General features: G+C 37.7%; 1 protein-coding gene across 1 annotated transcript; it reads right to left on the bottom strand.

Moving 5' to 3' along the window:
• Positions 1-33,128: 33,128 nt before the first annotated feature.
• LOC136835388 (uncharacterized) lies at positions 33,129-50,548 on the bottom strand. Its single transcript, XM_067098875.1, is given in 4 exon segments — positions 33,129-34,227; positions 34,230-36,375; positions 43,502-43,643; positions 50,342-50,548. Coding segments are annotated over 3 exon segments (3,237 nt in total). The 5' UTR covers positions 43,640-43,643; positions 50,342-50,548; the 3' UTR covers positions 33,129-33,274.
• Between the last annotated feature and the right edge of the window lie 21,541 nt (positions 50,549-72,089).

The raw sequence follows: 72,089 nt of genomic DNA, 5'->3' as shown, positions 1-72,089 counted from the left end.
AAGAAAAAAAAGAGGCCCTTAGCTTTAAACATTGAAGAGTCGACAGAATGGGTTCAAAAGGCAACCGAATCACAAAGCTACCTGGGAGGAAGTCTGTCTTTAGCTAGCAGTTCTCAGTAAAAAAAAACTCATTCAATAGTTTAGTCACTGAAGAGAACAAATGTGCTTGTTATTGCTTGACCCCTAAAATGGATATGGATGATTTTTAACACAGTTCCGTCCCAGTACCTCGGAATCCCGCTAGACTTGATAAAGTTGATGGCATTTTTCAACAGAACCAAGCTGGACAGGACCCAGTAGGGGCAACTATGGCTAGGGAAAGTATGGAGAAGTTTGATAAAAGCTGGCCCTTGTATGCATTGTGCTTTTTGTGTGAAAGATAAAGTCAGACGTGAGAAGATGGTGTGGAAGGGTTCCAGTAAAGCTGAATGCAAGATATGTTGTCGCACTGGAATTTAACATCTTCTTTCCAGCTTAGTAAAACTATGCAAAGGAGAGAGAGCCCATCTCGATATTCGAATCACCCAAGATCTGTATCTGTTTACATTTCTAGAATTTTTTTATTTTTATCATCCTTGGTGTGAGGAGCACAAGCAAGTTGTGGACCAAGTTCTAAGTCGTATTGTAGACCTGGTATCTGAAGAAACAGACTTCAGCAACTTTTTAGTCAATCGCTGATGTTAATGTATCCAGGCTGCATAGGAAACTGTCCTTTTGCATGCATGAGATAGAAACAAACAATGCCTAGAAGGGAAAATAGTCCAAAAGAAAATAACACAAGCATGGGAAAATTTCCATCAGGGATGTAAAATTTCCTCAGCTAATATCATGTTAAGGCAGAGTTATTCAATTTCACTAATGATAAACTTATTGACAGTAATTATAGACAAAATAGCTAAAAGGAAAATTCCACCAGCAGTCCAGATGTAAGCTTGTAGGGTCTTCGCGTACCCATGAAGAGCAGACGCACTGTTTCTCTAGCACTAATGCCAAGGTTAAAGATAATGTAGTCATAGCCACATCTGCTATGCCATTTTTACGGCAACTTGTCCTTGACAAAATGGAGATGACCTGTAAAAGAGGAAAAACGTAGAATTCGTGAGGTAATTTTAGCCCTAAAGAAAAAATATGGAGTACCGTTCTTTCATTCTCGTCCCAGGAGTGATGTTGTGTCAGCAGTGCAAGGCAAAGCAAATAGTTCTGCTTTGCACACATGGAGCCTGTGGTAAGACATTTAAATGGGGCCATTCAATATCAAGCATACTGGTTAAACATGGTGTTTGGGCATACAGTTTGTGAGTGTATGAGCATGAAATAGGTAGGGCCAACATGCCTAAAGATGATTTAGCAAGTTTGGGTCATCATTGTCAAGCATGTATGTTGTTTGTCATGCATGTTTGATCATGTTTGGTGATGCATAATCAAACATGTTCAGTCTCATAGCAAGTGTCATGATGAGCACAACCGACTCCTTGTGTTTTTAAGATAATTTTTGTTGAGCTTTTCAAGCTGCTTACTGCTATAAGTTAATGTACGACAATACCTTCTCCAGCAGTTCTTCTAAAATTTTATTTTCCATTGCCAAAAAAATGTCTGAGGTTCAAGACGCTTGTGCTAGAAAACATTCTCCTTTTTCTTAACTCTTCTTTTTCACTTCATAGCAGCTTGATTATCCAACACAAATTTAATAGTAATTCAGACTGCCTCATACTCTTGCCGCTGTAGAACCAGCGAAGAAGTTTTCCTTTTCGGAAAGAATAATTGTAGGGAAAGGAATTTTGCTGCAACAGCCGAATTCATCAGGCCCATCTGACTAGGGCAGGATCAAGCATGATGAAACTTGGACAGTTTTTTGGACTGCTTTGCACCTTTCTCGGAAGTAGTCGGGAACTGACTAAATGCAGCTGCATTAAGGGATGTATGGGAAAATGTGATTGTCAAGTTATGGTCAGCTAAACTAGCATTTGTCATTGGACTTTCCAGGTCTAGATGCATTTAGGGATACTGGCATCCTTAAGATGATACTGTGAGACACTGCAATTCCGTCAGTGGATGAACTGGCGGTTGAAGCTGCAATACAGAGACTGGTTTAGATTGTGGTGCATTTTCTGACAAAACAAGCGAATGCTAGCATGATCTAAGCATCAAAAAATGCACCAAAACCTATTTTATGGGACAATTCTGTACATTTGTAATCCAAAACTGTGATGTCAAAGATCTAAATGGGGGTTTTGAAGTGGAATTTTACACGAGATTAATTTTTCATTTTTAGTTTTAGTTCTTATGAGTTTTATATTCAGTTTTGATTTTTTCTGCTTGTATAACCATTTGCACGATTATGTCGTAGATCTTCTCTATTATGTGCCTGCAGTCCAGGCAAGAATATTTTCAAGTATTCCTGATTTGTTCTCTGTCTGTGTCCAGTACATAAAGGACACATACATACATATATATATATATATGTGTGTGTGTGTATAAATATATGTATTCACTATCTATTTTGTGTCCAGTACATGAAGGACCTATACAAACAGACACACACACATATGTATATATATATATATATATATACATGTATATATATATATATATATATATATATATATACATACATATATATATATATATATATATATATATACATATATACATATATATAACATATATATATATATATATATATATACATATAGTATTCTTGGTGCCTAGTTTCATTAGTATTTAATATTTTTCCCGGAAGTCAGTTTTTCTTGGGAGCGCGTTTACTTGTTAGCATAAGATATATCTGATGAAAGAAAATAACTGCATGAGATAAGATTTTAAGCAGTGAAAGGAAGTGCACTTAACCAGTTCTGTTTGTCTATAAAGATAGCACATTTCTCCTGTGCGCAAGTAAAATTAACCGTGCGCGAAAAAGAACAGTACTGAGAAATTGAGGATTGCAGCATGGAGAGACTATTGTAGACAACGAGAGCCGTTGAAGACAGTTGCTATCTGTCATAAGATTAAGAGACCGTAAAGTGCAGCCTTCAAAGAAAATTTAAAGGATGAATGGTATCTCTGGTTATATGAAGCAGTAGCACTCCGTGTACAGAAAAGGAACAGGTGATGAACTTTGGATAAAAATCCATATGCTCGTAAAAGTGGAACGGTTTTATACCACGGACAAGAAATGTTCTTGTTTAAGTAAGTCCCTCTGCGACGTGCAAACATCTGCCGATAACGTGTGTCCTGCTGCACGTCGACCTCTGCTGCCTACTGCCAGTACTCCAGTAGGCCCAGAATAAAAGATGGCAAGTGTTGTACCCCATAACCTATAGCCTTCAAGACAACAAAGCCCCGAGGATTCAAATCACCCACACAGTAACGCCATTGTACTATGAGACGGTAATGAAGATGGTGGCAATAACAAGGAGCGGTCACTCGACACTACACAGCCCATGGTAGCGTCAGCATCGTTGCCAAAACAGTGCATTCTTTTTCCATTCCGGAGTACGTTGAAAGTCTAGTATTTCGAAAGATATATTACTGATTTTCAAATTAGGTGCCCCCACCCCCACCCCCATTCCTCCTCTATTTCATTTCACTGTCATTTTTCATTCTCAAATTCCTTATCGGCATCCTCTGTCTCTGATGCCTTTTCCGTTTTGCTTTCCTACAATTGTGAAACGTTTATGTGAAAAAAACGGCTTTGTATCGACTCATTCAGTGTCGATTTGATATCTCTTCTGAATGGTTTCAAGTAGTCAGCATCACTCTACGCAGTACAGATCCCTTACAAATGAACTCAGTGGCAGTTCAGCTTTTGTTCTCTAGCCTTCACTGTGCATCCAATCCCTGTTTTGATGTTTGTGTTTGAGAAAGAGCTTACTCAGATATTTTGATGATCCCATAGTGTAGTGTCAATTCTCCTTTGAACTATAAAGTATTAATGAAAAACTTTTTTTTTTTTGTGCGCGTAGGTTGTTTCCAAATTTAGTTGCGAAATTTCCCCTACGAAGAGTTATCGATGGATGAAAGCTTTCTTTTTTCTCTTCTTTTCAAAGGCACCGCCGCTGGTTTATTTAACAACGTGTGTGGACGATCACGTGATGGTGTTATCAAATGGCATGGCCTTGTAATCTTGCTTGTCATTTTGTTAAGCTGCTGCTGAGAATTTATTTATGTGTGATTGAACGATCTAAACTAGAGGGTAAAGGGTGCAAGTAATCATGCTGAGAGGTTATTAACCTGAAAAACAAACATGACATGGATTTTATTACAAAATAAAGATTATCTTAGCATGATTACCTTATTGAGAACATTTGCTATTACTCACATTCATGCCTGTAATCTCCTCTCTAAGGGAAGTTTTAAGAGCCTATTGTGGGCCAGTGTTTAGTTTTCTAAAACTGGTTATATAAAGCACAATTTTCAGATACGTCTCCGAATCGTTGAAGCAGCAATAAAGAAAGAGCACTTATAGATATTTTGATTATATCTCATAATTAATGCTAACACGTAAATGTGCATTGCGATATATATGTATATATATTATATATATATACATATATATATATATATATATATATATATATATATATATATATATATATATATATATATATATATATATATATATATATATATATATATATATTATATATATATAATATATATATATATATATATATATATATATATATATATATATATATATATATATATAGCTGGTGTAAGTTTTTGGTGGTGGCTTGGCATTTATGTAGCAATGTTGCTCGATAACAACATATCAAGATACTGAATCATACTGTCTTGGACATACACTTTCCATGTTTATAAACTCATTTCAGGCGTAAATTTAGTATCGAGGGCAGTGTGTATTACAGTTAGAGCACAGACCTCTCCAGAAAATGTATATGTATTACTGTTAGATTATCACTTTTGTTTAAAAAAATCTGTTCAGCTGAAAAAACATAAGGCTAGATGTGTTTAGAAGAATTTGTAGATACCCACGTCGGTCTCACATGCCATTATGTAATTGTTACTTGTCACTACAGTTAAACATAAAAGGCAGCAGCTAATAAGTGTTAAAATTCGTTGCACGTATTGAATGTACATTGCTACTCAACTTTACAAAATAATTTAGATGGTACCTACTATAGTGTATGCCTTATTTTAATATCTGCATGATACGTCTTCGCAGTCGAAAAAACATTACACTTAAACGTGACGAGTGTTATCCGTAGACTATGGGTCAATTTTGAGGTACCAAATTCAGTCTCTCTCTCTCTCTCTCTCTCTCTCTCTCTCTCTCTCTCTCTCTCTCTCTCTCTCTCAAACATCTTATATTAAATATCTTTTGATGAATTGAATCATAATGAAAATAACAACACGAAATGCTTTAAAATTTTGAAAATCTACGACAAACTTTAAGAAACGTTTACCATAAAGTAAAATTTAGTTGACCGTATTAATTCGGTATCAAAAGAAGTACGAATACTCGTGCATGCCTTAATACGGAAGTATGCAAGTAATCTACAGTATCAAGTATTCATTACAAATCAGTATTAGGAAAATTAAATTAATGGGTAATCAGCAAACTAGTTCTAGGATATGTAATTATATACGAAGCCTTTTTCCGCCTTCGCTTAGGGATTCAGTACTCAAGTGTAAGTGAAATTAGAGGTTCTTTTTTTATAAAGTGAAACTGAGGTTCATTCAACAAAGAGGATTAACTCTTTATAACAGATTCATTTAAAGATAAAATTCGAATTTCATGTTTTATTCACTTTTGACGTCAAGGATAGTTCGACCTCATTCAAGACCATGGGGAACTGCCGACATCGGCAGTTGCAAAAATGCCTCTTAACTCACGCTTTCAGTCAAAAAGTTGACATCTTCTCATTGCGTGGGTCATGTGTGGAGTGTCTGAAGGGACTAAATAGAATTGACATGTACGTCCTGTAAATCTTGAACCAGGATCTCTCTCACAAATTCCAGAAGAGTTTCGCTACCTTGCGTCCTCTCTGCTCTGCCGACCGCCCCTCTTCATCTGAAGTCGCGTGAAGCGGAGATCACGTGCCGTAATCGCTCACGTGACCTCTTGGAGGGCATGGCTAAGTTTGTGTGCTGCCTTGTTATTGAGAGGAAGAGAAAGAGAGAGAGAGCTTTATTTGCATATATACATATTTTTACATTTCATAAGATGAAGTCCTTGGTTTTTCTCTATTAATGGCGGAGGATATAGTTAGGAGACTCGAGGAAGAATAAGCCCTTGTCGTTATTGACACCTTCGTCGTTACATATCCATGTCACTTTTTATGTAATGATGTTACTTCTAGATTTATTTAATCTGCTTCGGTTATCGTAAACGTCCTTGTCTTTATCTGGATCTACAGTCCCAGAATAAAAGGTTTAACAACTGCTTCACGGAAAGATGCCTCAGAGGTTAACCTTTGTGAAATCATCTGGTTAATGAATATTGGAACAAACTTTCAAGATATATGTTTCTTATTTCTGTTTGGAATGCGATTGTGACAGCGAGATGGAGATGTAAACTAGATTCCATATTTAAGATTTTGAAAGTGGTACATTAACACTCTCTCTCTCTCTCTCTCTCTCTCTCTCTCTCTCTCTCTCTCTCTCTCTCTCTCTCTCGTGAGGGTCTCCCTGTCTCGTGTGTATGCATTTTAAAAAGGGTAAAGTGGGCGGTCTAAAAAACATATGTACAATGTGCTGGGCAATGTTGGTTGTACTGAAGGTGCCCTTTTGGTGGACATTTTCCCCCCTCTCCCCATCCTTTTGCAGTTCCCATCCCCTCCTCATCCGTGTGCCCTTAAAGTGTCCTCCGTCCTCTTTCTGTTGATGTCCTGCAGAAAGGATCTTCACTGACCACACTGTCAGGACGTCAGCAGCTGTAATATTAATCCAGTCTTTACGATGAATGCACGATCCTCTCTCTCTCTCTCTCTCTCTCTCTCTCTCTCTCTCTATATATATATATATATATATATATATATATATATATATATATATATATATATATATATATATATATATATATATATATATACATATATACATACATACATATATAATTTTTTTATTTTATTATATCTCGTACCTTTCATGTTCTTTGGCCTTACCTTCGTTTTCATCATTCCTTAAAAAAGTCTTTCCTCGTCCACTATGTAGAAGCTCAGAAATTATCGTGCCATGGTTAGTCATCTTCATTAATGCTAGTTTTTACTTGTGATGCAAAGTATATTTACGTACTCGTGTTTTCGAGTGTATTCAAATCTGGAATATAATGTAATTTAGGTTCATATCAGGTTTGTTTATAGCCGCCATCTTTAAATGTTGCCGATTTTTTTTCGCCCTGGTTTCTTTTGTCTTCATTATTGTGTAACGTTATATGTGCGTCCCTTCTCTCTCTTTTAGCCCATCACCTTGTCGTAACATTGCTCAGTAATTAATTAAACCTAAAAGTTGATCTGTCGTGTCGACGTCTCTCATTCATGCAATAGTGACAATTTTGATTATGCATTCCCTTTAGTTGGGGCGAGTATATTATTATTATTATGTGATAATTGCAGTAGTAGTATCACGAAATCGTAAAGACCATATAGTGATTATCACTGTAGTTGGAATGTTACTATTACCATAGTTGGATTAAATTCATTTTGCAGAGTTGATTCGCATGGAAATTTTTGTCCTGAATAGTTTTAAATGCCTAAAGACCTTGGCAGACATCCAATCCATTTAGACCCGATAACCTTTCAAGTTCCTTTACTGTACTGACTTGTAGTTCCATATATTCTACTATAATAAAGGAAGGTTTTGGTTCGTTTGAAACGCAGGTCTTTGCCGTCCATTATCTCAGTATCGTTGTGAAAAGGTGGCACCAGTTCTCATGAGTCCACTCTACATTGTAAGTTCCACTGAAGTGACACCTTCCACCTCCATACTGTCGGTCTCCTGTGATATTTAAACAAAAGATTGTGTTTGGGTATAAGATGGAAAAATCCCCTACACGGTCAAATAAGGGCGAAAATGGAGGCTGTGAAAATACCGCGCATTTATTTCCAGAAGGAAGGAGTAAAATACTAGGTCTTTGGAATTTTATTGTGCGTAGATGTAGTTCAGAAGAGAAGACATATACGACAGTTGACTTTCGAAGAAGAGAAGTCTTGATATAAGGCACTTAGACAAAGGTGAACGGGTAGTGTGTCTGTAGGAATAGGAAGGACAAAATAATTTTGTTTTGGATAGCTCAAAGATGGACAGCTAGAGTTGGGGATGCCATTTCTAGTGTCAGGAAGGCTCTAGGGAGGGATGAAGGAGTGAATGGTTGGGTTGTATGGGTAATATTAAATATGGCATGAGAAAAAGTTAGTGTGTATGGAAAAGAATGAGACAAACACAATATCTTTGGGAGAGCCTGAATTTTGTTCCAGGCTGGGTTTGGATATGTGAAATAATTGTTGTGATAGATGATTTAAATGCAAAAGTAGGTGACAGTGCAAGAGGTGCAATGTTAATAGGTATGGAATTTCTGGAGTAAATGAGAACGGTGAGTGTATCGTAGAATTGTTTGGAACGGGTTTGATTTGTGGAAGTACATGGTTTACAAAGTTGAATAATCATAAATGCTTTGGAAAGAGAGAATAATGAAGAGTTAGGTAGATTGTGTTAGTACAGAATACATTGAAGAGCAAGTTGGTTGATGTAAATATTAAAAAAAGAGGTAGCTGGTAGTATATCTGATGATTATTTGGTAGAAGCGAAATGTAAGATGACTGTTGAAAGGTGAAGTTAAAATGTGGCAGTAAATATAATTACTGTAAGTGACTTTGATAAGAACAAAGTGTGAAGAACAGTTGATGAGAAAATGAAAGAAACAGGCTGAGGTCGAGCATTTGGTAAAATCCCATGACAGGGTCACAAGAACAGCAAGGATATTTGTTCATGCTGGAAGGGAGGAAGAAAGAGAAAAGACATTGATTGTTGGGATAGTGATATTAAATATCTCCGTTTTTCTACACTAAGTAAGAAAAATGGAGATATTGGAAGTTCAGTTGCATGACAGAAGGAATTATGTTGAAGTGTACAGAGGAAGGGTAGGATGGTCAGGAAAGATACAGAATGCAAGTAATGAAATCAGAGAGGTAGGAGTGAGCGAGGAATACGTTGTAGAAGTAATCAAATTCAGAAATGTTAATAAGCAGAAAAACTTCAGTTAAAAGAAGCAATAGGAGAGATGCTGTTTGAAGTGAACTGGTCAGGTTAGTGAATACTCTGAAGATTTGTGGAATATAGAAAATAAACAAGAGCAGAATAATGCAAGAGTGGAAAAGGTTGGTAAATGTTTTAGAATGCTTGTGAAAGTTACTGTTGAGGGCTAAGGAGGGTAATTAAAAGGTTGAAGAATGAAAAGACATAAGAAGATCATGAGATTACGCATGAGATGCTGGGAACAGTTGTGTTGATATGTTTGAAGGGCTGACCAGGGCTTGTGAGGTGTATGGTTGAGGGAAAGGTTCCAAAAAAATAAGCGAAAGGAAAATTTTGCCTTTTCATAAAGGTAAATCTTATAGAGACAACTCAAAGAAATATAGGGGCAGAACATCACATACTGTAGTGTACCTGGAAAGGTGTGTGGCGGGGTTTTTGATTGAGGAAGTAAGACAGATGACTAAGGAGCCGATAAGGTAAGAGCAGTCTTGGTTTAGACAAAGAAGAGGGTGTTTTGGTCACGTGTTAGAAAATAAAGGGAAAAGATGTACATGTGTAGGTGTTATGGAGGAATGGTGTTATTGAGGACGATTGTAAATTATCTGTGATGGGAGTGAAATATGTGTTAGAATATGTAGACAGAAGAGTAACTGGTTTGGTGTAAAAGTTGGTCTAAGACAAGACTGTGTTATGTCTTCCTAGTGCTTCAGTACCTTATGGATGGAGTGATGCAAAAAGTCCGAGATGGACAGTAGATGCGGGGGCAAAGTTGTGGAATACGAAGATTAAATGTGAATGAAGAGTGGAATGGTTCATGTTTGCTGATGAAACAGTGCTGACAGGGGATGAGGATGATATAGTGGTGATTGGAGATTGTGTAGAAAATACACTGAAACTAGTGAAAGAGTGAAAGCATGAGGAGAAAGCTGAGACCATATGTGAGTAAGAGGAAAGTTGTGTTGGTAAAAGGTAACAAGGAAATTGAAGCAACGAATGTTAAGATGATATTGGAAGGGTGAAACCATTCGATTTGCATAGGTGTTTGGTAATAGATATAATGAATAAGGGTGGATAAGAGGAGGGCTGTGTAACAGGAAAGGTGAAGCAAGGAAAGTATCAGGGTATGTGCAAATGATTGGGAACAGACTTGGGTTGTCTATAGAAGCCACCGTGAGAATTTATGAAGAGATTGTTTGAATTAACTCTTCCTTATGGAATTGAATGTGGGTGCTGAATGCGAATAAAAAAAAAAAAGATTGAAGCGCTCTGCGTCAGCGTAGTATTGTGTCAAACTGGTTTTCTTAATCTGGATTTTTCCTGTAAGTAAACCCCCTTTATGTTGTTTCACCTCATCGAGTTCCTTAGGCAATATAGGGATGGCTGTAGAGAGTAACTTTATCGTCCTTAGCAATCCCCTTGGCATTGTTCGAAATGAATGGAACAAAGTATCGTGCAATTGAAGAAACATGACAGTGTATCGTCATAATTCTGTGACCAAGCACTGGCCAATCTATTGTAAGCCTTTTTTCACTTTTCCTTCTTGCACATATTAGTGGAGAATTCAGCTTGCTAATCTTGGTTTGTGCGTGACTTTTTTTGCAGTCTTTATCAAGCCGTCGTCTGTAAGCGATTGCGTTAATTTTCTCTATCATCGTTCCATCGAAAGCAGTTTGACGAGATGTTTCCTTTGTAAAATAAATACTGAGGTACTGTTTCTATTTAACCTATTTGGTTAGGAATCTTTTGCTTTAGAAACAGCTTTTTCCTTTTATATGAAGCAGTGGCATTTGCATCTCTCTCTCCTGTCTTGTTTTGTTCCCTTGGTTGTCCAAAGGATGCCATTTAATGTTGATTGATGTTTCTTATTTGCTTCATAGCACTAGACCTCATGTGAACTTTGTTGTTCCTGCAGGATTCTAAATGTCTTTATTTTACTGAGATCTTGATGATTTCATCCATTACAATGCATCCTAATGAGTTATTGAACAGGTTATATGAACAGGGAGCTAGGTATCAGGCATCATATGCCTTTACCTTTGGATTTGCGTATATTTCAACAATACGTGGGAGGTGACTGCCTTAATTAAACCTATATTTACAATTCAAAGGGGTTTTAACCAAATTGCAGGTAGGTGCTGTGATCAATTGGCTTTTTGACCGAAAAATAGGAAACTAAATGAAACATCTTCAACCATGTCTGTGGAGGACATGAAAAAGCTTACATTGCTCCATTATCATATCTTCAGAATTCCACTAATTCGTTGAGGACCTATCGAGTCGTATTATTGATAATCTAGCAAGGTAAAGTGTACATTGTACATAGAAGATTTCAACGTATCCTTCATATAATCAAGGTAAGTTAAACTCGTCTTGTTAGAGAGATTTTTCTGTGGCTGTATAGATTCTTCATTCTCGTCTTTGTGTGTATGAGCATTTGTGAACCGTCAGTGAAGTGAAACGGGTCAGTACATTTTAAGTGTAGAAGGAAAACCATCCACTATGTCTCCGCTTACTGCATATCTTACCATGAATAACTATTTGACAGTTTAATCATAAGTCCTTTGTCAGAGATTATGCGTTCTTAAAAAAATCTTGATTATCGTTTCATATTGTGTAAATTTAGATCTCTTCTGAGGGTGAAGAGCTAGAGATCAGAAATCACCGGGAACCTTCAGACCTTTATTTGCATGAAACGTCCGTTCTGGAAGAATTCTATTTCCCAACACCGTCCAACATGATGTCGCTCTTGAATACCTGAACTGTGAATTCAGTGTGCACAACCCATTGTTCAAAAAGAACGTTCATTCTGGAAAGATCTTCAACGAGAAAAGAAAGCATGGATCTTGAGCAATCGCTACCTTTTTAATGAGATTTTTTCTCCTTCTTTTTTCCACCACAAGACAATAGGGATGCATGTTGTGCTACGAACAGATTTTATGAAACGAGCAAACACAATGACACTAAGACGGACGCGCAAGCCGTCAGATATGATGATCGATATTTCAAGACAGAATAAGGCTAAACTTATCATACGTCGAAAACTAAAATTTCACACTAGACACACGTAACGATTTGGAGTTACCTGATTTCACCATATATGCATGTTTATAATTACCTTCGTGATTCCAGTTAGAAAGTTTCCATAAAGAGTTCTACAGACTTCAAGATGAGGAAATAAAGATGTTTTGTTGTTGATTCCGGTAACCTGAGTTTTTAGCATTTGGAAGTGATGTATAACCGACAGCAGACACTCCGAAAGGCATCGGGAGATACGTGTTTTGTGGGAAGAGAGAGAGAGAAAGCGGGGGTGTGGGGAGTGTGGTGGGTTGCTTGGTGGGAAGTAGTGTTTTGTAACCTAGCCGCTTTGGTTACTCCTGAAGCAGCAGTTGGGGGTTAGTGTTAAGTCACCTATTGTCCCATTGTTCGTGGGCAGCTGGGTCACCGCCAGACACAGGTCACCCTGCATTCTGTGTAACCAGTCAGGGTGCTTTGTGTCTCTTTTGTTGTTCTTGTGAGTGACCTTGTCGGAGCGACTGTGAAACGCACGTTTTAAACCTAGAAAAAGAAAACAAAAATTTTAAGTCGTGTTATTGTTGTGCATCTTAGTCTAGATGTTTGCAAATACCTATTCGTTCTCCCTGCCTGCTTTCCCCATATATCTGATAAGGATGCAACCCTTTCGACCTTTTTCTTGAATGCACGGATACGTTGTAATTTCTTGCAACGTTTCGAAGACATAGTTTCACGCTCATAATGCATGAAACCAATATAATACAGGATGGATATTTTTGTTATTTGCTATATGCTTTTTGTTATTAGAACGCCATTAGGATGAAAGAAAAATTATGTATGTATGTAAATATCTCTTCTATCACTGAATGTAATAGAGAACAGAAACACATGTTGTAATTCGAGTATAGAGTTCTGTGGAACAGGAACTCATGCCTTTATCTATGATTTAAACTTGAAAAAAGATAAGGCTAAAGGTTGAGGCTGTACCAGAAGAGATTCATAGGCCACCAACCTCTATTCTAGAAGGATGAGCAATGAAAAGGGAAAGAAAGTCCGCGAGTCATGCAGTCCGAGGGTTACTAATTTCACCAGGACACATATCAGAAGTGGAGGCTTTGTACCAAATAAGAAAGAATCCATGAAAAGAGGAAATTGTTGTCACCATTCCTTCTTCTCTTCTTATCTTAATCCCTAGTCGTGGTCGCTGTTTTTGATGCCATTCCTCCAGTTTCTGTCCTGAACGACTCATTTCATAATCGGCTTCGACAGGTGTTTTTATAGACTGATGCCCTTCTTGACTCCAGCCTTCACTATTTATCCGGTTTAGGACTGGCACCGAGTTGGGTTGGGTTGCCCCTCCAGTGGCTAGGTTGTCATTGTTGCGTCACTGATCAAACGAATTTCTTTTTTGAGCTTATCTTATTGAGAAGGGAATGGGATATCAAAATTGTGGATATAATGGCAAACGTTAAGTTAAGCAGCAAGTATGTAGATCTTGCGACATCCAAATAAAATTAAATAGTGATCTGAACAATGTGATCTCTCAAAGAAGAGGTAAGAAGCGTGAAGCAATCATTACCACTGCTTTGTTTCCATCGAGCATCCCGTCTCACTTCCCGAACACCACAGCTCTTTCTGACCCTCTGTCTGGGTCCTCGGCTCTTTCTTCCTCGTTTATTTTTCCTTGGTACAGGTCACACTTCACAGAATTAGGGTATTTTTGTATACAATATTTTCTTTGAACTTCCATTATCAACCATTCCGTTGAGATGTCCTATTCAACAGTGTTTTGTTATTTATGTTGGAATAAATAGTCATGATTTTCTTTCTTCACTTCTTCTCTGGTAATAGCATAACTCAAAGAAGTAATCAGAACACCTGAATTAAAGATTCTTTAAAAGAGGTGGGGTTACATTTTCACCAAATAGAATTGGGCTTTTGAAAATAGAGAACCATTCTTGGAGCCACTGAATTTGATTATCTTCGAGGATCCCTCTTCATAATACCCTCAAGATCCGATTTGGTAGAGGGACAAAGAATAATCGAAGATTGTGAGTAAATTTTTAAGTGAGGCTTTGATACACAGTAATAGAAAATATAGAATGCGGTTATTAGCACGAGAGAAAGAGAGAAGATATATGTATAGATGTATACTGGAGGAAGTAGTCGACAGAAATGAAGAAATATGCAGGTGAAAGAGGAGAACATTTATGACACCAGTAGAAATTGGAAATGTATATGTTACATTATCGGCAACTGCACTCAACAAGCATCTACTACGAAAAAATAAGTGTCTAGTAACATTCTTGTAGTATGGTTTCCTGAAAGAATGTGGTGACACTTATTACTTGCGCCAACATCAAACTAATAAGGCCTTGAGTGGCCTAGTGAAATTACCGCCTCATTGGAACATGTTACAATAGTCGGAAGACTGTGACACTAGCAGATATGTAAAGAAGTTGTCTGGAGTAATTTTAGATTTTTATCGTATGTTTTAAATTAAGTTAATTTTAATATACTGAAATGTGTAGATGTGAAAGGAGAACAGTTTCATATTTTAGTGTCTCAGGTCAATGAAAGTGATGATCTAAGCAATGGTGAAATCTGTAGTAGTTATGCAATTTATATCCTTGATATCTGGAATGAGCAAGAGAATGCTTATCGAAAACGAGTGCCAGTTTCGGCACAAGTAGTTGAGAGCGCTCAGCATTTTCCAATTACCTGTTGAACTGGGTGCTAGGTGCCACATTTAGTTGCCTTGTGTCGGTGGAAGTGGGTGGGGGTAATTACTTTTAAAGGAAGTTGAGTTGATGTGCTTATGCCTATAGGAAGTGTCATGTGACAACTTTCGGGCCAAATCAACCCTAGGAAACCCGAGATTACACATTAGATCCACCATGTTTAATTAATAAAGTATACTAATGCATATTTACTAATTTTTTAAAATTATCCTTCTTCACTTGCATTATAGGAAATTATCCGCTCTTGTTTTTCCAGTTTTATGCACATTTTAATTGATTTGATTATTAAATTTGCATCCTTTTGTGGAGAGAGAGAGAGAGAGAGAGAAATGTAATTTTCTGTAAAGACAAGTTCTCGTCCTCAAGGAACTTTACCTAGATCTAGTAAATTTCCAAAGTATAACTTCGATTTAAAAGGCTTTTAATGATGGCATAAAACAAGAATAATTAAGGGAGGAGACAAATTATGTTGATCAAATAATTATCGCATCGATAAAGAATGAATTCTTCCTTCTATTAATAGGCGACACTTGTTTGCTTAACCACTAACGGACCGTAGTTTCCTTTCCGTTGATGATGAGTAACAATTAAGGAAATTTTGAATTAATTTCCTCTGTACAGACAAAATGATGTGTTCTGTACAGAGAACTTATCTCTGTTTCCATTGGATTTAGGTCCCTCGAAATTACTGTTTGCCTCAGGGAATTATACCGAAAGCCAATATGAAGGGATAAAACAGAGACTTAGAGAGAAATGGATGCAACAGAACTATTGAAAGAACTACCTTAAGATATAAAGTTATTATCGTTTTGATGGGACTTAATTTTAAGTGTAAAGCCTTCAAGATAAATATCTCGGTTAAGTTTCACACGGAAATCTCATGGAAATCACACTTAAATTGAACCTTTGTGAATTGATTAGTGAATGATATAAAGGTTTGTGGCAAGACTCCTATACTATATATATATATATATATATATATATATATATATATATATATATATATATATATATATATATATAACATATATGTGTATTATTATATATATATATATATATATATATATATATATATATATATATATATATATATATATATATATATATATATATATTATATATAGAGATGAGTGTTTCCCACCGACCCTCCCCGTCCATGGCTGTTAGTGGACGGCTGTTAGTGTCACCTCTGTTGATTGATTAACAGTGGCCTAATTCTGCGCTTAAGTCAATAGAAGGAACCTGGATTTCGACGGGGCGTTCCGTATCGCTTCGTTTTCGCTCGGGATTCGAACCTTACCCAATTGATAAGGAGGCTAGCACATCGCTGATTACACCATACCGGTTACACCGAGTTACAGATGCTGTTCACCGCAACATAGGTTTTCAGCAAAGCATGTTTTAGGGTTGGAAGTTGCTATCTTTATAGGATCAACATTTACTTTCAAATTCATGAAATCAAAATAAAAGGATTGGCGTGCGCAAAACTAATCCAGACATTTTGCTATCATTGTGTAAGTTCAAACAAAGCAGATTATGAAACCTTTTGCGGAAAAACTTTTAAACGACAGAAGAAGTGACATTTTTTAATAGTTCAAGCATAAAAAAAAGTCTGTTCCTCTTTTGTCTTGACTTTTTATATCGTGAGTACAGTGTTCCTTGTGTCTTCGCCGAATTACGCTAATCCTGAATATAATAAGACAAATTTTGAAAACAATATCCACATATTTACTTCAGTTACTAGAATATTCTATAACCCTCAGTAAATTGTGTAAAGGCTTATCTTGAAAGATTATGAAAAACATATTGTTACCACTAACATTTAACGACATTATTGATATAGCGAGCACAAAATTCGGTATGAATCAGTAGAATTTTTGAAATAAACGACTGATAAACTGAAAGAATTGGTTACTCGGGAGAATCGTAAAAAAAATAAAAGTTAAAACTGTCAGGCGGCTTCTATTATATATGAATACCAAAAGTTGGCAGAAAAGTACCAAGAGCACAAACCCAACTCGAATTTATTACAGAAGTCTGAACAAGTGATTATAATCATTGCTCGAGGAAAAAAGAATTCTTCTGTGCCAAAGGTATATCCTTTGAACGTTGTGGCATTATGGTTGTTTCTCACAGAGTGTGGGAAGTATTACAGTGGGCCATTATGCACCTAGGACTTTGAATAAGACAGAAAAATTCGGACGCCAGCGATGTCCTTTGATTCTTATGGCCGAGTTGGACCACCAATTAAAGATTCTCTCTCCAGGAGTTACGTCTACACGAGAAAGAACAAAGCCACTAAGCAAAGGGTTAATATTTTGAAGGTTTGAAAAGGCATCTTTTGATATACTCCTAGATATCGACCTTAATTGTTTAGGAATAGGTTCAAATTTCCATTCGGTGCCCAAAAGAGTGAGCATATACAATCCAGGAAGATAATGTATCGTTTGGGGTCACTTAATCGTAAGCCAGATCTTATCCCTACTCTGCTGGCTGTAACTTGTATCCCTACTCTGCTGGCTGTAACTTGTATCCCTACTCTGCTGGCTGTACCTTGTATCCCTACTCTGCTGGCTGTAACTTGTATCCCTACTCTGCTGGCTGTACCTTGTATCCCTACTCTGCTGGCTGTAACTTGCAGGATGGTCTCTGTCTTTGGGCAGACTGTGTTACCAGGGCTCATGGATGGGCCTTGTCCAGGCAGTGTGACCAACCCATTATTGGTTCATCTGAGACTAAACTGCCATAGTAGATGGATGGCCCTTTCCTAGAGTTTTACTAACCCATTATTGCTCCATCTTTAAGGACCCCACTTTTGGCACAACTCGAACCCTCATTATTATTATTATTATTATTATTATTATTATTATTATTATTATTATTATTATTATTATTATTATTATTATTATTCAGAAGATGAACTCTACTGTATTTATATGGAACGAGCCCACATGGGCCATTGACTTGAAATTCAGGCTTCCAAAGAATATGATGCTCATTAGGAAGTAAGAGAAGGTAAAGCGAAATGCTGAAAGAAGAGATCTCACTTATTAAAAAGAAAAAATACATTAATAAATCAATAAATAGATAAGATTGCATTAAAATGCAAGGAGAGTAGCATTAGGGTAGTAATGCATTGCATCTTCGCTTGAACTTTTGAAGTTTCAATTGCACGACATACTCAGTGAGACTGTTCCACAGTCCAACGGTGAGAAATAGGGGCCTCAGGCCTGAATTCGCATACATTGCGCGGTGCTGCTGTTCCAACAATCTGGCGGCTCTCGGAAGGAAAAGGGGATCGGGGATCAGTTTTGAATGTGAAAGATCTCTGTTGAAACAAAACTTATGAAAAAGTGACAAACAAGAGACCATCCATCGATGGTCCAAGTCATAGCCGCTAATATTAGGAAACAGAAACCTACCACCACAAACCACTCTATCTAAAAAGAGATAAATCTCTGGCAGAAGCAGACATCCTCGCCGAAGAACAGTATTCTAGTAAAGGAAGGACAAATGACCTAAAACAAGTTGCATTGATTTTATCACTGTTATAAATATATGAGGCCTTGCGAAGTCATTTTTCAAGCACAGATGCATATGCTTACTTACATGCAGCAAGAGGTCATTGGTTTTGTTGAATGCCTTGTATTTTGCAGTTTCAAGTAGGTCCAATAAAGTTTTTCGGCGTTTACGATCACTGACCAACATTCAAAATTTTTAGCTTGTTGTAAAGGTTTATTTTTATTGAAGGATAGAAGTTAATTAGCCACGCCCAAGGCTGTATACGAATCTAAGGGCATAAAAGAGATTGTAAGCTGCAAAAGGTCGTTTGTCTCTTTGCCTCCATCCGCTTAGCTTATTCACATCATTGTATATATTTTCACAAATAAAGGAATAGTTTGTGGCATTGAACAAGGTAAGAGTTGAGAATTGTCTGGTGTTTTCACTGTTGCATACATTTTGTTTGATTCACGTGACATTTTACTGTGTTTGTCGCTGAAAGACACGTTAGGTATTGTTTGAAACGCTTAGCATATTGTTTAAATCTGGAAAAGCACCGAAGTTGCTGAATCAGTTTAAATGTAGCAAGTCTCATGGCTTTGGCTAGGCTAGAGTTTTGAGACTCTGTCTGAAAGGTAATGGTGTGCGATTTTCGCCACAATGTTAACAAGGTGTTGCGGGTCATAGCCAGAATGGAGAAAAGCGCGGACGCAGTAACCTCGTCACAAAAAGACTTGGAGAGAACTGGAGCCAACCCATGTAAGAGAAAAAGGCATATCATCAAGAAAAATAAAAGTATATATAATGTATTATATAGTGTTTGTGCTATGTTCAATACCATTCAAGTCACAAATAAATTGTACTAATTCATGGTCAGTGTCATACTGCACGAAAGCTGTGGTTGACATAGAATATACGTAAATCAACCTAAAATTCATATTAAATTTGAGTTTTTTGTGAAAGACTTTGAAAAGTACATTGCGGTCATCTCATAACGTTGCAGGCGAAGCCTTTCTTCCCTTCTTGATGGCATCTTTTCATTGTAAGTAAAAGTGACTCTTTCCTCTGGTAAATTTTCTTTTTTTATTTTTTCTGACTTTGCGTAATACCCAAGATAGAAAAAGACGCGACGTTATATCAGATTTAGTGGTAAAAGGTTATATTATCCATCTAGGGAGAACCACCTGAGTTCTTATGTTATACCCAAATAACTTTGGAAGTCGGCGATAACTGGAATCTACAGATTCGATTCCTGTCCCTTTAAGCGCCTTGAAGGTATTCTCGTCTCTTAACGAGCGCCCATACTAAAATGTAGGATTTTAAATTGTCGTCTATGCCTCTTGTCGTAAGAGAGGAAATCTAATAGGGGATCATTTTCCATAAAATTATGGAGCATAATTGTTTTATTGCATATCCTGCATTTGGATTTATAAATAAAACTTACAACAACGAAGACGTGATATGCCCCAAAGAAGGAACGACACCAGTAAGAAAAATGATTGACTGGAAGAGTCTTTGCCTCTGACATCAAGTGATTGGGCAAGAAACGTGACTTAACTTTGGCATGAATGACGCAGATCAAGAAAACGGAGGAGGCTAGAGGGAAGGGAGCCCCTGACGACTGTGAATGAACCACTTAACAGTAAATATGGTCCCTGGGTTACTTAACCGATTCGAATGTGAAAGAGGAGGACTAAAATAAGCATTGAGGGAATATGTTGAAACATGGAGGAATAATCGCTTGGATAGGCAAGTGGAAGTAACGGATGATGGTGTGACGGTGATGGGATGTTGAGGAGGGAAGGGATTGGGAGGGGGTGAGCTTCAGTGCCTGGGTCACCTTGGAAGACGCCATTGTTTTATTGTGTCGGGCCTCTTCAAGGTATCATACCACATCCTTTGGCGACCCGAGGGGGGAAGGGGAGAATATATGTGTGCAAGCTTTGTGATGGTGGGTTCTAAGATCGGATGACTGCCATCATAGCTCGAGAGCAGACAGGATCACTCTCACAAAAACGGCAAAGTCAAAAGTAACTGAATAAATCTCATGCAAGGTCAAAACTCGAAAGGGAAAAAATCTCCAGGAAGGGAGACTATTGTGAACTTTCGTAAGAATCCTTGGCGTTCGTAGAAGTGTATAAGAAAGGAATCTTATATTTTATTTTGCTCTGTGTTTTCATTTGTCACACAATCCCTTGTTAATTGTCCACAGATTGAGAATATACCAGGTGCTTACAATTGAGAATTACATCAGGTGCTGGTAACATGAATAATGTAATGGTGTTTTTTGAAATAAGAGAGAATATTCATCTTTAGGTTTCATTAGTTTTGACATTAACAAAAGTAATTATTTTAGAAGCAAGTCACCATTCAAAAAATATAAGATTTTTGACTAGGGCCAAGTCAAATTAGGAGCAAATAACAGTGAGGCTGCTAGCTGGCCACTGGAATGAGAATGAGGTGAGTGTCCCTCAACTGGACGGCACAGTTACTGAAATTGGACCTGCAGAGAGATTTCGAGGCCATTTTATGACAGTAAAAGAACCAAAGTATCCGTGAAGAAGGGGTCTGTGTAGAGGAATTCATTTGTTTCAGTCCAGTCGAGAATTGAAATTCAACAGACCTTTAGTATGAAAACAATACGAACCTGAAAGTGAAGTTCAAACTCATTTCTTTGGAATGAGTATAGTAGTGTGAACCTGGCGATTTCTCCAAGACAGAATTGAAGTAATTTATGCTTGTAGTTGTATTTAAGATGGGATACTGGTATGAACAATAAAGTCTTGAATAGAGAAACAAATTAGGAACTTTATTACAACAATGCTTCCTTCTTGAATATTCTCCGAAATCAGAGTTGATAAAGGATGTTTTTCAAGTTTAATCAAAACAAAATGTAACTTGAAGGGAAAAACAAGAGCTTTAGAGGGCTAAAACATCAGTAAATGCATGGCTAGCAGGACAATGCAGAGCAGAGCAGTTTATGTAGTGAAAGTCATTAATGGATTGGAGAAAGACATTAGAGAAAATAACATCCATGCGGAACGTCGTTCGCCACGTGAAGTGGAGCAGTTGTTATGCCATCAATAAAAAAAAAGCTACGAAGCAGTTACATGAAGAGCTAGAAATGAATTTAATTAGCAGAAGTGTTACACCATAATCGTGTCAGAGTGATAAATGTCTTGCGGAACTGCGGCAGATGATTCTCTGAAGACTTTCCAAGGGAGTATGCAAGTAGTCTAAGGCTTTTTTTGTAATTTTGCTTTTAAGAACACAGGTTTTCGACCATCAACAAATGGTTAAATTAAAAAATTTATTTATTTCTGTTGACGTCTTAAATTTTATATTATACCTTCGAAAGAACAAGATTAAAAGATTCTATTTAAGCTTAATTTGTGAACGTGACACTTAAATGGCAACTTTATGTATGCGAAGAATGTGTTAAAATGTAGGTCATTATAGAGAGAGAAACATGTACACAACAATGAATAGTATGTATATATATATATATATATATATATATATATATATATATATATATATATATATATATATATATATATATATATATATATATAAATGAATTATATAATTTCTCACGTGTCTCTTGTGGGGAATGTTATTTTCCTATAACACTTAAAACCTGTTTTACAATGTTTCTATAGAAGTAGCGGTTGAACTACTAGTTATATCCCAGGTTTGGCTTATTTGTATTTTTTGTTTCAAAAGTGTATTCTAAAAGAGCTTATCAAGATTTTTATCACATTTTGCTTTTCCCCTAAAATTTTACTGGATGTAGAAATGCAGTAAAATTTTATGAGGAAAAGGGTTTAACAGTATGATAAAAATCTTGATAAGCTCTAGTAGAATACACTTTTGAACAAAAGATGCAAATAAACGAAACCGGGGGAAAAGAAATCTAGCAATTCAACCGCTACTTACGTAGAAACATTGTAAAACAGGTTTACAAGTGTTGGTGAGAAAATAACAATTTCCACAAGAGAGAGGATATATCGTCCCGAAAATAAGTTGCTCTGTTTTAGTTCTAAACGAGAACTCATATTCTGGTAAAATAACATAGCCGTGTTTTTGCTATGTAACAAATCCCGTATTGCTAGGTATAATTTTCGTCAGAGTTGGCCGAATATAAATTCGTAAGTCTTACAGTCCAAGTCAACTTTGACTAAAGTATGACTTTCATAATCATGGGTTTCAAACGCAAAAAAAAATTTTTTTTTTCTACCAAGCCTCGCGTAAGGACAAGTTCTTAAGTTATTTATAGCAGCCATCAGCAAGATGCCTTAGACCGGTGGATCCTGATCGGGAAAACCGCACTCCAATCCTGTATGAATGTGTACTTGTCCTATTGAAACAAAGTTTCTTCCTAACATTTCCGTAAAACTGATTTTTTTTTTTTTAGACGAAATTAATGATCAAGAATTTTTCGTTGACTGATTACTATCCAGTCAATTACATATTTGTCTGAACTAGTTCTATGTGACTGTATTAAAAAAGTTCAAGCTATTTGTATTATTCATATGTCACATGGTTATAAAATATTTTATATTGTTAAATCAATTAGTAGCTACCTGTAACTTTTTCATTAATCTTAGTTGACAAATGCTACATAAAAAAAAACACACGCAGATACGCCAGTTGTAATACATGTGCAGTACTGCTTGGTGTACGATCAGTGACGTAAGTACCCTGGGTTTGGTGATTACATGAAGGATGTCTTAATTCAAAAATTCCATAAGCCTATTTCAAATGAGAGGGTTGTAGGGATCGCACATTCATAACTATACGTACTGAAATCCAGCAGATTACAAAGACTTCCCAACTCCCTAGCTTGTAAAACTGCCTCAGACGAATTTTTTTCTTCTTTTATGAGACCCAGCCAAGTATTCCCAGTTTTTCGGATTTAAAGTAATATTGATTTTAAATCATTTTAATTTGACGAGAAATGCAGTAGCCGCTTTTAAATAGAAATATTAAATTTCTAAAACTGTTCACTGGAAACTGCCAAAAAGCACTTTATAAGAGTTAAAAAGAATATGATAAATAAGGAAATTAAGTAAATTTTTGGGAACATATTTCAGTGCATGAAAATTCAGTGTCCTAGGAATGACGGGGCAAGTAACTTACCAAGCAAGCAGCAAATGTCGAGACCTTTTACCAAGTATCAGAAAATATATAAATGAATCTAAATGTAAACAGTACTTGGCGACAACCATGGAACCTGTTGGCTTCGAATAAGATGAAAGCGGTTAACGATGCCTCCATGGAATTATGTTAATATGCTAAGGCAATGGGAAGAAATAGGTCTTTGTCGTTTGAGGATTGGACATATGTGATACATTCATGGTTTCTTGATGTCTGGAACATACCAGACTTTTAATGAAGATTGACTGTAAGGTATTTTTTGATCACGTGCCCCATTCTTTGGAGTCTGAGAGAGCGATTTCTTTCCGAAGCTCGGTGTACAGATGGTAGATGCAACTTTGCCAGTGTTTTTGGAGAATTGAAGATTGTAGCGTGAGTAATGTTAAATTTGTTGCAAAAGTTGGACTTCTGCAACAAATTTAATCTTTAATGATTACGGTGCTCCTCCGAGAATTGGAAGTACCAGCCGCCCTGGGTCCTCCTCAGATTAAGAGCCACCCCCAGAGCCAACGGCGACCCCTCCTTAGCAGAAAAAGTCTACGGCGAGACCCCTGGTAGTCCGGGGGGAACTCGTTGCAGAAGACAGGGACGACATAGCGACGCAGAGGCTCCGTGACAGGGTTGGGAAGTTCGCCCCCTCCCAGAGGACATTCACTGACAGGACGTCCCCCTTCATGCCTCCTGGGCTGTCCTCTGCCACCCAAGTCTTTGTCAGGGACGACGCCGTGCGCCCACCCTTAACCAGGCCCTACAGAGGACCTTTCCTTGTACTGGAAAGGAACAAAAAGGCATTCCGGATAGCCGTCCATGGATGGGAAGACTGGATATCTGTAGACCGCCTCAAGCCCACATTCCTGGAGGAGGACGTCGGAGGCGGTTCCCAAAGCTTCCTGCAGGGTGTAGCAACCCCTCGAACAGCCCCATGCACAGGAAAACGGCGTGGGCATCCCCGGAAAACCCAGAAAACAAGCAGGAAGGCACCCCAACACACCACTCCAGAGGGCGCTGGGGAAGGCGACCACCCCCTCCAGTTGACATCGAGAAAGTGGTGCCCCCTCTGTCGCCCCAGCAGATACCTGCTTTGATCAGACGTTACCTACGTCTTGCGGGGGGAGTATTGTAAAGTCCCTGCTCAACGTGTTCTCTGTAGTGACCATCCCGTTTTCTGCGGTGGCTTCACATTCGACCTGGAGTCGACCGAACACATATTATTACCATAATTGTAAATTGTATATTGTATTGTCTTTTCAAATGATCATGCTTTATGTACATGTAACGGGAGTATTTTTGTAACACATCAGACATTATTAATCATGTTTTCTGTATGAACCTGTCCTGTTTTTCGTAGAGAAATAGTTTGACCTCAGGTCACCTGTAACTCTTTGTACCTGCAGTCTCTGTGAAGTACGCAGACGTCCGCACGCCGCTTTATAAGCAGATCGCTTCATCAGTAAAGCAGCAGTACTTGTCTTCCTGCTCATTATTCCGCGCCTCTCTCACAGGCTAAACCCCGCCGAGTCCCGCTACAACACCTTCGACCAAGAACTCCTCGCAGCATACCAAGCGGTACGGCACTTCAGTTTCCTCCTTGAGGGGCCGCCCTTCACAATATGGACCGACCACCAGCTGCTGGTCCACACCTTCATGAAGCTGGGCGATGCATGGTCCTCTAGGCAGCAGCAGCACCTCGCAGCCATCGTGGAGTTCACCTGCACCATCAGATACCTCCCCGGCAGGAAGAACCCGGTAGCCAACGCCTCCAAGGATCAAGATCGATTCCGCACAGCTCGGATTGATTATGAGGACCTTTGCCACGCAAACAAGCTGCTGACCCTGAGACGCCAGCCTACCGCGACAGCCGTCTACATTGCTGAAGTGGAAGGATGTGCCCTTCAGCTCAGGAGGATCAATATTACTGAGCGATGTCAGTACTGGACGCCCCCGCCTCCTGGTACCCGCCCCAGACGTCGGCTGGTTTTTCAACATCATCCACGGCCTATCCCCACCCCTCTGGAAGGACAACAGCCAGACTGCTGACGGAGAAGTTCATCTGGCATGGCATACAGAAAGACGCGAACGGCCTGGGCAAGACAATGCATGCAATGTCAGGCAAAGTAAAGTGGGCCAGCACACGAATCAGAGGGGTGAATTCCCCCAGCCAAAGAGACGCTTTGGGCACATCCACATCGACATAGTAGCACCTCTTCCCCATCAGGGGAGAGCCAGATACCCACTGACAGTTGTCGACCACTCCCAGGTTGCCTGAAGCTGCGCCCATTGGAAGAAGCCACCTCCAGTGCATGCGCGAAGCCCTCCCTCTCCAGCTGGATCAGCCAGCTGGTGTCCCCCAGATGACATAACAACAGACAGGGGACCCGCCTGTCCGAGCTGTGGACCACCCTGACACGTCTAATGGGGACCACTCACCACAGCACCACCATCTACAACCCTGCAGCCGATGGAATGGTGGAAAGGTTTCCACAGGTCTCTGAAGGCATCCCTCATGGCTCATTGCTCCTCTGAAAACTGTAAGTACCAGCTGCCCTGGGTCCTCATTGGCTTGAGGACTGCCCCCAGAGCCAACGGCAAGCCCTCCTCAGCGGAAAAAGTCTACGGGGAGACTCTAGTAGTCCCAGGGGAACTCATCGCCCAGAGAACAGGGACAACATAGGAATGCAGAGGCTCTGAGACAGAGCTGGAAAGTTCGCTCCCTGCCAAAAGACATTCACTGACAGGACATCCCCCTTCATGCCCCCCCAGGCTGTCCTCCTCCACCCACGTCTTCGTCAGGGACGATGCCGTACACCCACCCTTGACTAGGCCCTACAGGGGACCTTTCCTTGTACTGGAAAGGAACACAAAGGCATTCTGAATATCCATCCATGGGCGGGAAGACTGGATGTCAATAGATCGTCTCAAACCAGCATTCCTGGAGGGGGGGGGCAATGGACCCCAAGATATCCTGCAGGATACAGGAGCCCTCAAACAACCCGGGTCGCAGGAAGAAGGCGGGGCGTCCCTGGAAAACCCAGAAACCTGATGGAAAGGCACCCCAACAAACCACTGCAGAGGACATCGGGAAAGGCGACCACCCTCCAGTTGACACTCAAGATACCTGGTTTAATCAGGCGTTACACTCCATCGGGGTGGGGGAGTATTGTAAAGTTCCCACTCAACGCGTTCTATGTGGAGAACATCCCGTTTTCTGCGGTGCCTTTCCGCGACCTAAGGTCGAGCAGAATATATATTTATCATCATAATTGTAAATATGTATATGTTGTCTTTCTAAGCAATCATGTATTTTGTACAAGTAACAAGTTGTTTACTGTGTATGTCAGACATTGTTTATCACTGTGTTCTCTGTATGAACCTGTCCTGTTTTTAAGGAACTAGTTTGACCTCAGGTCACCTGTAAATCTTTGTACCAGCGGTCTTTGCGAACTACTCAGACGTCTGCATCCCGCTTTATAAGCAGCTAGTTTTAATCAATAAATCAGCAGTACTTGTCTCCCTGCTCATTATTTCGCACCTCTCTCACAAGGGAAGAGAAAATAAAACTTATGCACCCGAATTCAGGAGACATAAGCAGAGAGCAGGAATTAATTTGTTCCTCGCCTGAACATTTGGAGAGAAAATTCCACAAATGCACTAGGCAAACTTTTCCACATTTTAGTTGTAGCCAAGATAAAAACTCCAAGCAAACTAAGTAGAATGAAACCTGTTACTAGACAAGGACATATTATTTGCAGCAGAAATCTTCTTAGTATTACGAGCAAACACAAACAGGTTGTTTAAAGAAGAGTAAATTTAATGCAACAAACATAATGAACTCACTTTATATCTATGCCACAAGTCAGTATCAAGAATCGGCAAAAAACTTAACAGATGACATAACTCTGTCCAAGAGTTTGAGATGAGTCAGCACCCAAACTCCGCGCATAATACTCCAGACAATGTAGAAGGAAGCTTTAAAACACTTGGATATAATAGCTTCATCCCAGAACATTGTAAAACATGTCCACAATATACAAACTTTTTGAGAAGCAGAGGAAGCAGCATTATGTATATACCTCTCAAAAGTCAGTCTCTTATCAAAAGTCACACATAAAATCTTAAAAAGGTCACTGACATTTAAAACCATACCATTTGATTGTAAAACAGGATGCAAAGGCAAAAGTATCTTGGATCAACTGTCATACTGTACTTTGAATTTCTGAAAGTTTAAGCTTCATGCCCCAAAGCCTGCTCCATTCATGAATAAGTGCCAGATCTCTATTCAGGGATTGTGCAACCAGCATTCTGCACAGACCTAAGGCACAGAGAAGGCACAATAGCTAGAAGAGTAGCATCATCGGTTTGTGAAATAATTTTTTCTCCAAACCTTGCCACATGTCACTAGAATAGATAATAAATAGCAAAGGTCCAAGAACCCTACCCTGAGAAACTCCTGAAATGAAATTACTGTACTAAAGCTACTATACTGGTTACCAACACAAACCCTTGGGTTCTGCCCACTGAAAATTCGTTTAAAATGTTAATAAAAGATTCACCAATTCCCAATAATCTTAGCTTGTAGGTAAGTGCTTTATGATTGACAGTCAAAGGCTGCACTAAAATCTAAACTGACCAATTGCGCCTCTGCACCTTCATCAAGAGCACTCTGCAAGACTACATATTGATGAGAGTGCATATGCTTACAGAGCAGCTTCTCAAAAACCTTGGATAAAACAAGGGTAATTGAAATAAGCATATATTCTGAGGGGCATGAGGATTTAGTTAGGCTCTTAGGTAATGCAGCAATTTTTATCTTCCTCCAAGCAGAAGGAAAACAAGCAAGTCCATCTAATCTTTTGAAAATAATAGTAATCTTATGATCAATGAAACCAGCAGTCTTTTTAAAAAAGATGGGAAAAATCCTGTCAGGGTCTATGCTGCCATAACTGTTGAGCCCCAGAAGCAAAGTTTTGACTTCTCTAGACCTGAAGGCCATTGAACTCAACTTAGGCTCTGGAAAGCATGACTGGGACAACAATGGATACCTTGCAGCATGATAGAGGACATGATAGTGAAAAAAGCTGGATGAATTCCAAACTCAAGCCCAGAAAAATATAGAAGTCAAAGGAGAAGCTTTTAATAGTTTATCACAAAATCGACTATGAGACAGCTTACAGACAGGAAGCAGATGCTCTTTGGAGGATCATCACTAATGGATTAAAACCAAAGACACTTTGTTAGAGTATATCTATGAGAGTTCAGTGGCCCACTGAAGTAGACGAAGCTTTGGCTGCCTTGTCATTATCCTCTAATCCTTTGACACATTCATGAGCATGGATCTGACATGTTTCAGCAATTGTGCTAGCTTTTCATATTTTGTAAATCAACATTCGTAATTGGTTGTGTAGGTTATTTTTGTGACAATACAGTAGTATCTTGGCTTATCAGATACACTGGGGGTCTGGCGAGTGGCAAAATATGGTAAATAGAGGTCACAGTAGTACAACTAGCACTTCAACATCCAAGATATCCCAAAATCCAACAGTAAATAGAGGTCACAATAGTACAACCAGCACTTTAACATCCAAGATATCCAAATCCAACAGTAATTCCACATAATTTCGAGAATATGCTAACCTGTTCTGTACACTTGTCCTTCAGATTAAGAGATTTATTCACAAAATCCATCTCTTCTAAAGTGTTGAGATCTGATAAGCTGAGCAGGCTACTTTCTTCAGGTCTTCAGTGTACCTTCTTGTCGCCAAAAATTACAATTTTCCTTAGCAGCAAATGCTCACAGTATTACACACGTTTCCTTTGTAATGACAGGGTCACAGCTAGGTAAAGCAGGTTACTTGATCTACTGCAAGATACAGCAGCACATGCTACATCACAAAATATCCATCAGTGTAAATTGCATAGTTTGAAGTTTTATGGCTTTTATTTGGCTATTGCACATTAATTTTCACTGGTGAATGCAAAGTTTTTGGATATATAGAAGTAAAAGATGCATACTTAAAATATATGTACATTATTTCCTATGGTGGAGCAAATTCTGTTATTAGAAGTAGTTATTGTTAGGGATAGGCATTTAGTAGAATTACTTGTAACTGGGAATTGAAGAGAATATGTATTTATATATAGTATACCTCTTTGCCTAGTTAGTATAAGATCCCATGCATTACACTCAGCCATCTCAGTATTTTTTTCAACCCATTACTGTCTACAGTAGGAGACATGATACGTCTGGTTACCTATAAGCTGTATTATGCACTGAAAGCTCCACTACTTTTTATCAGTGCCTTTCAAGTTTCATGAGTATGACTTGAGAAATTTCATAAAGTAAATCCCAGAATTTCAGGGCCAATCTTAAGCTAATTTCATATTCTCTTCACCAGAGAAGGTGAGAAATAGTACACAAATCTGGTTATGTTAAGGTAATCTGACAGGTAAACATGAAGCCAGATATAAAGCATAGGCTTGAAATTGTAACATTTTATTTAACGTTTACAGTTCTAAAAATTTCAATGTTTTACACAAACCAAACGTGAATTATAAAAAATACAGTATATTACATATGTAATGTACAGTACAGTTATGTTATGTTATCAAGGCCTATCATATCAGAGACTCTCTGGTTGTATAAAAACAAAATTCAGCATTGCTCAGGTACAAGGTACTGTAGTTTCCAGTTTAAGCTGAAAATACTATTACAGGGCATTTTACTTTCAAAAAGGATTGACATAAAAAAATAACCTAAAAGTAAAGATGTTGCGGTTCAGGTATTTCAACAGTGACTTTCATTATATAGGATTAACAATAAATAAATTACCTTTGGTCTAGATGAGAAAAAATGTTAGACTTTAAGGTTGCATACAATTCCAAAAAGTTTTTTGATGAAGGACATAATCCAAGTGCAATATTAGTATCATTTGCTAACAGAATCCAAAACCTTAATTGATGATTGAGGATGACCATTAAACCTTCAAAAGACAACTTTTTACTGAAAGATGACTGCAAAGAACCTTTGCTACTGCCTTCCACATGCAGTCATGGGGTGTATGTGCGGCCTAGATTTACAGTAATTTGTGAATTAAGCTCTTGTTAATGTATCTCAGAAATCATTTTGTATAAAGGAAAGTGGATTACTAAACATTTCCCCTCTGTAACGCAAGTTAGTAAATTGGATAGGCTAAGACTGAATATAGATTTCTCTTCCACAGATCTGGGTTTACAACAGTGAGTTTTCAATAAATAATTTTTCAAAATAAAAAATTAAATAAGTTTTAAATACAGTACATTAGTGTATTTAAAAAAAATTTTTTACTTCATATTACTATATATATATATATATATATATATATATATATATATATATATGCTATATATATATATATATATATATATATATATATATATATATATATATATATATATATATATATATATATATATATATATATATATATATATACTCTAATATATATATATCATAATCCATGTCAGAAAGTGAGTGAAAACAGGGACTTTGAACTAGTACTTTTGTAATTTATTCTGCATTTTCAAGTTCACACTTGAAAATGTAGAATAAACTATGAAAGTACTGGTTCAAAGTCCCGGTTTTCACTCACCTTCTGACGTGGATTTAGTGATATTCTCAAGCCCGCTTCCCTTCGTGCTGCATAGGATATATATATATGTGTGTGTGAGGTAAATAATGTAAGATGTAGGAAAACAGTGAAATAAAATTGAATGATAAGGACAGGAGAAGACTGGCAAAATGGGAGAACAAAGCAATAGAATAGTGTTAACAGTTCACTGAAACAATTTGCAATACATCAGGTATTACTGTACAAGGAATTTTTGATAGTTGGGTATTTTACCATAGAAACTGGGAAATTCACCAAATCTTCCTCAAATACATGAGAATCACTATCACCCAGGTACTGGTGAGCTCATATTCACCACTTCAGACAAGCACAACAGTTTGTCTGCTTTTACATTCATGTAGATATACACATTTGCACAATGTACTACATCTTGCATACTCCATTCTTGCTTCATGTTCTGTTAATGATCATGTCTCTGCATATGTTGGTAGTCTTTTGTACTCAGATATTCAACAGGGAGAAATACACACATAATATGACTTTAAACCTTAATCTCTGTTTCATACACTAACTCACCAGCACTTTTTATCTCAGGATCAAAAACCCTTATTTGGCAGTCACTTGTTTATGGCATTATAATTTCATGGATTAAGGACATGTTCTCTATTTCAGTCTCAAATGCGTACCTACACAATCAGGTAAGGGAATTACTGAAGAACTTGTTCATTCTTCATATAATATTGAAATTCTCTTGACACCTGTACATACTTCTCTTTTTGGAAAGCATCCTCTGGTTCACTATGATGTAGAATAGATTGATCCTAATCTTTAAAATAGTGTACTGTTCCAACATATATTACATACAATCTGACTCATTTATGTTGGAATTCTAGTCATTCTTGCAGAAATAATCTAGTGTACTTGGAAGTGTTTTCTCTCTTCCGAATACAGGGAGTCCTCTACATACAAACAAATTTTATTCCAAAAGCTCATTTGTAAGTTCAGTTTATTTGGAAGTCCAACAAAGTTAACCTACGCATCCAGCACTGTAGTTAGCCTATGACACAGTACTGGGCGGTAATAAAGCTTTCTGCCCGTCAAGACAACTTGGTCTTTTACATAAAGTTTACAATTAAAAATCTTTAATATTTGCTTGAAAAAGTTGCAATGAAATACATGAAATAAAATTTATATATCCAACACATTGTGCAAACCCTGAAGTTTGTATCTTAGAAAGCTTGTGAGCTGAAACCCTGAAGTTTGTATCTTGGAAAGCTTGTGAGCTGAAAGTTTGTAAGTAGAGGACTACCAATATTGTCCTTATCACTAAAGGCCTAAGATGGTCTGTCATTGCACTTGCTATCTCAAATCCATTCTACAAAGTCTGAAACATTTCTCTTTACAACAAAGAAATCTTAATAATTAATGGCTTGGGAAACAATAAATATTTGCTTATACAGTAATTTAAATAATTTATGATGGTAAGGTCTAGTGCTCTTAAGTTTCCATAACAACATGATACTGTTTAAGATGGCTTAACCATGTCAGTAATTACCTATTTTATGCACCTAAATAATATAAATTTCATTGTTAATAGTTCCAGCAGTATATCGTCACCCAAGAAATAAATTTGGAACTATCAATTTCCCTATCTAAACAGTTCATGCATGTATATATGTGAAGTTAGGAAAGGAGATGATATAAAATTCCCAGGTCTAGTTTGGCATAATACTTCAAAAAACTATACATAGTAACTAGCATTTCAAGTATTTACTTCTTTCAATGATCAATGATAACTTGAGTTACTGACACTATCAACAAACCTATGGGGGCTGGCATAAGTGTAAGTGGCTATGGGTTGCAGTAAGGGAAAAATTATCAGAGTAAGGGCAAGTATCTATTTGCTGTTTATCCATGTTTTCTAAATTACCTTCCTTGAATTTAATTTTAAATTTCTGCTGTTATGAGTAGGATGAATAAGGTGTGTAAAGGGATCCTATTGAAGACACCAAAAATAATTTGATCTAAATACATTAGTTCTTAGTCTCCTTGATTACTATCTTCAGTTGAAGCTGAGATATACATTACATATTGATACTGAACATTTTTTTGATCTAAGGTAACAGAAAAGGGCTCTAATTCTACACTGTCCATTTTTTCCAACTGCTTATCTAAACTCTGGTCTACCATGTCTCTGTCTTCTTGAACTATATTCGGATCAATGGTGGGACTAATGCGTGTTTCTACATGGTCCACAATTTGGCTACTTACTTCATCACCTATTGCTGAAATACCAGGATCAATTTGTGTAACCATATCATCAGCAACTTCATCCACATTAGCAGATATCTGATCAATTTGAGCTTGCATGTGTGTTTCCATGTCTTCACTAACTGGGTCAACCATCTGTGAACTGACCTCTGAAGCAATGTCATGAATGTCTGTCCTCATATGTGAAGTGATTTCATTATCAACATCACTTTCAATATCATGTATGTGAGGGCTCATGTGAGAGGCTATTTCTTCAGTCACCTGATTGTCTATCTGACTTATCATTGATGGTAATGAACACTGGTCTGCTGCTTCAAGGCGGGTGGGGTCAAGTGTTCCATCACCAATATGGGATGAAATATCAAGATGACCCTTTGGTTCAAGGTGTTCAGATGTCTTCAGGGTGTTGGAAGTTTCAAGACAGCTTGAATCTGACTCTCTGTCTCCTGAGTCAAGAGTATTTACACCGTCAAGGGTATCTGTTGCATTCATATGGCTGTTGGGTTCAAGGTGTCTGGGAACTTCCAAATGCCCTCCGCTTTCAACCTGAAGTTGATGAGAAGTATCTAACTGATGTGTAACTTCAAGGTGAGCAGCAGCATCCAAGGTACCAGTAACTTCTAAATGGCATGGTGTCTCCAAATGATCCGAGTGATCCAGTGTGTGATCTGATGAACCTAGCTCATTACCTACGGAAAGCTCACTTGCTGTAAGGTGATGGTCTCTACACTTAAACGGCTGGTAATGTTATCTTCATTATCTAACTGACTGTCATGAGACATGTGTTCAGCAGCATCTGCAAGCATACTGGTTTTCAGATCAAGAGTATCACTCTGGGAAATTTCCATATCCCCAAGAATTTGCACATTGATTAGTGACACCCCAGGGGCCATTTCAATTTGGTCTGGGGATGCTTTTATTTGTAAAGACTCTACTGTATCAAACTGCACAGCATCAACTGACTGAAGATCTGAGGTTGTATCTATAATACCCATAGGCTCAACTTTAAGTTCCTCACCAGTGGAATAATCTTGTTTTTCTGGTAATTTTTCACATTCTGATAATCTGAAAGACTGAAGACCACCATTATTGTACGAATCGGCTGCAATCAAAAGATCATTTATAACAATAGAAGTCACATGTTCGTTCTGTTGGACTGTTTCTTCCTGTTCTGGTTTTTGATTCATTATTGTCTCCTCACGTCTCTTTTGTGTAGTTTGGTTGTTGTGTTTTCTTTTTCCTTTTAATATAATTTCTTTACCATGAACTTCAGACATATGTTTTTTCAAGTCATCTGTCCGAGAAAATCTTTCTCTACATAACTGGCAGATGAAAATGGAATGCTTTAAAAGATGTGTTACTAAGGAAGATTTTTTACGATAATTTGAACCACAGTAATCGCAGGTATGCTGAATCTTTAGGTGTTTTACATTCATGTGATGTCGATATGCAGTATCAGTAGTAAATTTAGACTTACATTCTCTACAAGCCCATGACTTTGCACTTCTATGTACAGCATTAATATGAATGTTCAACTTAGCAACAGTATAAAATTTTTCCCCACAAGTTTCACAAATAACCTTCTTTTCACCATGTGAATAAAGCATATGACTTTTGTATGGCACATGATAATAAAATACTTTATCACATTGTTCACAAACATACTTTGTGCCTACATGATGAATTACATTACGATGATATCGTAATCCTGCTTTTGTTGTAAAAGATTTCTTACAATCAGTACACTCAATTTCTTTATTTTTCTCTTCCCCAATATCATGCATTTTAAATAAATGTGCTTTTAGTCTAGCCTTTGTGCTCAGGTAACGGCCACAAATATTACACTCCGTACCTTGTTGATGAGCTGGGGCATGTTCACGCAGAGACAGTCTGTTGCTAAAAGTTTTGTCACATTCATCACATTTATGAACACCAATTTTCCTTCTTTTCATTCTGTGGGAGCCTTTTATATTGTCAGCAATCTTAGTTTCATCATTATCTGTATGTTTTGAACAGTGCTGAACCCACAATGCAAGACTTTGGTATGACTCTTTACAAGAAAAACAATAATATTCTTTGGAGGCAATTTGTCTTCTAGAGCTTGATCTTGACTGGTTTGGAGGTTTGTAACAAAGAGACACATTCTCACTGCTATGTGGAGATGCATGGTAATTGACATCATGAGACCGTATAACTGAAGGACTCGATCTGTCTGTTGCAGACTTTATTTTTTCTTTATAGGCAAGTAGGGTTGTTTCAAACATATCTTTGATAGTTTGTTTCTTCATTTTTAAATTTTCTTCTATGCTGGAAACTTCATGAATGAGATTAATACAAACAGAACAGATTTTAAAACTAACAATAAAAATTTCCCGTTTTGGTTTGCCTACAATCCTTGTCAAAAGACTTATGCTAGTAGCAAAACTAGTATCATGATTTTCCAAATTATAGAACAAATTAAGATTTTTTCCCTCTTTACCACAAACAAAACAAACTTCACTCAACTTGTCATCATCATTTAAATAATGTTCTGAAACTCTTTCTTTACTTTCCATACAAGAAGAATCAGTTAAATAAGCACCTAAATGTGCTACTACACAATCTGTATCATCAGAATTTTTAATTCTCCTCTCATCACCTATGCTACTTTTTGTCTCCTTACTTAACATTAAATCCTCTCCAGCATTGATATCTGTCCTGACTTCCTTACTCAGCATCAAGCTCTCGCCAATTGAGAATCTTTCAGTCTTGCTTAGGTGGACAGGCACAGCTGTTTTTCTCAAACTTGAAGTTTTCCCCTTCCTAATGTCTTCTGGAGCAAAATGTTTCTCACAAATTCCATTCCGTGGGCCAGTCACCAGATCAAAATTCTGAAAACATTCAACAAAATCTCAGATATTGTTTATTCACTGTACACCTGTTCATTTCCTTGAAATAATACTGTATTTTACAACATACAGGTTAATTTGAAAATTTAAAAAATCAACAATTTCAAATAAAAGAAGGGTATCCCCAACAGATTATTAAGTTTTGTTGGGTGTGAACAGAGATATGACCAATTTTCTCCCTAGAAATCATCTACATCTACTGAAATTATCATCTGGAGAGAACTCTCTTAGTAAATGTTTCCACTAAATTGAAAACCTGTACATCCATTCTCAAGATGTCTTGTTAAAACATAAAAACAAAATGGTGAAAGTAAATAATATTTATGTGCTTGTAGGAGTTATCAGCATTATTATTATCATAATTGTACATGCCACCAATGTACTACTTACAATGGAACAGTGAATAATAAAGAAATTTCACTTAATATGCACAACACAGTCATGTTAAAAATGATTACATATAAGAATGTAAGAAGCACCATGTTAAAAATGATTACATATAGAAATGTAAGAAGCACTAAACTTAATGTTGGATGGTGGAGATACTAAAGCAATGATGTCATAATTTTCTCTCTTTGCTGATGATGCTCAAGATAGTAGAATGCAGTGCACTGTTGACATTTGTCTGAAGTACCAGGGCACCAATACTTATTAATGGCTTAATAATAGAGACTTCAACTTGATTAGAATGTGTATTATTCATACCCATTTTACTCACATATTTAAAGTAAAGTACTGTACTGAAGGAAGGAGGATATCACAGTGAGGCATATTTTAACAGAGTGTACCTATTTTAACAGATAAAAAATGGCAAATTCAATTGCCATAAATAAATTACTAGGGGAAACAAAGTCCTGTAAATATGAAATACTGTTACTGTACTGTATTGTATTTTTAAAAGAAATACAATCCTATTAAATGTTTTACTCAAGCCTTGAGCTTGCATCTTCCCGTCATTTTGCCTGATTCACCAGGAGATCAACAACACCTCCAAACTGAGTTCCGATAACTTGTGTTTGGTTCCTGCTCAGTCAAGAAGCGGTGTCTAGGAGCTCCATTTCTTTTGACTTGATGTAGTTACACTCCTCTTGTGAGGAGTGAGGGTTGTAAGTATTAGCTGCTGCTGATGTAATTACCAGTTGATCCTCAACCCAAGGGGACTATTATGTGGATCTTAAGACAGTTTCAGGAGTATCGGTGTCCAAATAGGCACTCCTTTGATAGCAACAACACCAAGGTAGTGCCATAGTTACACTATCCTCCTCCAGAGACTTATTGTTCTTAGAAATGTTGACCAGGACGGCAGTCTCCTACACTTCCTTTCTTGGGACTTAAGCACAGTTCTTTTAAGATTTTCAGGAATCTCAAGATACAAGATAAACACCCCTCGGTGTGATAGCAAGACACCATGGTAGTGCCATGGTCAACAAAAGGTCCTAGTGTCCTTTCATCTGCTCTGTTGCAGTGCAAGTACACAAGCAGACAGAACATTCAGTGCAGTTGCCAAGCTACATCCCAAGCAAGATGGATGTCATTACAACGTTTATTTGCTAAAGTCAGGAGATAAGGACAGTTGATCTTGACACCTTGACGTCCAGATTCGTTGAACCTCTAAAGAAGCTTGATCAGGGTCCTTCTTTCTCGAATGAAGTTGGCACTGTTCTGTTCTGTCTTCTTGCACCTTTGGTACCCATTTACATCTGGAAGCTTACCCTTTCGTCATTCTACATGTTTCAAAAGTGTTCAGTGAGATGGATCATTACACTTGCTTGGTCCTGTGGTGCCAATGACAGTATGATGACTATGTTGCCTCTGTAAAGACTTTCAACCCTATGCTAATGACTCGCTCGTTAGCTTTGAGTTGGCCGAGAAAACGTGTCCAAATTGTCATTTCTCTGACTAGTGAGATGATCAAATGAGCGCACCTTCTTGGTGGACATCAACCAAATCTTCAAGGCCAGGGGCATCTGTCTCTTGCATTCAGGAAGAACTTCTGTCAAGTACTAGATGGATTGTAATCGTGCAGATCCATTCATCTCCTTTAACGGGACGTTGCCCATTCCTGGACTCCTTTCCTTGATCCTATGGTAGATGCTAAAAGTCATTTAGTTCACCCAGCTTTTGAGGGATAGGTTGCATCTTGCCTAAGGTGTGCATCTTCTAGTAGAAGGCATGTGTGAGACTGGCCTCCCTTTCTCATGTCTTCCTTCCTCTTCCAGTGGGCAGAGGAACAATGAATGAGCTGTCACGTGCTGGACTGGCGTTCATGCCGGTGATCTAGATGACTGAGTATCCTATCTATAATATAACTATTTGGATTAGTAGATGTAAATCCTTCCTTCTCTCTAGCAAGGGGAGAGAGGGACTGACTATGAGCAAATCAGTTGGTTCTTCTTAGCTTTATAATCTCTGACACTGTGGGTTCATCCAAACCTTTTAGAATCAAAGATATTATATCCCTTTAATTTGAAATGCCCAGAAGTCTGACGATTGAACATCTCTCTTGTTCAGTGGATCAGAGGTATGGTCTCCTTCCTTTGCTTTTCATGACCAGGAAGAGAGTACCCAGTGAGCCGAACTACCAGTCCACAGAGATTTACTCGAATCCTCCCCTCAAAAGTAAGTGTTTGTATTCAGTGGGAACAAAAACACAAATTTTTTAAGAATTTGTATTTTTACAACATACAATCCTGATAGGTCTTTACATTTAGGGCTCACCTCTTACCACCCCTCATTCTCTTACCTGGGCCAAAAGGTAAACTGTGTATAACTGAACCTATACTGACTGGGTGGGCAGTGCTTCCACCCCTACCATGGTAACTGTTACCATAACCAACCTTGCAAAAGTTTAACGCCAGACTTCCAGCTCGCTGAAAGTTAATCACATATGTAAAGACTCGGGTTTGATGTTAAAAATACCAATTACTTTTAAAATTTGTCATTTTAGTAGACATTAAAAGATATGTAAAACAAGATAAAAAAATTAATTCAACGTAATATCATTTGTTTACACTGTAATTGTTTTTAAAGTTGATAACACAGAGAGAATGGGTCTGAGTTGATGTAGCATCTTGCTGCCATCGCTTAACATCAGGAGAGTATCATACCACATGACAGTCTGATAACAGATTTAATTTCAAATTCCTACTGACTATATATATCACTATCATAAACTACAAAAACGATGTCAAACTACTGTTAGTAGAGCACATATACAGCAATCTAATAAAAATACTTAAAAAGGATCTGTGGCACTTGATATGTCAAGCAGGGAAGTCGTTCAGATATTTCCAGGTTCTCTGGTTCTTAAATATTTTCAAAAGAAAGTTTGGAGCTGAAGTTATTACCAAGTACAGAATCTTCAATTGTATTACAATGCAATACAATGAAAAATCTAGGAGTAATGAACTATGCAAGGTTAGTCAATCAATTAAATATTACTTTCATTGAAGTTAAGTTTCATACTTCAACTACACCAAATAATTATCCATTCAGATAAGAGTATCATTGTCTATATGTTGTGCTTTTTAGTTGCAGTATTTATTATAAATCAGTTTCCTGTCAATGGCAAAGTCTCAAAGCAACAGAGGACTCAAAAACACAACCCTTCAGAACACAATACATGATAGGTCTGGGCTTAGTAGAAAAACCATATACAACAACTCTTAGTTGTAGGATGCTTAAACTGTGAGCAAGGTGAAATATGTAACCTCCAATACCTATGGTTTAAAGTTTATAAGATCCTTGAGTAACCAGCAGAGTGCTAGCTGAGAACGGAACCCACCCACCCAACGAGGAACTATGCAGCATTGGTAATGACTGTTGTGATGAATTCACTTGTTTTTGTGTTTTCCCATATACTGGTGAGGGGGAATTCCTCTTGAGTACAGTTCATTTAACTTCCCAGTCTGCTGTATCTTTTAACTTTCCAATCTGCTGTATGAAGACTACAGTATAAAGTGTGGATAGTTGTGCTAATTTGCAGACATTATTGTCAGTACTGGAAAGTGATCACTACTGTGAGATCATAACATGCACTCCAGTCAAACCTAGGTCAGCTTAGAGTTGAAAATAGCATAAAATTAAATATTCAAGTATCATAGGTGACTCCGGGGTTGGATTTTGTTTGACCTGTTGAGTTATAAGTGATCCACAGGTACTGCTGAAATCTGGGAATTGGTGTTGATTATAGTGATTCCATCAAATGTCATTTTGTTATGCATGTATATTTCAGTTTCTAAATTCCCATCTTCATCTGATAATAATGCTAGCAAAAATTTACCCTTTGAATGAATGAGATTGGTTATATGTTGTAAGTACTGTTCATTCATAGTGTTCATAATCGTTCAGGTAATGCTGAATTTTTCAAAGGTTCAACATAGTCTTCGGCCAATTTACATTCCACTGAATTATGTATTTATTTTAAGTCTTCAGCCCATTTACATTCCACTGAATTATGTATTTATTTAATGCTGTATGTAATGGCAGTCATATTTTCATGTTTTATAAAGGTTGATGTTTTGTTATTTATTATGTTATTTATTATAACTTAAGTTGTATCGTCTATTGTTCTTTAGGTATTTCATTGTTTTTATTTGGCCTAGTTTTACTGAATGATTTGTTTCATCATCATTTTCTATTTTGGGATCTTTTAACATTTTTATAAAATATGTTTTTCATATTAAAATACTGTTTTAGAAGATTGATAAATATGTAGACTTTAATGATACTTTTTTAAAGCTCTGTGTCACAAAAATTTTCTTTTAACATTTTTATAAAATATGTTTTTCATAATAAAATACTGTTTTAGAAGATTGATAAATATGTAGACTTTAGTGAAACTTTTTTAAAGCTCTGTGTCACAAAATTTTTCAATTGTGCCATAATATTATTACCCATTATATATAATGGAGAACAGTCTTCATGGTATTGCTATGGAGAGTGATGCACATAAATTTAAGAAAGACTATTACAGTATGCCTGCTTTAAAGGGCCATGCGCCACTGTCATAATTTCATGTGCTTTTCTCAATTTTTTTTTTTTACTGTACACAGATATACTTTTGTTGATGTTGATGCTTAAACGTTTATCTGTGGTGTATATATTAATTTTTTGCCCATGTTTAATAATAATAATAATAATAATTATAATAATAGTAATAATAAAGGAAGCTGGAGACCAGTAATTCCTGTGGCACAGGATTCTGAGCACTTTCATGGTAGAATATATCACCATGGTATGAAAAGGTACATATTATGGGACCAAATAGTTGCTAATATGTCATATGCCAAATATATAGAACTGAACAGTGAGGTCACCAATACAATGGATACTGCACAAACAGAAAAAGTTCATGATAATTATAGTTGCATTACAGTAGGATCTTTGTTGCTCCCAAAACATCAAGTTTCAGAACTGAATAATCCTGAACCAATAACGAACAGGAACCTCATAGCATTTATATATGTAAAAACTGTCCTCTCCATATGGAACTGTATACAGCCTAGATTTCAGCTGAATCTAGGAAATGCTAAAGTTCCATGTGGTGAGGGGAGTTTTTAAGTTTGATTCTGATACTTCAGTCTCCATGGCACTTCGTATTCATGACTAAGAAGGTGCCTTTAGTAGTGTAAGTATATTCTCAAGACATTCATATCCACTGTAGTAATACAACAATTTGGCAGTAAGAATCCAATATATGACACTAAGAAACTAGATCTCCAACCATCTCAGATAAGTAAATATGGATAAAGACAGGCACCCTGGGACAGAGATCTGATCAGTTAGACCTTGAATAGACAGATTCCAACAGCTTTGTAAATGATATCTGGAGATGCTTGCACCACCAGCAGAATTATGGAAGTCCCTCATCAGCTATATAGTGGTGCTGGAGAATCTGGTACCAGGAAAGAGATGCAACATGAATTTCCTTTAAATACAATTTTCCAGGATGTAATCAACAGTTCATAGTTAAAAGAACAAAGAGATTACATTTTCCAGAAAGTACTCAACACTTCAGTTAACAGAACAGAGATTACCATCATTGAGTCATGCAGGATGATAGAAAATTGTAGGAAAGGTTGCACAAATTTACAACTAGTACACCTTTAATTCCTTAAGAGAAATGGCTTTTGCCATTTAGACACACATTGACAGAAGATGGGGAGCTAATTACTGGTGTGAGTCTTGGAGATTTGACACTGGAAAGAAAACTCCTCCCAAACAAACTGATTGTAACTTTTGATGATAGAGAGGTTTCCAATTTAGCGTCTCAAGCCAAATAGTACGTAGTGTAAATATATTCTGCAATCAAAATGCCCATATCAGTCCTTGCTATACTGAAAATTCTCCATTTTCCAACTCTCATAACTGTCCTTTTATTGCCATTCTCAAGCACATTATTATTTCTCTTCTGAGGTATCCAAGTCGACTGTTAAACATGGTCCACCTTGAGTAGAAGACTGTTGCTCTTGTGCTTTTAGCAGAAAACTTTAATACACATGCTTGCATAATACCCCTGTACAACACTGCCATACATACATATATCTTCACCAACAAAGATTCATCATGTTCAGCTTTTGGTGGCACTCACAGAAAAGGACCTGACAGAGAATTTCACTTACCTAAACAGGGTAGCTATTCACCTTCAATCCATTAATCACTGCATATAATGGCAAATTATTTGTGTTAATCTTTTATGATCTCAAGTACATGAGAGAGAAAAACAATTTATATTTATGTACAAACACACCTCAAAACAAGTGAGCCCTTCACTATAGAGACTAAAAGTACGTAGCAAGTCTATTGTTAGGCTTAGCATCATTAAGACATATGGTACCACTTGGCAGTATGTAGCCTTAACACAAAAGAATAATTTCTTAAACACAATCTCTCAATCATCAGTTGAAGAATAAGACACACTTCATATGAAAATGTTTGTTTTTATGCACAAAAAAAAAAACTACTATATACCACTTTTCGTTACTCTTAACTGAAATTTACTAGTTACACTCTAACAAGAGAAATTTAGATCATAAATACTATTAAATTACTTAGAAGTCTGAGCATAACAGTGTCTTAATATACAGTCCATGTATAGTAAATATACCTGAGGATCTGTGAAGTGTGGTATCACTTGCTGGACGGCAGCAATCCATGCTGCTCTCTCATGGTGGGATTTTGGAAATGGAAACACAGGTAGGTGGAAACTCTGAGGTGCCCCACACATGATGCATTTCCGAGGCATGATCCTGAAATTTTTTAAACTTGCATAAATACTTAAGCAGATAAGAAAGGTAATGCCACTTTTACATAAACAGGCTAAAAAGAAAAAAATTTTATCTCTAGCATCAGGATTGATTATTACAAGATACCAAGAACATTTAGAGCACTTTATTGGTACTGTATTACAGTATTAAGTAGTTTAGCCAGACCATTAAGCTAATTCTAAGGTAAACATCTTCCCACAAGAATTTCATGCAATGTAATATTCTTTTAGCTTGATTTCTTTCTCTTACGAAATATTAATAAAAAAATTTTTATTTTTTAGTAATAATAGGTGGATTTTGTCAGAACTATGTAGTACTGTATATTCTTTATGCATTCTGATTAGCTTATTCAGTACTACAGTATCATCATTTAATCATATTAAGGTATTTCTCAAAGTTTTTGTTAAAGGATGCCAGTATCGAATTAACAATAGCTACTAAAAAGAAAAAATATTCTAAAAGGGCATTGCACCTTGTGATGGGTTTATACAACCTCCTTTTCCTTAGCGATATTTTGTCAAAGTATTTTGTAGTCACTTCTGATATTCTTGTTTCTTTACACTACCTGCTATACAGTAGATCCTTTGTTTATGCTAGGTACTGAAGTGAGGTAGGGCTTGTAGAAGGAACTTCATGCTGGGTGAGAATGACCAGTCTTGCTAGCATGCTTGGTGGCTTCATTAAAGCAGATTGGTTGTAATAGGCAACTATGACTCAAGGATATTTAAAGCATAGGGGAGTGGGACCAGGTTGTAATAGGCAACTATGACTTAAGTATATTTAAGGCATAGAGGGAGTGGGACCAGATTGTAATAGGCAACTATGACTCAAGGATATTTAAGGCTTGGGGGAGTGAGACCAGGTTGTAATAGGCAACTATGACTCAAGGATATTTAAGGCATAGGGGGAGTGGGACCAGGTTGTAATAAGCAACTATGACTCAAGGATATTTAAGGCAGAGGGGGAGTGGGACCAGGTTGTAATAGGCAACTATGACTCAAGGATATTTAAGGCATAGGGGGAGTGAGACCAGGTTGTAATAGGCAACTATGACTCAAGGATATTTAAGGCATAGGGGGAGTGGGACCAGGTTGTAATAGGCAACTATGACTCAAGGATATTTAAGGCATAGGGGGAGTGGGACCAGATTGCAATAGGCAACTAAGACTCAAGGATATTTAAGGCGTAGGGGGAGTGGGACCAGATTGCAATAGGCAACTAAGACTAAAGGATATTTAAGGCATAGGGGGGAGTGGGAACAGGTTGTAGTAGGCAACTAAGACTCAAGGATATTTAAGGCATTGGGGGAGTGGGACCAGGTTGTAATAGGCAGTTATGACTTAAGGATATTTAAGGCATAGGGAGATTGGGACCAAAAAAAAGGATATTGCTCTGAAATTCCAACAAATGTAGAACTTGCATTAACTTATGTTTCATAAATACCATCTTTTTTGTTTTGATACCCAGTTGGCACAAAAGCCAAGAGCTAATTTCTTATGTACAAATGAATGAAGCTGTGACTAAGTCATGGAAAGCCTAAGAATAATTCCTTTCCTGTATACTGTATATTGGTATACAGACCCCACTCTATTTATGAACATGATAGGTCTGAAGAGTCTCATCATAAGTTGTATTGTTTGTTAGCACAAACTGGCATGGCCTAGCTGTCCAACACCGTATAGCCTACTATCCATTTCAGGGACAGCAGTCGTCATTTTTCTCAAATCTCTTTCAAACTAATTATTTGATCGAAATGGCACTTTGAAACAGTGTACAAGACACCTCCTGATAATTTTTGGTAGTATAGTGCATTGTCAAATGGTGTTAGTTAAGGTATTTGCTATTGACTTTTATATGCAAAGTCTCATGAGTCCTGCTTTAAAGGCAGTCGCATGAGTCAGCAAGACTACTCACTCGAACATCCGCTGTCCCCAGTAGACAGGAAAGGGGGCTGGAGATGGGGAGGCCAGGAAAGTGGGTTGAGGGAGGGATGAAGAGGGGAAGGGAGAAGGAGGGACGGGATGGGGATAAAGGACGTTCAAATGCATTGCTTGGCGATGCTTGGCAACACCATATAAGTCAAGAGTAAACCCTTAACTAAAACCATTTGACAATGGACTATATTATAAAAAATCTGCAGGAGGTGTCTTTTACACTTTGTCGAAGCACCATTTCGACCAAATAATTGGTTTGAAAGATATTTGAGAAAAACTATGACTCACAGTCCCTGAAACAGATAGTAGTACTATACAAGCAGTCCCCGGTTATCAGCGGGGGTTCCGTTCGGACGGCATGACGATAAGCGAAAATTGCCGATAACCGAAAATCAGCGCTTTTCGGCACTTATCGGCACCGATAAGCAGGAATCAGTGCTGAAAATTGCCAATTTTCATCGCTAGACAAGCACTGAAAAACTGGATCGCCGATAACCGGGGACTGCCTGTATAGTTTAAAATAACAAATACAGTAACCAAATTTTTCTACTGCTGTAGTAACTTTTAGTATGTTTAACAGATTTCAAATGTTCAAAGTAGAATAATACCTGTAATTTAGTTCTTACCTTGCCTAGATGATAGACTTGAACAATAAGGGCTACCTTAGATAGATGGTAGACTTGAACAATAAGGGCTACCTTAGATAGATGATAGACTTGAACAATAAGGGCTACCTTAGAAAGATGAGATGGGAGAAATTATTAAAATTAACTTTGACTGGAAATAATAGAGGCAGCTGAAGATGAGGCTTTATTAAGATCTTACTGCATTGTAACTACAGTACAATGGAGTAGGCAGTGTAGGAAATAGATTTGAATGTCATAGCAATAGAAATCAAGAGTCCAGCTCAACCTTTTTTTGTCACTGTTGAGGAAGAGGTAAACAAAAGTTTGGGTTATGGCCTTCCCATTGTAAATGGTATGAAAATAAGCAGTTGCATGTTGAACAGCAGTTGATGCCATTAAAGTCTAAAGAGTAGACTAAGAGTCTCAAAGGCAGTTTACTGTTATATTGAAACTTGGCTTTTACACCACTTTCAGATCTCAGCTTTTCTGACTCTTCTCTATCACTTACAGTAACTCGTTCTCCCATAACTTATCGCTAATTCTGTCATTTACCCATTTGCCAGTTCTTGGGCCTGCCCAGTTGAAGGGTTGTGTATCTTGTATATTTGGTATATAGCCTGTTTGGTAAATTAGTTACATTTTGTCCTTTGGATACACTTGTTCACAGCAGTCCATGGCAGGAACCACTGTTTAAAAAAAAATGGAGAATGAGTGCTCAACATACTGCATGTTCAGAAATATCTATTTATTGTTTATAACCTTCCATAGCTGCAGAAATACTATCAATTCATAGGAATCAATAGATCTTGACTTGGTTTATAATATGTTAGCAATTATGTGGATCCTTTCTCTGGAGCAAGCCCATGTCACCTGCTTCATTTTTTACATCACCCTTGCAGATGACGTCGTTGGGTGTTTCCATAACATACAATGCTCTTGGATATTTTTAGTATTTCCAGTTCACATTTCAATTGAAAAGGTCATTTCAAAAGACATTTTTTCACAAACTTATGTTTCCTCTTGGATAAATTTCTGTAAAATATATTTCCATTTACACTTTCAGGAAAGGGACATGCTGACCAAAAAAATTAATTAAACCATCTATGGTGGGTTGTGAATGTTTCTTTGGAATCAGGATGCTTGGCTATTAGTTTTCTCACTCAAAATCTGATGGAATTTCAAGTGAAGGAGTTTCCAAGACCTCTTTCTTCTTCTTCCACAGAAGTAACAAAAGAAGATGAGAAACAACAGGAGGAAGCTCAACAAGGAGGAGGAGGAGAAAGATTCAGGTAAAATGTTTTGCAGCATTTCACCTCACTTGATCCAAGAGTCTTAACTCTCAATACCTACAGTAAAAGTAGTTGAGGCAGGTAGCAGTGTCAGAGGAGTACAGTCCTTGCTCAACACTGCAGGGATATCTCCAAAGGCAAGAAAACCACTAAAGGAGGCTTAACAGCAATATTCCTTAGTGAAAACAGTAGTAGCAGGACTACTACAAAAGACAGGTGGCTCAGAATACCACGTGACAGAGACACCTGCAAGTACTTGAGCAAAGCCACCAAAAAGGTCCTGCGAAATCATAGGCGGAGTAATCCTGCACAAAGATACCAGTGAACATCTTTTGGTCTTCTCCAGTAATTGCAGAACCTCTCCACTCTGAAGGAAACCAGCCAGCACATTCTTCACAGGGTTTCATGGCTACAGAACCTACCCCTGCAGAACAACAAAACTGGTTTCACTATCACTGAGGACATAAAGCAGCCACATCCACTCTCCTTCTTCACACTTTTGTTGTTCACTCTTTATGTTTTTCCCCTTTGTGAAAACAATCTAAACACCATTCATACAAAAATATAACTGCTTCAGCTCTAAGTCGGGCAAAATTCACTTTATACAGGGGCGTGCACAGACTTTCAGAAGGGCAGGGGCTCAAGTGGAAAAAAGGGCACTCCCTTAGTTTTTGAAAATGAAATCTGCCATGTTTTATATGCTACAATTATATATATAATAATATATGATACATATAAAAAGAAGAAATGTTGAAAGGATAGTGTGACAGTCTTAAAATCCATTAAATTCAATACATTTTATTACCAAAAATAGATTATCAACATAATTCTTTTAACCTGACCTGTTTCCATTGCAAATATAATAATAAAATTCACCTCTTACATCATTATTATACATGGATTTATTCCGCCTGAAAATACACAAACGTAACTTTCAAGACATGAGTGATGAGTCACACACCTACCCTAGAAGGGCCTTTGTTTAACTACTAATCATAAAGCTTTTGAATCGGACTTGGACTGTCGCGTTGGATGGTAGACCGACCGTTAGGTGGAAATATGCTATTGACAAATATTGGTCCAATATCAATCAACCTGTGTATAATATGATCTGATTAAATTATTATTTCTGACAAAAAGGGCACCTAGCTATGAAGAAGAAAAAGGGCAGGGGCTCAAGCACCCCAAGCCCCCCCCTGTGCATGCCCCTGCATACATACATCCATACTCAATGACAGCCAAAGTAGAAGTGCTGGCTCAAAGCAGGTTAATGGGGACTCCGCTCTCTCACCAATTACATATGCAAAAAATGGTTATTGTACCATACAAAATGTGATAATTTCTCAACAACATTGAATTCAGTATCACTAATAGTTAATTCATGGTAATTTTTGTGATTTTTGGGTGTCATGTGAAGAAATCTTAGTATACCACAACAGTTCTAAGCAAAGTTATTAAGTGGAAAATTTTAATCAGTTGTGATTGAAGCTTTATGTACAAACAAAGAAAACTTACAATGTTGTGAAGAGTTTCAAGTGGAAACAAGGACACCTTATAAGGTTTTATTCAGAATTGTCTGTGGAAACAAGGCAGTGTTGAATAATTCTAGCCTAATCTAAGATTTATCTCAGTAATGTGCTAATAATTATGGTCAATGCAATAACTTGTTCACTGATCCCTTTGAACTAGCTACCAACACCCTTCAGATATTGTTTGAATGATTATATTTGCAGACATTTTTTCTAAAGATGGATGTTATTTTAAGTCATAATCTAAGCAGTCCAGAATCTGGCAATTTCATCTGAAGTCATCAGAATCTCAAAAGGTTAAACTGGTAATAAGTGTAGTCATTGTAATACACTTGACATACCACCTTCGATTGGAAGCAAAAATAAACTTGGTGGTAGCATAATGAGTCAGCCTTCTTATTTCTTAATAACATAATGGAAACAGAAGACCACCCTTAAAAAAATGAAGGTAAGCAGTAACTTGTGCTATACAGACCCTTTGAGATTTAGGGCTAGGGGGAGTGTACCAAGATCTGTCTATAGCAGAGTATGCACCAAATGATTACAGACAGTAAAGATTTTCTTAAATTCCTTAATTTGAATTTATTTTTCATGGTATAAAGTTGGTTTTGGTGTCATTTAAAAGATGAACACCTTTACATTATTGTAAATATTTTTTTTCAAATGGAAAAACTACAAAATTAACATGTAAAACAATAGTACAGTATGCTGAAAATTTTTAGTGGATGACACTTTACATAGCCTAACTAAAATTAAAAGGTCTGGAATAAAATGTCATTTGATATCATCAGAATCTCAGTGTCTAGGGAAAGTCAGAGGGATTAAATCCCCACACTCAGGCATTTTCTAGGTCAGGTTAGGTTGACGTTGAACCCCTTTGCTGGACCTGCCACTACCAGTCAGGCCTAAGACTTTGCACCTAGGTAAGGTTAGGCTAGGACCCCTTTATTATGGACTGGTCTTACCACATCTTCATTCAGAACCCTACAGTACGCCTACACATTTATAATTTTATTTTTACATATGAAACATAAAATGTTCCAACTTCTCATCGTAGGATTACTAATGGGTGTTTGGTTATCCCTGTTCACTGGATTCAGATTTGCCTTCTCAACGAGCTCCCCCCCAACACTTTTAAGTAGTCTACAGCTTATGGGTATGGGAAACCAAAAATCGGGGTTTGCATCAATAATAATAGTAAAAAATGCAATATAGCCACAGTAGTCAGGAAAATACAGTATATGTTCATTTTCGTAAAAAAAGTAAGGCCACCAAAATAGGGCCCTATGCTAGTATACTTACAGTGAGACAAAAGTATTGTAGTCGTAAATGATTAGGACTTGTTATAAATTCTCATTGTAGATCTACAATCTTAGACATGAACTGACATTGAAATAAGCATCAAACACTTGAAAATAATCCCCCCATAAACATTCCATAACAAACATTTCTAGAAATTAGATATGTGACTCTTATGTTTGTCAATTAGCATCGTTGCTCAGGTTAGTCAAGAATGATTGTGTAGTTGTCTGAACAAACAGTACATTTTGTAGTTTTGTGTGAGTTATTTTTATTACTTATACATAATATGCTTAAAATTATTAAAATTAAGCCAAGTTGTTTAACAATGCAGTTGTTTAGGAAAAGGGTTAGGTATCTATGAAGTTGTTTTTATTGTATGTGTTTAAGGTTAGAGCTTTACAACGGCTCTCTCTCTCTCTAGTGTAGACTCTCTCTTTTGTTGCTCTCTCTCTCTCTCTCTCACCTCTCATGTTATTTTTGTTAAGCTAACATGGATTTGTCTAATATTTGAACGAAAATGTTTTCTATTGTTATCTACAAGTTTTTGACCATTCAAAATGCTGTCACTCGTTATTCGGTGTTGTGAAGTTTTTCAGTTTCCAGTTTATATGTAATTTTACTAATAGAATCCCCTCTTACTTGCATTTGATATGCTAAACGGTTGATTTGATTTCATATATTTAATTCTAACTTTTCTACAAGAGTCCTATAGTTTTTTTTCAAATCAACACTTTTCTTTTTCAGCCATTTCTTTGATTCTGAAAATACTTTCATTGCAAGATATTCAGACTTATTTGCTTTCAAATTTACTTTTTAGGAACCGTAACCTGTGCATTTTTTTTATTGACATTTGTTAATGGTACTTTGCTTAAATCGTTTTTTAATGGTTTCACTGGCCGTGGGTAGTGTGTTTGAGCTAATATGTGTGTGTGTATTTATGTGTATACACACACACACACATATATATATATGCTATATATATATATATATATATAATAAGTGTGAATCTCTACGGAAAATGACAGGCAGAAGTTCAGTACGAAGCGCTTTCACGTTTATTAACGTCTTGGCACAAATGAGACACAGATGAAAGGAAGGTTACAAAGTAAACAAAAAGAACAAAAATACCAGATGGTCAGTTGTCATAGGGTAATAAACAGAAAGATAATCCAGGATAATCTGGGATCAAGTAGTCACAAACTAAAACATAGGGCTAAATACAAGAGATACGAAAGTTTAGCCATACTAAATGGAAAAACATGAATAAAATTAAATTCCAGATAGCTAATTGCCAAGGGGTAATAAACAAAAGGGTAAACCCAGGAAAATCTGGAATCACGCGGTCACAAGCTAGAAATCACCTTAACATAAGAGATGCGGAATCTTGCCTTATTCAAATTAGAAACATACGTAAAACTAAGTCCGAATTTACTTCTATATTTATCAACAACTTTTTAATTATGAAGGCACAAGTTTAAACAAAACCAAGACTTAAATTTGTGAACACTTTCATCACTTGACTTATAAACAAGATTCGATGATATTCCTTTAACTGTGTCGTTGCACGGGACCAAAGATCACCCCATTCACTCAGTTAATGGATGATCTGAAATCTATATGTACGAATAATGCATTCGATATTTGGCCAGTTCTCACAGAGTATTGGTGTTGTTTGATTCGTTGTGAAAGTGATTTTCCAGTTTGACCATAATATATGTGTACATAATATATATTTACATAGAATTTTCTAAGACAAAATTCTTACCAAGAATTTGGCCCGAAAAATTCACTTATGGTATAGGCATGTGGATGATATTTTCTGTATCTGGCCAGAAAAAAATCCCAGAATTTCTAAGTTAGCTGAAAGTAAATTTAGAATCCCTTCTGTAAATTTCATCAAGAGGAAGAAAGAAATTGTAATTTGAATTTTCTTGATGTAAATAAATGTCCATAGACATGATAGAAATTTCACTTTTTCCAGTCTTAAAATCAACTAACATTGCCTCTTTGTTCAATTATTATTCCAACATCATCAAAATGTTAAATTCTCTGTCTTTACTGTAATGTTGCGAATTTACGCGTTTGTAGATGTAGTATAGAAAAGATAAGGAAAAAAAGAGGTAACTAATAACAAACTTGAATTCAGGAAGTATAATATTTTCAAATTATCGTATGATGAAAGGTTTTTACAAATTCCTAGAAAATTAAACAATTTTTCAACATAAATTTTTTTCAAGTCATTTTAATTATTAGGAGTTTGGGAATAAAAAATTCTCTAGAAATGTTTCTGGCTGCATCTATGAAAATATCATAAAAATGTGATGAAATATATTATGGACAAACTGGAAAATCACTTTCACAACGAATCAAACAAAACCAATATTCTGCTAAGAACTGGTCAAATAATATGGATGCATTATTCGTTTATGAGACTACTTGATCTATGTCGGATTATCCTGAAAATCTTTCTGTTTATTACCCTTTGACAATTTATGTCTGGTACATTCTTGTTGTCTTTGTTTTTACTTTGTAACCTTCCCTATCTGTGTCTCATTTGTTCCCAGATGATGCGTTAAAAAACGTGAAAGCGCTTTGGTTCTGAACTTCAGATAAGTCATTTTCCTGTGGGATTCGCTTATACACTGAAGCCACGTGCATCTACTGTGATTTTTTAAGCATATATATAATCTTCTCTATCCCTACTGCTGCCCAAAAGTTGAGTCTTCCCCAGCTATTTTTATCCAGATGATCATCCCGTGCTAAACCCTTCTCTATATCGTTCCTCACTTGACCGCGCCATCTAGTCCTGTGCTTCGACCCCCAGTAGGTTCCTCTCAAGCCTCTGCACACTCCTTCCTCCTCACTCATCCATACAACGTGCCGAAAATATCTCATTCTCGAACTGGAATCTCTTATCATATCACCAGTCTTTATCACTCTTGCCTTTCTAAAACATTTAATTCATTATCCAGCCTGTCGACTTTGAGATCCCACAGAATCCCACCTCTGAATCTTGAAATTTCATTCCCTCTCCCTTCCTTATGGCCATGTTTCAGAACCATACATATCACTGGTTTAACTACGGTACAAGGGGTCTTCATTTCCAGTTTATCTGGCATTCTTTTGTTGCACAACACCCATGCCACCTCCCTCCATTTCCCCCAAGCATCTTTTATCCTGCTTTCAGCCTCAGCTTCACATCTTCTATCCTGACTTAAAGTAGATCCTAAGTACTTGCAGATCTCTACCCGTTTTAAATTTAGGCCTCTTCTATCTTGTATAAATAACCTATCTTGCATGCTGGACGCTGTGTAACCTTAGTTTTACCCACATGTACCTTCATACCACCCCATTCCAGAGATTTCTAACACTCCCTTATCCTTCTTTGCAATTCTTTCAGTCTCTGTTATAATCACTAGGTTATCTGCATAGCAGCACTATTTACTTAGATTTTTATTCTTAATTTGTCCACAAACAAATGAAATTGCACCTTTAGATGAAAAACCAGCTCTAACTTTAAACATTTTCAGCACCCAACCCAGCTATTCAAGCACTATCCTCATTCTTAATCACAGAAACTCTACTTCCCTTGGTGTTTTATCACATACCTTCTCCCGGGGTCAATAAATGCCTAATAAAACTTCCGATTATCTTCCAGCCTCTTTTCCTGCAACTGTCTTACCATAAAGACAGCATCCACTAATAAATGTTGTCTGTTTGATTCCTCTACAATTACCACACTCCACAATATCTTCCTTTTAAACACGTTTACCATGAGACTTTCTTCCCAGTTATTTGGCATTAATTTCACCTTCCAGATTGCCCTCAACAGTTCCAGTATCCATTCTTCCATCACTATCCAAATACCTTTCATATTTAAATTCACGTACCTGATGAACCTGGTGCTTTGTCATTCTTCATTTTACTGGTAGCCTTTTTTTTTTTTTTTACCTCGATAGATTGTATCTTCACCACGGCACCTCCTCCTCCCCACATCCCCCAGATCCCCTCTTTCATTTCCCGTCTTTAAAATTAAAAGATACTTAGAATAATCTGACCATCTTCATGTTTTGTCATCCTTTTTCAATGTATTTTCTTCTCTCTTTGATGACACCAGACTGACGCAGATCTTGTCTTTACTTTTTCCTTGAGTTTTATATTTTGTAAATTTCCTTTTCACCTTCCTATGTTCCTAAACTTCTATTCACCTTCTCTGTAGCTCTTCCTATGCCCAATATCTTCGTAATTTTTCTCTCCTCTGTATTATTCCTGGGCACCTCGCACACGTCACGCTCTCCAATCCTTGAAAATCCTAGACTTCCGCCTGGCTGAATCTGTAACCTATCTATTACATCGCCTCTTTTCTTGTCCTTGGTTACCCATTATCCACTTGTGCTTTCTGCTTATTGCACCTTTGACAATTTTTCATTCATTTAATTCTTGCACTTTATTTACACATGTTGTCCTTTGTCATTCAGATATTTTCTCACTTACTACTCACACATTTTTTAGTAAGTGTGAAATAAAGCACTGAGTATTGGAATGGAACTTGCTCATATTGTTTTTCTTAAAAATCTCTTATTTGAAATCTTGATCTCTTCACCCTCTTCTTGGGATTTGTATGTATGTATGTATGTATGTATATATATATATATATATATATATATATGTATATATATATATATATATATATATATATATATATATATATATATATATATATATCTTCTTTTATTTTATTTTATTTTTATTTTTCAACTATTACTGCTGTTCACCCTGTAACTTTTGATTGTAAAAATATCAGCCTGACTGAGACCGGAAAAGACATTGTTCAGATTAGGCGCGTCTTCAGTTCAAAACTTTAACGTCCGTTGGAAAGGATAGGTAGCATATCAGCCTTAAAAATAGGTGGTCCTAAGGTCCCTTTTTCCTTCCTACCTGTCTCTTGGCGAATGTTTTTAAACAAGAACGGGACGCCTGGGGTGACTGTTTAACCCAGGTCCGAGGAACTTCAGAGAGGAGAACTAAGCTGAGAGATAACACGTCCAGGGCCTCTTCTCCCTTTCTTGTCTATTATTCTATTAGTAGATGAAGAAGAATTGCAAGACTCGGCGGTGGTTGCGCGCAACGTTCGTCCTAAGGTAAAGTCAAATTAAGCTTTTGTTCAAAACTTGCCCATTCTTTTTATCTTTTTCTGTATTTCGCATTTCTTTTGTTTCCTCCTTCATCCCCACTTACTGTATATGTGTTTACGAAGTCTAGATTAAGCCAAATTATTATGCTAAAAAGGCTTCAACCCTGTTATTCCAGTAAACTACCTAGGTTAGGTAAGCTAACACAGTTTTAACTCGATGTTTTGTATGCCTCACAATCCGAATGTTTGGAAGAACTGTTGCGCTTAAATCAAATTCATCTCAAATATTCTGTTAAGGCTAATAACCCTAACTGGCGACCTTTGGCTAATTAACGTCTGTCTTGAGGTTAACTTTTTCACAGGTTACGTAATCTTTTTGGGCAAAATTACGTAAATTGAATCTGATCAAAAGACACACGTAACATTGGCGACCTTGAGAATCTAAAGAATCTGGAGAAAAGGAACAAAATTGCACACCTAAATTAAAAAAAAAGATAAAAGTCAGATATTGAATTCATTTCAATCTTCCAAACAAAGAACGAGGCACAATAATAAGCAGTAAAGAGAATAGTTATAATAAGAAGTGTAGAAATTAGCGCAGGTAGGCAAGGGTGCGCTGAGCAGAGCAGTCATAATTTATAACGCTTTAAGAAAGGGCATTTTACCGCTTCGACTGCTCGAGAAGTCGTTCAAGAAATGAATCCTAAGGCCGAAAAACCCGAGCCCATTTCATATACAAAGTAATGTAGTAATCGCGCCGCAATTCCGATCGTTATTGTTTTCGTATATAGCGGAATCATTCAAAAAACCGTCAGCGAAGTGGCGAACGAACGGAAATAGTAATTTTATCATAAAATACATTTTCAGCAAAGTAAATTTGCTGCTCCAAATCACGCAAATCTTTTCCATTGTTTGCCGAATGTCCGGTGGAGAGTACGATAAAAAAGACACAAAGTTGTTTGCGTAATTTAGTTTTCCATCCAGAAGTAAAAACGCTATGCATGATTGGTATTTAAAGTAAATCTGATACCTGCATTTGTTTCGTTGTTTGAATTTGTGCTAAAAAGAAATACCCGCCATTTGATTCCTCCGCCTGCAGTTGTTTCCGTGGAAATTGTTCGAACTGTTTGCGTAGAGAACCGCCATTTGATGTTGTCGCTTGAAATTTAGCCTAACGGGACTTTCTCCGCCATCTAAGACCTTGTTGATTGGCTGGCTCTCTGTTGTGACCACTTGCCCCAGCCCTGGAACTACTTTCTCGGCGTAGTAGAATTTAGACAGACTTAGCCAGAAAAAAAAAAACCAAAAGATAATTTAGGCAGGAAAGATAGGCCTAGTTAGAGTAATACCATAACAAGTTCCTATACAAATACATGCTATAAAAATCACGGCAAAAATTTAAAAATTTTAATGATAACTTTTGTGACGCCGCCCAGGAAAATTAAGATAATAAAGCAATCCCTAAGAAGCCAAGACGACGTCTATATCATTTTTTATTAAGATCCATGCCATTGTGCATTTATAAAATCTGTTTACATGTTCTCAAGCAGCAAGAAAATTGGCTGACTGAAAATCTCTCTCTCTCTCTCTCTCTCTCTCTCGCTATCTGTGTCATTCAAAGCATTCCTAACCTAAGTGTACGTGACCCTCTTTCAAAGAAAGAACGGCCAACACAAGGCTAATTAATTCGAAATACAATAAACCAAATAAAAAGAAAAACACCTGTCCCACAATAGATGAGGACAAGTTAAGAGTAATTACAATACAGTGATAAACTATCGGTCACGAGTGAGGCCTGCTATCCAGACCGAAGCAAATAGTAGTTTTCACCCTCTGAAAAAGAAGGGGCCAGCACAGCCGGCACTGGGACCAGCCATCACGAGGATCTTTAAAAAAAAAACCCAAATCATTTTTATTCCACAGTGCTAATAATTTGTTGCACTGTCATCACTTGAATAGCTTACCTCTCTCTCTCTCTCTCTCTTTACCTTTCCTTTCTCTCTCTTCTCACCTTCCTTTTCTCGATTGTTGTCACTCTGCATGTGTAGAGTGCCTTTCCTCCCATATAGCCTAGTTGGACTCCAGTAGAGGGGTCCCTAGGAACACATTGGCACCATATGCCACTAAAGAAACAAAAGGGAACACAGAAGAGAAAGTTCTCTGGGACCTAACCTGCACCAGTGCCTAGGGATACTGAGTGCCACCAGTGTGACCTGTACACGGCACACCCAAACTACAGTGCCACCTTTGAAAGGGTGCCACGTCATTGAAGAGACACTTCCTCGCTGCCCAAGTACGCCCAGTCGACCTGCCAGACGCCCTTCCCACCAGAACCATGGCAGCAGAGCATTATAAAACTTTCCTGGGGCTGGGGATTGCAGACAGGTCCACCGCTCGGAACTTACCACCTGGGTTAAGGAGCAAGTGGACGACTTGGCCAAGCGGGAGAAGGAAGAAAGACTCGAGCAGAGGAAGGGGGTTGCAGCTGAGCAAAGTATGAAGAAGAACAGAGGAATATATGAAGAGGAAAGAGAAGCAAAGAAGAAGACAGCATGAGTTAGCCTGCAAGGAAACTGAGTTAGCCCTAAAGGAGAAGGAGCTTGAGAGAGCGAAAAATGGAGAATGCCGAAGCTATGGGCTAGCCATCCAGCCTCCAGTCCTACACCTGCATCAAACGCCCACCAGCATCAATTTCTAGTCCCAAGTGACTGAGGATTTGTTTTCTCAGAAGCATGGCTGAGGAGATCGAGGCTCTTTCGATAACTACAGCACCACGGGAGACGGAGAGAGCCTAATACTAGCCAAGCATATGGAGGGAAAAGCTGTTGTGGCAAAGCTTTCGCTCACTGGAGAAGAGCCAGAGAGGTAACATGGCGGAAGTTCATAGAGTCATTACCAAAGGCCTACGAGATAACCCTCTGAAAAATGGAGACAACGGTCTCGAGGTCTTGCCAAGGAAGTCGGCTGGTCTGGACAGAATGGGCATGTCACAAACCCAGTCCGGTACGCGCTGGTTCGACTCCCTTTGGCCTGCACGACGCTTGAGGATCTTTTCAATCGGACCATGCAGAAGACCTTTTCTAATGTGTGCCTGGGCCTTGCTGCATATCTTAACGATAAACAGCCCTCCACACATATGGAAGCTTGCCAGCGGCTGATTCGTGGGAAACTTTTCAATCAGTCGCATAGCACCTCTCGTAGTGAATCATCCTCCGACCTACCTCTCGAACTCCACTACCAAGAATGGACTGCCGAGCAAGACCATGCAACTTACGCAAGAAGGGGGCCACGTTGGCTGGAGTGCCGTTACAAACCGGCACTAATGCAGCCCAACCTACCAGCCAGAACTCCGCCCTCCCGATTCACCCGCCAGCCCTCCTCCAACAGTTACTGCAGGCCACCGAGCCCATCCAAAAGGCCCGTGCAGATCCTGTGGGCCGCTAGCCGCCATAATGCTGGATCTTCCGCCTGTCCACATCATGTCCCCTACACCAAATTTGTCAACCTAATCAGCACTTCATTTTTCTGCCGCTGGTCCGCACCGATCCTTACCCCGAGAGACTGGAAACCCAGTTCATCTCGGTGGCCCTCTCAGAGCACGAGCCTGCCAGTGACCTTTCCGGTCAGTAGACACCGGCGGCAGACATTAGCCTGACACTAGGGCCTCCAAGCCAGCTGGTGCCATATGACGAAGAAAACCGGTGGGAAATGAAGTGGATAGAGGGCCACCATCTACCGTTCCTACGTCCAACTCCAGGTTATGACACCTTTGGGCACGATATACCCCACCGCTCGGCGTGGTAGGTGGAACGGCCCGGAGTGGCTTTAAGGTCGATCTTCTTGAAGCCCGTCACCAACGCCACCAAGAGCCACGTTACCTCCTCCACGGAGGCCCCATCTAAAACTCCCAACCATGACAACCTCCACCGCCCGCCACCAAAGTGGTCCGCTGAAGGGGCACCACCAAATTATTTCAGGCTCAGCCTTTTCCAATCGCGAAGGGCTGGCTCCACCAAGAGGTCCTCCTCCCCGAAGAGAGATTCAGGAGGAGTAGGCACTGCTGCAGGACGTGCAAGCGGGCAGACCACTCCACAAATTGGGAGGGCTGCCTGGCGGCAACGCCCAGCGGACCCCCGAACAAAACTCTAGGAGAGGCTACGATCCCTGCTGGGGCAGGAATCTCTGCCGCAGCCAAACCACAAGTCGTCCGCGCAGGTAGTGCACCCTCCAGACCTTTGTCAGGCATGCCTGACCCTCAACTGCTGCCTGTGCCACTTATGCAGCACTGAGCAGTGCCGACTCGCCCGCCACGGACGCTGAGCTACCAATGGAAAAGGCCCCCATGCCGGGTCTAACTTGAGGCTAATCCTCTCCGGAGATTTAGGATTCCCATGCAGTTGATCATTGGTGACTGAGAGCCCAGCACCCGAAACTTCTTGTCACTTGACTCCAGGGATGAACCGGAGGATCGAAATGGTACCCTCTTGAAGACCAGGAACTGGCATCCTCGGACGCAGAAGTCGAGATCGCTTCCGCTCGGGTTGTCGCAGCAGCCGGAGTAGGGAGTCCTCCCCGCAGCTTTTGTAGTTGCCCAGACTTCTCACTCAAGCAGCCCTTCTGGCCTGTCCTCGGGAGTTGGTGCTTAACACCTCCTGGCCAGCTACTGATAGGGCCTGAGGAACCCGAAGAAGAAGAAGAAGTGGAGAGCCCAGTAGTTGCCGAGCTAAGCTCTCCTGGCACTAGTGCCCCTCTCGCACAGTGCCCTAACATCTAAGAGTGATCCTGCCCTTGCCCAGAGAAGGTAGCCAGTGATCTTCCTTTTATTTGTACAGTAGCCTAGGCTACCCACAAAGTACGGCACATCAATTTATAACCTTGTTCTTTCCACTTACCACCGAGCCAGCAGTAATCATGTAAGTAGCCTAACCAATTTCAGTAATCTTAACTATTGTGAACCGAGCTACTATGCTCGTGGACACGATGGCTTAAGACCTCAGTGAGGGCACCTATTTATCATATGAGGCAACCCTCATGAATTAACTAGTAAATTTTAATTGTATTAAAACATAAACCATGTTGTATTTAGTTAGAATATTAACTCTTATGTTGGTGCTATTATCAGTTAGGGATAGGTTGTGGGGCTAGGAATATCATAGAATGTACCACTAGGCTAGGTCTAAAACACATCATGATTGTAGGAGGTAGCCTATAATACAACTGTGAGCACCTTCCAGTACCATTAGAATTAGGTTAGTAGCGGAACATAGCTCATATCCCATCTAGGTTAGTAGTTCTGTGCTAGGTAGGCTAACCAGACTAATCTGCTCAGGGAAGGAGAGTAACCTACGAGGCGAACAGCTTGTTTAGTAGGTAGACCTTCACGCTCAAAAAGGGAGTGAAGGGGCCCTAAGGGAGCTTTTACAAATATTACTGCTGTTCGCTCTCAGAACTTTGATTGTAAAAATATCAGCCTGACTGAGACCGGGAAAAGACATTGTCTCATAGGTGCGCCTTCAGTTCAAACTTAAACGTCTTGGAGAAGGATAGGTAGCATATCAGCCTTAAAAATAGGTGGTCCTGGGGTCCCTTTTTCCTTCCTACCTGTCTCATGGCGAATGTTTTAAACAAGAACGTATGCACTGGGGTGACTTCGTTGTTGACCTAGGCCGTCCGCAACTTCAGAGAGAACCAAGCTGGAGAGATAACACGTCCAGCTGGACCCTCTTTCCTTTCTTTTGTCTATTATTCTATTAGTGAAGTGAAGAAACAATTGCAAGAACCTTCCATGTCGTTGATGCGACAACGTTCGTCCTAAGGTAAAGTCGCTTTTGTTCAAAACTTTACCATTCTTTTATCTTTTTCTGTATTTCATATTTCTTTTGTTTCCTTCATCCTCACTTACTGTATATGTTATTAGTTCTAGATTAAGCCAAATTATTATATTGTTAGCTTCAACCCCGTTATTCCAGTAAAATACCTAGGTTAGGGTAAGCAACACAGTTTTAAGTCTCGATGCTTTTGTATGCCTCGCGTCCGAATGTTTGGAAGAACCGTTGCGTTTAAAATCAAATTCATCTCAAATATTCTTGTTAAGGTTAATTACCCTTAACTGGCGACCTTTGGCTAATTAACGACTGTCTTTGAGGTTAACTTTTGGCTTCAAGTGGCAGGTTACGTGTAATCTTGGTTTGCAGGGCCGTAAAAATTACGTAAATTGAATAATACATGATCAGCCAAGACCCACACACGTAACAATATATATATATATATATATATATATATATATATATATATATATATATATATATATATATATATATATATATATATATATATATATATATATATATATATATATATATATACATACATACATACATACATACATACATACATTAAATCAGTTTTCCTGCAGGGGTTGCTTCATAGCAAAAAACAACTCTACGGTCACTGCTACATTCTTACTTACACTGCTGACTCATGATGACCCCCTTTTGCAGAAAATATTCATAACATGTCTGTATGATTCAACTACTCAGAAGACTCTGGAACAGTACATGACACCCACGCACATTGAATCATTCATCTGTATCCTGTCTACACGCACACTCAGCCTTAGCCCATTTTAAGTCTTCCTTTCCTCCTCCCTCTTAACACATCCGAATTATATACGTTTTACAAGCTCATCATATTTTATTCTTCCCATAAGACCAAACCATATCAAACACTGTGAGCAGTCCTTTTTTGCCACTTTTACACTTCACATTTCTCAACCTGTCATTTTCGTATACTGTGTATAATATGCAAACACTTCCTCTTTTTCTCTCATTCGCATTCAGCATCCACTTTTCACTTTCGTAAAGGAGAGTTGACTCATGACCTCTTCATACATCTCCATTGCATAGGGATAATAATTTGACGTTTGAAACGACCATCTTCTCAGGGAGATGTCCTCCCTAACATCCATGGAGATCTCTCGACTCTCGTCCGACACTTCAAATATTTTCTTAGTTTTCTGTCATTTCAAGCACCCTTCTACCCAACTTGCCTCATCTGTTCTGTAATTTTCCTCTTTTCACATTCTACTGTCATCCGTTGCGTTTAATCCCAAATCATTATATTAATCAAGTACGTCACTTCCTCCATCACCCATATGAATATTCTTTGCTCCATACTCCTGGTTTCCATTTACCTTCATAACCTTACTCCTAACCACATTTACTCACAAATTTTTCCCCTTGCAGACTTTTTCAAACTCGTTCGTTTGTTTCTGCAGTTTTTCTTCACTATCCCCCATCAGTACTATCATCTGTGTCACTATATCTACTGACTTTTCTCTGGCTTCTCAGATCGCTCCATCCTAAAGATATAGAAAAGCAACACATAATACATACACCCTCCTCCTTATCTAAACTCATATTGTTTTTCACATCTCAATCTTCCTGTGGTCCGTTTTTTAAATCAAAATCCTACCGTACACCTTCCGTGGTGCACTAAGCAATATTATGGCTTTATAATTCTTAGTCTGCTGTTACCTTTATCTTTATACACAAGAACAATTATTCCTCTCACGTATTTCATTGGAACCTTTCCCTTATCCAGACATATCATACAAGCCATGTCAGCCACTTAATTATATTTTTGTCGCCACACTGCAACATCTTGCTTGTAATCCCATCAACTCCTAGTGTTTCCTTTGTTCAATCTCTTAATTATCCACCTTACATCCCAGCAGTTACTTCCACAAGCAGTCTCAGACATCCATTAACCTTATTCCTTCTTACATTATTCAGCTCTGCCTCACTTTTATCCTTTGCATTTAAAAAAATCATCCAAATACTCTCCATAAACACAGGGCTCCATTCAAGTGACATCCCCTCATTGTTTTACGTATTTTATTCTGAGATCTATAAACCTTGCTCATAAACCTTTCGCTGCATTATTTCAACTGTAGAACAACTTTTAATTCTCCTTAAAGTTCCTATTCTCTTTTTTACGTCCATTTTTATCATACCCTTATTTTTCTCTTTCTTTTGTTCTTGACAGCTCTATCCATTCCTTTGTGTATCTAAATTATCTCCTCTCATATGCAGATGCATTTCAAATCATTGTTTTTTTTTTTTTGTCACTAAATCACTTATTTTACCATCTCTCAAGTCATTGTTTTTATTCATTCTTCCTTCCTTTCTGTACCCATAAACATTCTCCGCTGATCTTATGGCCCCTTGGAATTTTGCATACTCATCTACTTCCACCCCTGTGTCTTGAATATCAGCCCATTTTTCATCAATTTTCTTCTTACATGTTCATTACCTTGTCTTGATCTCTTAATACAAATGACCAGCTTTCCATCAAGACGCTTTTCATATCACCATTACACCCATCATCTTACTTTCCATCTGTTACTCTTTATTAGTACTTGTATACAAAACTCTTTAGGATATTCTCTTGAAACCACGATTTCATTAATCGAGCCTTTTTTCAGTTAGAATTTTGCAAGACACTTTCCAGTGTCAATTACTCCATGAACTCCATACTTTTCAACATTGCAGTCTCTGCCCGTCTCTTACCTTTGCAGTAAAAAACCTGACTTAATCCCCTTTCGTATTCTCCAAAGCAAACCAGGCATAGATCATACTTTTCCAAAAATAACCTTTCACGCTCATTCTGGATTTATGGTATAGAAGACAAATTATTGGGGGCGATCAAAAGTTTTTAAGATGAAAGCAAAGGGCGTGTTACTGGTTTAGCGCAAGTGTTTGAGATATTGCTCTCATATTTGATGCACTTCATCTTGATTCCCTTTTTTATGGAACTGATTCAGTAGGAATACTTTTGACTAATGACCTTTTTCCTTACCTCTTTTTGAATGAACAAGGTGTTTGTCGTTAAGGGATTTGCAAAAGATTGAAGAAAGACAAGAGAATGTAAACATTCAAAATGCAAATAAATTAAGCACATAATAATCAGATGGGAAAATGTTTATGTTGACTGTCATCAATGATAATAAAAGTAACGTTTGAATCATTATTTATGCTGGATGCCTTTATCATTGCTTGGGAAGTAACATAATCTGATATTTTCATCTGTTTCACAAGTAACACTATTCCCTTAGTCCTTTTATTTAAATGTTTATTTCATTAATTAACAAGATACGTTTCCTAGTATACTGTTATCACAGTTTCTTGATGCTTGGATCATGTAGAATAGTATATTTTGTTTCCTGTAATTAATCTTTGCCCTTGTCCATATCCTTTTATTTTCATGTTGAAAGAGTACAAACAGTTTAATCAATACTTGTTATTTTTTTATTTCTATATTGAAACTACATCGAGGAAGAAAGTAAATTAGAATATATTGCTATATTAATATGCACTGGACTGAGTGAAGGAAAGCTGGCGAAGAAGTTACAATGCTATTTGCTGATTATAAGTTACCCTATAGAAGTAACAAATCATCGTTAATAATAAAGGTAAACATTAATGATTTAGCAGAAAATTATTTTGTTTTGTGTATGAGTCGAGGAAGTGGATATAATAACAAAAAAGTCTCTTTCCAGAATGTATTGCTCAAATGATATAGAATCATTGTTGAAGTGTAAAGGTAAATTGTGTCAGGGAAGTACATTTTTCATACTGCACGCACATTAACTTGCCTAGACCGTACTGCATTAGTAACTCGTGTATGGCACCGAAACCAAGATTTCCATTCTTTTTGATATAAACTGTTGTTAAGATATATATATATAGATATATATATATATATATATATATATATATATATATATATATATATATATATATATATGTTCTGCATAGAAATTGTTGAGCCAATGTTTAAACAGCTAGACCAAATCTTCACTGGAGACATAATGTAATGACCAAAAATTATTGAGTTTGCTCAGACAGGTAGATCACCTATCCTATGAGGAAAAAGATTGGCCTCCTTTATACAGCCGAAGAGGAAATAGCTAAGGCAGTTATAAATTGTCTGTGATGGAGCATAGAGTAATTCACTCATCCAGTTTACTCACCTAAGGAACTCTCTCCTTAACAGAAGTTCTCTGACTGAATTTGCTAGAATACACCGTGGGAGGAGCCAATGGTCTGTTGTAAGAGGCAGAAAAGTATATTTTTCCAGGTAACAAAGACGATCTTTTTACCATTTTCTTGAATGATGAGCTTCAGGAAATAGCAAGCCATATCGGCAGTCCCACGTTTTCTCTTGCCTAAAGAAATTTCGAAACTTAGAATGACATACTGCCATTTTTGGCTTTTGTACATTTTTGCATGAGTAGGGTTGATCTACCATATCTCCTCTCTAATTAGTTACTTTTCATTGGAATGGCAACTATTTTTTTCAGTCGGGAAATTTTGGTTTGTTCTGGTTATACAGCATGTTTTAAGTATTGTGCTCGATTGCTATACTGTATTTTTGAATCAGAGAAAGTGATGCGAGAAATGAACGTGAAACTTTGTGTTTTTGTTACTGACAAACTTTTCTTAGAAGCGCCCTTCATTCAAGGGTCAAAATGTATTTCATGAGTTTCCAATATCAAAATACATTTGGATGATATCGAGTCTTCCAATTTTTAAAGTTTATAAGATGTAAAATGTTGTCTTTGTGGACCCCCTTTCACTTACAGAAAACTGGAACACGTTCCCAACAAAGCAAGTTCCATTATGGTTGATTTTATTCTTTCGAATGTGCTTCACTTTCTTGGACGCTTCAGCAGGTATTGCTTCCTTCTTCCTGCAGCCTTCGATTAATAGAGAAGCATAGATAAGAACCTGCTGGTGGCGTTGAGGTCTGTTTGATGTGCACCACTATATCTTCAAGATTGAAAGAGTAAATAGTTTTAAGGCCGTCTCCTATTGCATTTTTTTCCTACGATTCTGGCTTCCTTGGCTTTTATTTAAAGAAGTCCTAATTTTCAACATCTGTATCCCCTTTGGTTTCAGAGCTCTTTCCATTCTCAGTTTACGTTTTCAATCATGATTTAATTTCATAGACTTGAGTTGATTCATCAGGATCCCCAGGGTATTGAGTGTCCTTTGCTTTCTATTCTCCACTGATTATAGTGGTTAGCTACGTAACCAATAGTGTCATGACACCACATTTCACATTTCTTAATCTTTATGACACTTCATAACTGCTTTAGTTTTTAATGCTTAGATTGCCAAGCCTTCGCTAAAATTGCCAAGTCATACGTTTTGAGAGACCTTTATGTTGGTTTAGTCACAAAAGTTTTCTAAGCGTTACGCGTACACATTAAGTCTGAATATAAAAATATCAGTTCGTTGATGTATTGGTGAGCTCTCAAGGTGTGATGCTGGTTTGCTATTTCAAGTTCAGTGATGGAGTATAAGCAGTTTCTTGAATAGATGTAATGTATTTCGTAATCTTTATGTATGTAAATTAGCCAGATTGTTTGGTTGTGGTTTAGCTCGTCAACTGTCTGTTCCAAAGCCTTGATATCAAGTAACGAACCGTTTCATAAATATTAATGATGTCATAATTGATGGGAAAATGTCGGTGAAGAAACAATATACGTGATCATCCACGTCATATATGAATAATAATAGATCTTACAGCCTGAAATACGGTTGAGAAACGAATAACACCATCATCTATTCAGCGTGGAAAACCTTGTACAGATAAATGTAACCTGGCTCCCGATTATTTTTTAAGGCGGAACCCATTACTTTCAGTGACTTCTCAATATCTATCTGAACCAAGACCGATGTGTTTTTGGAAAGAGACAGCTGTCACGCCTGCTCCCTTAGGATTAGGTAGAACCCACTTACAATCTTTGGAATTTAATATTTGCTTATAGAAAAGGAATTTATAAAATGTAGAATCCTAGGTTGAGGGGAGTTTGGTAAAAGACATAGAAGTCGCAAATAAGGACAGATATGAACGCAGGCTGTTAAGATATTGTAAGTAATGGAAAAGATTAACCAATATCGTAAGGAGTAAAATTAGACCAGTCGGGATGGCAACAGACTAGTTTTTCGTATCGGGCGTTTACCCAGGTCTTGCGAAATGTATTACGGTAGTAAAACACCTGGAGCAAGAACTGAATAAGCATCCATGCCGGAAAACCTGTATTTATTGGTAACTAGAACGTTTATGTAATCCAATTACAAAAGTATATAAAAGCAAGGGTTCATGAACATTCAGTTACGTTGTCGCTTATTATAATTGACGAAAAACGGAAAGTGCGTTGCAGCTTTCCACGTGAATTTTTTCAAAAGTATATTCCTTTGACTTCTGTTGTATCTTAAAAGGCACGCAAGGACCATACGTGGACCTTAGGTACGCTCGACCTTTCCAGATGTTTTCCATTTTCGAACCGTTTTTCCGTAGTATGTTCCTCGAAGTGTTCTTGAGCAAGTGTATATCAATTTCTTACGTTTCTCTTTTGATAAAGCTGTGTATGATAAATCTAAATACAGCAGTATAGAAAATCATACTTAACAAAACGTGCGTTGTTCACGGAAACAGGATTTTTGCATTTCTCTCTTTTTCGGGAATACACTTTTTGATGCTATATGCGTCTGAGCATAACTTCACCTCTTTCGGTACGGGATGTGATGGCAAAGTAACTTTTGGTAACATATACAATAAAGAGACCCAGTTGTCAAGTTCAGCTGCACGGTAAAATGTGAAAGTTTGTCGAAATAATCTTGGAATTTGTTAAAGGCCTGTCTGAGAGCAATTTTTCAATTTAATTATTAATCTGAATTCGTGGTTCTCGAAGTTCAGTACCAGGTCAGTTATGAGCAAGAAGGGTGCTTTTATTTAATTTTCAATAAATAAATAAATTCAGTAATACAATTCTTCTATATAAGATGTTATATAATGTTAATACTGTTTCTGCTCAGTGAGACATTTTTCGATTGTGTGTCTCATAGGTCTTGTGCTCCTTATTCATATCTAGGACGCACCAGCTCAGTGCAACATGCATATCTGAATCAGCCACAAGACTGTCAGTTCTTAGTTGGACCAGCACAATAACGCTGCCTTGCGTAAGTTAATGGTGGGGAAGGGTATGAGTACTTACAGACCAATTTGGAAAACCCTGAATCTGCTTGGTCCAAAGCTGTGGTGGTGGCAGTATTTCTAGAACCTGCCAGGCCCAAAACTGTGATACATCCATCCAAAACTGTGATGGAGCAACTTTCCTAAGATCTACTTGGTCCAAACCTGTGATGGTAACCATGTTTCCCAAGATCTACTTGGTCCAAACCTGTGATGGTAACTTTGTTTCCTAAGATCTACTTGGTCCAAACCTATAATGGTAACCATGTTTCCCAAGATCTACTTGGTCCAAACCTGTGATGGTAACTTTGTTTTCTAAGATCTACTTGGTCCAAACCTGTGATGGTAACCATGTTTCCTAAGACCTACTTGGTCCAAAACAGTGATAGCAGCAGTTTTCCGAAATCTGCTTGGTCCAAAACTGTGATGGCAGCAGCCTTTGCCTGGAAACTGTGATGGTGGCGGCGTTTCCTAGGAAATTGTCATGGAACCAGGACATGTTTGGTTCTTACCTCTGATGGCGGCAGCTCGTCAGTTGAAATTTTCGCTTCTTTCTTGGCAGTCTCCTAGACAGTGAACCTGTCGAAAATTCTTCTTGCTCGTAGTTGTCAATTATTATCATTCAGTGCCCATTTTTTCTTCTTGTTTTAGGATGTCTTTTTGTATATTCTGAAGAACCCATTTCGATATGACCAGGCCAGTCGAGATGTTTTATGAATACCTGTCCAGCCTGTAAGACCAAAATATTAATGCAGTTTTAACGCGGTAATTTGTGTAGGGTTTCCATCTTATAGAAGATTTTCTTTGTTAATAACCAAAGCCTTGCGCCTTATTTAGCTGACCCTTGCACGAGAAGGGGAACGCGCTGCTACTCGGCCAGTATTGCCTAACGGGTTGAAGATATGTTGGCGGATTATTTTCTTCAGTACTTTCATGACAAAGAGGCTCAAAAGTTATACAGTAATTAGATGACTTGTTAAGTCATTCTTGTCACTGACTGAAGCATTATGGAGGTCCTTCTATTTATATCACACAGCATTGAGTAAGTGTTGTTTGTATTTTGTTTGTTTTACTAGAGAAGGAAACCGAATATCTAACCGACTTGATGAATGATTGTACTTAAAAATTCTGATCATATACTGTATATGTATATATATATATATATATATATATATATATATATTATATATATATATATATATATATTTATATATATATATATTATATATATATATATATTATATATATATATATATGTGTGTGTGTGTGTGTATATACATATGTTTATATCTATATCTATATTCATATCTATATCTATATATCTATTATATATATATATATATATATATATATATATATATACTTTCCTTTCGAAACACTAAAGCTTTCTCTATTTTTATTTAGAATGTTAAGCACTCACAAACCCTTATATATTACTCCTTAGGCCAAAATTGCTATAGCCCTACAGTGATGGGTGTGGGGTGTGCGCTCCTTTGGTCAAGTACAAGATGCTTAATGTTTTTGCTTCATCTGAGTATTTATTTTTGAAGTTATAACTGTTTCTTTTCTGTCGTCTCTGTCAAAATAATCCAGTCATTTGGACAGGACAGTTCTCCTTGTAATGACCTTCACTTTAGAATGTTGTGAATTATATCCTCGTACTTAGTACACCCCATGAACTTGAAGTGACTTTGCCTCAGTCCAACTTCGCATGGTCGTTCCGGGAACTTCAACACGAAACTAATACCTATCATACGGTAATTGCGTCCTTCCACCTGGAGCCTCCATTCTTTGTTCGCCGAATAGTCTGGCGTTACGCATTTGGTTGTTTTCTCTGTTCCTACGTTTGTTGATTCCCAAAATTGTTTGCCTTGTTCCAGAGTTTGTTGATTCCCAATATTCCTTTCATTTCTTTTGGGTGCAAGAACAATAGTGTAGATAAATCCCTTAACCCCAATACCCTTTTTTATTGTGACCAAATTGATGCGTACGGAGAAACCGGTTTTTTGAGTTAGAAGCAATCAAATCGTACAAGTGTTGCAACATAATAGTAACCCCTTTGTCTTATAACACCCCCTCTCTCTCTCTCTCTCTCTCTCTCTCTCTCTCTCTCTCTCTCTCTCTCTCTCTCTCTCTCTCTCTCTCTCTCTTTGGGATAGTTGCTGGCTTGGATTCTCAGAATTATTATTAGACCTTGGCCAGGTTCCCCTCTAGCTTTTATTTTCATTTATTCTTCTTGTTCACAACTCGGAGATTTCTACATTTCAGCTTCACGGTGGCCGCCTAACTGACGTACATTTATAATTGCATTCATTTATAGGTGCCTGTGTAATATATACGTATATATGTGTGTGTGTGTGTGTGTGTGTGTGTTTGCGCGCACACAGATAAATCTTTTCATTAATTCTTTTGCGTTATAAAAAAAAATGCATTAGTGCCTGCCTTTCCAAATGTCCTGTGATCTTTCTGAGTTGGAAAGCGGAGATATCATCGCTTGAAGACCGTTATTCCGCGCTATTTCCTTATTATAATACATGGTGTTGCATGTAAACGTATATATCTGGATAGTGTAGTAATTTGGGAACATTACTTTTCTCATTGATATGCCCCAGTTAATGCTAAGTAAATCATCACTTGAACTGAGACGCCGTATAACAAGAGCATTTATTTCCATAGCATAGCTCTGTAAGGAGAGCATGTTGCAGATGTATATATACATACGCAGTATTACCCGGTCTGTACTGTGATGGTTGACTGACAAGAAATACCGAACGCCGTCGGCCGAGAGGCTGAAATGGGGCCGTGGAATCAGTTAACCAACCAAGCGCGGAAATGGATGGGTAACATCTTCAGCATCCGGTAAAGGAAAAGGTGCATAATAATCACCTGCCATTTAATGTGTTTATCACAAGACGAACGGTTTCACAATTAATATCTCGTAATCAGTAGACAGCAGGTCATTGCTTAATATAAGGTTAGGGTGATGTGTTTTCAGGCACTCTGGAGCATGTTATGTATAAGTACATTAGGTGGTAAGAGGCATCAGCAATCTCTGCGTATCTGCTATTATTTTTATTCTGTACTATTAAGAAATTTGAACACAAAGCACAAGCTCCTTTGTACACCTTAAGCAGACTACATGTTTCATAAACCACTGCTCCAGTGTTAGTCTGGCACTGGCAAAGCCCTAACTGTATTTACCAAAGGGTTTTAGCTGTCCCTGTGTCTCTAGGATTGTGGCCCTTAGAGTATGATAGAGGCAGCCCATGATCTTTGGAACGTTTCAAAGAATTTATTAGGATTTCAACAAGCGTAATTCAGTTCCCAGTACTTAGTCTAGGGATATCTGTATGAAATACATTCTCTCAAGCTCGCAGATACCTCAGAAACCTGGTCCCACCCTTTCACAGAATTCCAAGAATCCATCCCTGGCTCTGGTAACTAACGCACACATGATGTTAAATGGGAAGGGCCATAAAATCTTTCCAGTACATCCTCAGTACATTTAACTTAATAACCTCTAATTCCTTGAAAAATTTCCGATTTTGCTCCTTACTCGGCTGGTCAGAC

Source organism: Macrobrachium rosenbergii, chromosome 55 (genome assembly GCF_040412425.1).
Source record: "Macrobrachium rosenbergii isolate ZJJX-2024 chromosome 55, ASM4041242v1, whole genome shotgun sequence".
Taxonomy (NCBI): Eukaryota; Metazoa; Arthropoda; class Malacostraca; order Decapoda; family Palaemonidae; genus Macrobrachium; species Macrobrachium rosenbergii.
The sequence above is the reverse complement of the archived record's forward strand: the minus strand, read 5'-3'. Positions and strand labels throughout refer to the sequence as shown.